Here is a 71,417-nt window from a genome sequence, read left to right as displayed (position 1 = left end):
TGGGATCTCAGTTCCCCAACCAGGGTTCGAAGCTGTGCCCCCTGCATTGGAAGCACAGAGTCTTAGCCACTAAGACTAAGTGGACTGCCAGGGAAGTCCCTGTGGGTTTCAGTTTTATTCAGGGACCCTGCTGGAGACTATAGCCCGAGAAACAGCCTCTCAGAATCTCTGAGGGGACTGCTCTGAAGAGGCAGGGGGAGAAGCCAGTATATATATGATTTCAGTGAGAGAATAATAAGTGCAGTCAAGCATAAGGGTTACTCTTCTATGTATGGGAAGATTCAAGAATCTGAAATTTAATTTCAGATTAATTTAATTTCAGATTCAAGAATCTGATATTTAGGGGCTTCCCTGGTGGCGCAGTGGTTGAGAGAACGCCTGCCGATGCAGCGGACCCAGGTTCATGCCCCAGTCCGGGAAGATCCCACATGCCGCGGAGCGGCTGGGCCCGTGAGCCATGGCCGCTGAGCCTGCGCGTCTGGAGCTTGTGCTCCGCAATGGGAGAGGCCACAGCAGTGAGAGGCCCGCGTACTGCAAACAAACAAACAAAAAAAAAGAATCTGATATTTAATCTGAAAAAATGTAATGATTTTTTCCCCTGAGATATCGCTAACTAAGGGGAGGCTGTTTTTCCAGAGCACAGAGCACCTCGTCCTGTTTTTCATCCTGAATTCCTTCCAGGGGTTCTGTACCTCGGCGACTGCGGTGATTAATGACTTGATCCTTGTAGAACTGGATGGTGGGCAATATTCTTTGTTTTATAGTGAGAAAGACTATTTACTGAACAGCATGTATTATATATGATCCTTATGCTTTAAAAAAGTCTACATCTATGTAATATACAAAATTGTCTGTATGTTTGCACATGCATGCGAAAACTTTGATATACACCATACCTGCAGAATCCTTAACCCAATGTGTAGTGATGCAGTATTTGTTCTCCCATGTATTTGTCAACCTCCCTTCCCTAGACAGTAAGCTCTTAGGAGGCAGGAACCATGTCTATTCACCACTGGATCTCTAGAGCCCAGACCATTCCCTGGAACACGGTGGGTCCTCAGAAGAATATCTGTTAAAGGCCGATAGAGAAAGAGAGAAAAAAGAAAGAAAAATGGAGAGAGAAACAAAAAAGAAAAACTTGTTGAAAGACAGGAAGACGGAAAGAAAAAGAAAAGGAAGGAAGGGAGGGAGGGAGGGGGAAAAAGAGATGGAGAGATGGAGAGAGGGAGGGAGGGAGAAAATTAGGACTGGAATTTTACTTCTACAACTTTAATTGGCTGAATATCTTTTAAATGTTTTCATTGTAAAATAAAACACAGATACAGAAAATCCTATGGTTCCAATACATGGCTTAACCAATTACTACAAGGTTAATGCCACCGAGATCAAAAAAAAGAAGGTGGCCAGCCCGCCCGCAAACCCCTCCACGCGCCCATCCCCAAGCACCACCCCTCCCTCCTCCAGAAGCAGTAACCGCTATCCTGACTTTTATAGGGCACAGTGATTGCACTTTAAGCTCAAGTCGGCCGTCGGGGTCGGGGTGGGGTGGGGGTTTAAAGGTTCCTCCGGCGTCAGGGCTCAGTTCCCTCTGCAGAAACCGCTCCGCCCCAGCAGCTTGTGCAAGACCCGCCTGACCCCACGGATCCATGTGGCGGGCTCCGCAACGGTCATCCGCTTTCGAAATACAATTTTATGCAACCCTAGCGGACAGAGCTTCAGGTCTACGGAAAAAGAGAAGCGAAAGAGGATCAGACACCGCGCGCTGAGCGATTTCAGGTTCAGAGCGGTCCATCAGGAAGGCGGCGGGGTCGCGCACTGCGCGGAGGGGAGGCCCCGGACCAGTGGGGCGGGCGGTGAAGCGGCCGGGCCGCCGCCCCCGCCTGCAGACCTGGCGCGGGGCTCAGCAGGTCCGCGCTTGCCAAGCCGAGGCGCTCGGACTGCCTAGCAGCATCCCCGTACCTACCTGCAGACATCCATCCATCCACACAGCGGCGCAAACCGGTCCTAGAGGGACGCGCGGAAACCGCTGCGAGTGGGCCCTTGGAGTTGGGGCTGGGAGTCCAACTAGGAAGGGAGTCAATTGGAGGACTCAGTTTTCCGAATGCTTATTGATTAATTTTAAGAACACACACTCCCCCGCTCCGGTCCGTCCTTTGGGCTCAACCACCTCCTCCAAGAAGCTGCCTTTCTCTCCCAGCTCATCAGGAATTCTCCGTCCCCCGTGCTTCTCCTGCCGGAGCTGGTATCGGCCCTGCTATAGGCTTCCGCTGCCTGTGGATTCTTGGGAAAGTGCTCCCTGTCCTCGTGCCGCAGCCTCCTGGTCTACCAAGTGAGGACGGGGTGGGTGCGAGGGGGGTAGCGCGCCCTCCACCTGAGAGAGGAAAGAGCCTGGACGCCTGAATCCCACCTCCACCCCACTTTCCCTTGGCTCAGGCCCTGCCACTGACCTGCTGGTTTACCCTTTCATAGGCTCTCATTTCCTGAGTCTAAAATGGAGTTGGAGAAGCTCAGGAATTGAGTATTATCATGTAAACAATAATGATGAGGCCTGTGCAGCAGCTCTGACCACATTTGAAGGAAGTATCTTTGCTTCCCAGCCCCAGCTTCCCCTCTGTTCTGTGCCCCCTCTCCTGCTTCCCTGTCAACCCCCCTCCTCCTCAACCTCTCCTGGCCCCCATCCAGGCCTCCTATTGGGAAACATCTCCAAGCACAGTCCCCGTGGTGTGGATGACCAGGGGGGATTTCCACTTCAGGGAGGAAGTCAGTCCCTAAGCAGGAGCTCCAGACAGGTGGCCACTGAGTCCATCCCCTGAAGGATGTGTTTGACCTGCACAGTCTTTTTTTTTTTTAATTTATTTATTTTTGGCTGCGTTGTGTCCTCGTTGCTGCACGTGGCATTTCTCTAGTTGTGGCGGGCGGGGGCTACTCTTCGTTGTTGTGTGCAGGCTTCTCTTGTTGCGGAGCACAAGAGGCTCTAGGGGCTCTAGGCGTGCAGGCTTCAGTAGTTGTGACATGCGGGCTTAGTAGTTGTGGCTCGCGGGCTCTAGAGCGCAGGCTCAGTAGTTGTGGCACATGGGCTTAGTTGCTCCGTGGCATGTGGGATCTTCCCGGACCAGGGCTCAAACCCGTGTCCCCTGCATAGGCAGGCGGATTCTTAACCACTGTACCACCAGGGAAGCCCTGACCTGCACAGTCTTGAAGGAATTATGTTTGGTTTGTAAACATAATTTCATTTAGTTGCCAACAATCAAGATAAAGAGATTACATGTCAAATTTGGGCCAGTTTCCTGTAGGGTCACAGTCATTCAGATGAGGGCTTTGACGCGTCCACACCTAGCCCCACTGAGCTCCTCTGGGCCTTTGAAACCAAGATTTCTGCTTGAAGCTAAAGAAATGCATAGCAGTGGAGCATTGGTGAGCACAGCAGAGGGAGGATTTTGGAGTCAGGAGCTCTCATCTTCTACAGATGAGAAATTCTATGAAGGCAAAGGCTGGCCTTGCCCCAGGAAATGTCACACTGGACTCTAGGCCTCGGTTTTTCCATCTGTACGATGGTCGAGCAGGCTAGATAAAGAGTCCCTGTGGACCCAGCACTTTAGACATTTTAGGACCTATGCACTTCATGTGTGACAGCTTCTTGTTCTGTCCTCGCTTGGAGGTGGCTGCGCCTCTTTCTTCACACTGGCCAGGAGCCAAGCGTGGGAACGCTGGGCCTCATCCCTCCCTGGGAGGGGGCCTGTGTTCTGACATCTGTAAAACGGAAGAATGTTGCTCGCCATCCAGTCATTAGCCACTGCAGCCACTGACCTACAGTACACCCGGAAAGGAGTTCAGGGCCAAGAGCAGGAGGGACTTTGTGCTCATCCTGACAGAACTGGCCCTCAGGTAGTTAGATACTTTCAGGAGAAAATTGTGAACCCAGTTAATTGCATCGTCCCATACTTAGAAAAGCACTAAAACCATTAACTAAGACAGCTGTTCCTCACAAATTAGCACCTTCTACGAAGGGGTATGCTTGACTGCACGTGCCCCTTCATCAAAATCACGTGTATACTCACCTCCCCCCTCACCTGCTCAGAACAGTTCTCAGAGCTCTCTGAGAGACTGTCTCCCAGGTTATAATCCTCAGGTTGACACAGATAAAATTTTCCACTTCTTTCTTATTTGACTATTGGTCACTGTTTGTTGACAGTACCCAAGGAGGCACATTTGGTTACTGCAGTGATGTGGGAGGGGCGCCGCTGGCCTTTGGGGCAGAGGCTGAGGATGCCGATCCTGCAGTGCTCACGGCTGTCCCTCAGGACAGAAAAATTGTGCGTGTCCTCTCCTGATTCTCATATGTCCCTTCAGATATTTAAGTCAGTGAAAAAACCAGACTCCATTTCACACTTAAACACAAGAGAGTTTGCATATTTTAAAACACACTCTGAGAATGCAAATTAATGGAAAACTACAGTTTGTTTTGTATGAAACTCTACCAAGAGTTTTAGCCATTTCAGAAAATCACAGCTCTGACAGCCGCATCTCTCCCGGGATGCAAGTCCCCAAAACAGTATCTGTAAGGCCCTCCGCATTTGCAGCCAGGCACGTGTGACACTCTAATGTGCTGTGAGCGTCTGGCCACCTTGTGTCACCTTGTGCCTGCTGGTGGAATTGTCAGTGGACGTGTACCTATTGAGATGCACATAAGCTTATTATGACTTTCTTTGTCCTTTAAATATTAGGACGTTATACTGTTTTTTAAAAATTATATGTGTAGGCAAGTTTTATTATCTGTTGATGATTTTACAGTGAGGTCCATGGACCCCCGGAGTTCCTGAGACTGTTTCAAAGCAGTACTAATGTCACCATGATGACAGTTGATGATGAAAAAGCCACAGTGGGTGAAACTGCTGGCACCCCAGCAGGAAGCAAGAAAGTAGCCCTAAACTGGGCTGTGTCCTACATAGACACACACTCACAGTGACAAAATAGGCCAGTGTCACTTAAGAGCACCCTTGATGAAGCAGTACAAATAATAAATTTCATTGACTGTCAGCCCTTGAGTATATGACCTTTAATATTCTGTGTGATGAGATTGGCAGGTACATGGCTGTGGAGGAAAAGCACTTGTGAGCTTGTTAGAATTGGAGTTGACTTGCCTCTGTGTCCATGGAACGCCATTTTTACTTGAAAGAACAACCAACAGACACACTGTGGGTATTCAGACTTGGCTATTTGGCAGTTTTTCAAAAATGAGCGAAGTGAGCCTGTCATTTCAAGGAAAAATAGTTGACCACATTTGTCATTAATGATGAAGTTTGAGCTTTCAAGCAGATATCAGAATTTTGGAAAACCTGTATCCACCACTATGAGCTTGACAGTTTCCCAATATTCAAAAATTATACTGATAAGATGAGTGGTGACGTTAACAAATGCTATTTTTCACATTGTTTAATGACCTGTGTCATCTTTTGGAAGGTCTGAACTATTCAGTCAACAGAAATTTTCCAAATGACCAATGCAGGGTACACCTGGGTAAAAGATCCACCTAGAGTACAAAATAGACCCAAACATTAAAATAAGAGAGTATGGGGACTTCCCTGGTGGTCCAGTGGGTAAGACTCCGTGCTCCCGATGTAGGGGGCCCGGGTTCGATCCCTGGTCGGGGAACTAGATTCCACATGCATTCCGCAACTAAGACCCAGCACAGCCAAAATAAATAAATAAATAAATATTTTTAATAAAATTAATAAAGTAAGAGTGTATGAAATGTTCATTGGTATGGTTTCAGATTCCACATTGTACTAATCTTTAAGAAACTACCACTTGTTGAATTCTGTGTAGCATCAAAGAAGAAAATCCACAAATTATCTGCAAAGGCTATTAAAACCCTCCTCTCTTTTCCAGCTAAATACTGTGTGAGGCTAGATTTTCTTCAATCAAAACAACATATCTGGGGCTTCCCTGGTGGCGCAGTGGTTGAGAGTCCGCCTGCCGTTGCAGGGGACACGGGTTCGTGCCCCGGTCCGGGAAGATCCCACATGCCGTGGAGCGGCTGGGCCCGTGAGCCATGGCCGCTGAGCCTGTGCATCCAGAGCCTGTGCTCCCCAACTGGAGAGGCCACAACAGCAAGAGGCCCGCGTACCACACACAAAAAAAAAACATATCACACCTCACACCTGTCAGAACGGCTATCATCAAAAAGACCACACATAACAAACACTGGCAAAGATACGGAGAAAAGGAATGCTTATACACGGTTGGTGAGAATGTAAATGGGTGCAGCCACTATGGAAAACAGGATGGAGGTTCCTCAAAAAGCTAAAAATAGAACTACCATGTGACCCAGCAATTCCATTCCTGGGTATAGACTCAAAGAAAATGAAAACACTAATTCAAAAAGATACATGCTTCCCATGTTCATAGCAGCACTATTTACAATAGCCAAGACATGGAAGCAAACTGTCTATTAATAGATAAATGAATGGAGAAGATGTGAGATAGATAGATAGATAGATAGATAGGTAATGGAATATTACTCAGCCATAAAGAAGAATGAAAATTTGCCATTTGCAACAACATGGATGGACCTGGAGAGTATTATGTTAAGTGAAAAAAGTCATCATTTATATATGGAATATAGAAAATAAAACAAACGAATGCATATAACAAGACAGAAATAGATTCACAGATACAGAGAACACTAGTGGTTACCAGTGGGGAGAGAGAGGGAGGGGCAAGACAGGGGTAGGGGATTAAGAGATACAGACTACTATGTATAAAGTGACTAAGCAACAGGGATATATTGTACAGCACAGGAAATACAGCCAATATTTTATTATTTTTTTATTTTATTATTTTTTTGTGTGGTGCGTGGGCCTCTCACTGTTGTGGCCTCTCCCGTTGCGGAGCACAGGCTCTGGACACGCAGGCTCAGCGGCCGTGGCTCACGGGCCCAGCCTCTCCGCAGCATGTGGGATCTTCCCAGACCGGGGCACGAACCCGTGTCCCCTGCATCGGCAGGCGGACTCTCAACAACTGCACCACCAGGGAAGCCCTATTTCTGTAACTTTAAATGGAATATAATCTATAAAAAGTTTGAATCACTATATTGTATACCGGAAACTAATATAATATTGTAAATCAACTTTACTTCAATAAAAAAAATTTTTTTAACATGTCACAACAGACTTAATACCAAGGCAGATATGAGGATCTAACAGTCTATTAAGACAATCATTAAAGGGACTTCCCTGCTGATCCAGTGGCTAAGACTCCGAGCTACCAATGCAGGGGGCCCGGGTTTGATCCCTGGTCAGGGAACGAGATCTCACATGCATACTGCAACTAAAGATCCCGCACGTGGCAACAAAGATCCCGCCGTCTGCAACTAAGACCAGGTGCAGCCAAATTAATTAATTAATTAATTTTTAAAAAGACAATCATTAAAGAGATTTGCAAAAGTGTAGAACAATGCCACTACACTGAGAACTGCTAACTTATGCATCTAATTTGAAAATAGGAGCATTTCAAGAAAAAGTTTTTCTTTGAGAAAGGATGTATTGGGCTACCACTTCACACCCACTAGGATGGCTATAATAAAAATGACAGAAAAAAAGAGAGAAATAAAACAAAGAAAAAAAAGACAGTAACAAGTGCTGGCAAGGATGTGGAGAAATTGGAACTCTCTTACACTGTGGTTAGGAATGTAAAATGGTGCAGCGGCAATGGAAAAAATGTCTGGCAGTTACTTGAATTGTTAAACATAGAGTTAAGCAATTCCACTCTTAAGTATATATACCCAAGAGAAATAAAGATATACATCCAACATAAAAATATGTACACAAATGTTCATAGCAGCATTATTCACAATAGACAAAAGTAGAATCTGCCCAAATACCCATCAACTCATGAATGCATAAACAAAATGTGGTAATTCTACACAATGGAATATGATTTTACAATAAAAAGGAATAAAGTACCAGTTCATACTGTAGCCTGGATGAACCTTGAAAACACTGTGATAAATAACAGAAGCCAATCACAAAAGACCATATATTGTATGATTCCATTTATGTAAAATGTCCAGAACAGATAAATCTATAGAGATAGAAAGGAGATTAGTGGTTTCCTAGGGCTGGGGGCTGGGGGTGGGAATTGAGGGATAACAGCTAATGGAGGGTAATTTCTTTCTGCAGTCATGAAATGTTCTAAAATTAGATTGTGGCGATGGTTGCACAACTCTGTGAATATACTAAAAAATATTGAATCGTACACTTTGAACGGGTGAAGTGTACAATATAAGAATTATAGGGCTCCCCTGGTGGCGCAGTGGTTGGGAGTCCGCCTGCCGATGCAGGGGACGCGGGTTTGTGCCCCAGTCTGGGAGGGTCCCACGTGCCACGAAGCGGCTGGGCCCGTGAGCCATGGCCGCTGAGCCTGAGCGTCCGGAGCCTGTGCTCCGCAACGGGAGAGGCCACAACAGTGAGAGGCCCACGTACCGCAAAAAAAAAAAAAAAAAAAAAAGAATTATAATTCAAGGAGTGTCCAAGATGGTGGAGTAGGAAGACCCTGAGCTCACCTCCTCCAATGGGTACGCTAAAACTACAACTTTTTTTTTTTTTTTTCTTTTTGCGGTATGCGGGCCTCTCACTGTCGTGGCCTCTCCCGTTGCGGAGCACAGGCTCCGGATGCGCAGGCCCAGCGGCCATGGCTCATGGGCCCAGCCGCTCCGCGGCATGTGGGATCTTCCCGGACCGGGGCACGAACCCGTATCCCCTGCATCGGCAGGCGGACTCTCAACCACTGCGCCACCAGGGAGGCCCATAAAACTACAACTTTTTACCAGGCAACTACCTAAGAAAGAGACTGAAGACTAGCAGAAAAGATTTTCCACAACTAAAGATATAAACAAAGAACCACAATGAGATAGGAGGGATAGAGACAGAGTACAGGCAAGACCCAAATCCCAGGGTAGGTGCTCACAGACGGGAGGATAATCACAATTGCAGAGGTTCTCCCCAAGGAGCAAGGGGTCTGAGACCCACATCAGGGTCGTCAGACCTGGGATACTGCACTTGGAAGACAAGCCCCCAGGATGTCTGGCTTTGAAGGCAAGCAGGGTGTGGGTACTGAAGAGCCAGAGGGCAGTAGGAAACAGAGACTCTGCACTTTTTTAAAAAATAATTTTATTTATTTTATTTTTGGCTGCATTGGGTCTTCGTTGCTGCGTGTGGGCTTTCTCTAGTTGCGGCGAGCAGGGGCTACTCTTCGTTGCGGTGTGCGGGTTTCTCATTGTGGTGGCTTCTCTTGTTGCAGAGCACAGGCTCTAGGAACGCGGGCTTCAGAAGTTGTAGCACATGGGCTCAGTAGTTGTGGCTCGAGGGCTCTAGAACACAGGCTTAGTAGTTGTGGCTCACGGGCTTAACTGTTCTGCGGCATGTGGGATCTTCCCAGACCAGGGCTCGAACCCATGTCCCCTGCACTGGCAGGCGGATTTTTAACCACTGCGCCACCAGGGAAGCCCAGAGACTCTGCTCTTAAAGGCACATGCAAGGTGGTCCAGTGGTTAAGACTCTGTGCTTCCACTGCAGGGGGCACAGGTTCAATCCTTGGTCCCCCGTCTGAAATGAAGATCCCGTATGTGGCACAGCCAAAAAAAAACAAAAAAAGGCACATGGAAAATCTCACATGCTGTGGTTTCAGCCTACAGGCAGTAATTTGAAAGGAGGCTGGATCAGACCACTTGTTAATCTTGGCAACTAGGGATGTAGACACTGGCAAAAGCCATTTTTGAGTACTCCTATCTCAAGGACACTGTGCTGGCAAGTGCCATTTTGGAATCCTCCCACTAGGCTATTAGTGCCAGGAGCTTACCCACCCACAAGCAGGCCAGCCCCAGCCCCTGGAGCCCCAGGCCATACGGCCAGCCACACAGTGACAAATCCCCACCTACAAACAGGGCCTCAATACAAGGGCCTTGCAGCTGTTGGGCTAGGGGACAGCACCACCTACCAAATTTACAAAACCACTATTTTAAAGGATAGATGCACCCTTATGTTCATTGCAGCATTATTCCCAATAACACAGATATGGAAGAAACCTGAGTGTCAATCCATAGGTGTATAGATAAAGAAGATGTGGTATATATACACAATTCAATATGACTCAATTACAAAAAAACAGGGTATCTTGCCATTTGCAACCTCATGGATGGATCTAGAGTGTATAATGCTAAGTAAAATGAGATAGACAGAGGAAGAAACATAACGTCTAATTTCACTCAAATATGGAATCTAAAAAAAATCACAAATGAACATAAACAACCGAAACAGAATCATACATATAGAGAAAAAACCTGGTGATTGCCACGGGGTGGGGGTTGGGGGTGGGGAGTGAGGAGAACACCTGAGGGAGATTAAAAGGTATAAACTGCCAGTTATAAAATAAATAGGTCATGGGATGTAATGTACAGCATAGGGAATAGAGTAAAAGTACTGTAATAACTGTGTATGGTGACAGATGGGAACTAGACTACAACTAGTGATCATTTTGCAATGTATAAAATCACTATATTATACATCTGAAACTCAATAATATTGTAAGTCGATTATACTTCAATTAAAAAACAAAAATTCTAGGGCTTCCCTGGTGGCACAGCGGTTGAGAGTCCGCCTGCCGATGCAGGGGACACGGGTTTGTGCCCCGGTCCGGGAAGATTCCACATGCCGCGGAGCGGCTGGGCCCGTGAGCCATGGCTGCTGAGCCTGTGCGTCCAGAGCCTGTGCTCCGCAACGGGAGAGGCCACAACAGTGAGAGGCCCGCGTACCGCAAAAAAAAAAAAAAAAAAAAAGTCAAAAAAAAAATTATAGGGGGACTTCCCTGGTGGTCCAGATGTTAAGACTCTGTGCTCATATGGCAAGGGGGCACAAGTTCGATCCCTGGTCAGGAACTATGATGCCACAGGATGTGCGGAACAACGAAATTTTTAAAATAATTAATGAAAAATTATACCTCTATTCTGTTGTTTTTTTTTTCAATCAACCTTTATAAACCTGGGGTTTTACAGGGGAAGCTTATCTGGTGGCCTAGTGTGGAGAACCCTGCCCCCTGGTGGCCAAGGCTAGCATAGCATCAGGGAGGCAAGGAAACCGGCGCTTGCTATCCCGGAAATGACCACAAGATGGCAGAAGAGCGCAACGTTCAATGCACTAACCCCTGGGAAACTGCTCCCAATCTTCTGAAGCCCCGCACCCAGCCAGATGCCCAAGGAACTGGGACAGGGGGCCAGGAAGAGCCAGGCTGGTGCAAAAGTGACCTTATACCGCTGTCCACAGGCATGATGCCCGAAGTGCCCCCATTAGGAGGCTAAGCTATCTTCTCTGGCTGCCACCGCAGCCCTAGGGAGGGGCCCCCCAGACCCATCAAACTCAGATAAGGCTCAGGAGGATGCAGAATTGGGCAGCAGGGACCCGCAAGTTACTGGATGCCAACTCTGACCACCACTGCATCTGACTCTCGGAGAACTTGATGGATATAAAATTTTTAGACCCTCTAAATGGTGCTAATGAAATAAAACAAAAGACACTGTAAGTCCTATAAACAGACCTCAAAATATTATCTGAAGATTTTTTTCTTTAATCATACCCCAAAGATCAGACAAACGTGAAATAACTAGCATTCGAATTTTAAATCCTCTTTCTTGCCAGCTTGTCTCTCTGAACAAGTGACTGGCATCCAGCAGGGCTGAAGTGACCATCAGCTGCTACATGGCTGGGGAGCAGAGGCCACCCTGGGGGCAGACCCTCTGGCAGGGACTCAGGGCGAAGGGAGTGGCTTCCTGGCAGCCTGTTTGCCTGCAGATCTACGTGCAGAAGGGAGCGTGGGTCTACCACCAGTGTCCTGATAAGGCTACGTCTGTTGTTGCCCCAGTTCTCCAAGGGGAGATCCCACCCTTCACCTCCTGCCCTTGGCCATGGATTATTTTTATCTATCCCAGTCACCAGTTAGCCTGGCAGCCCTGTCATCTGGGAGCCTGGCCACCTCTGTACTACAATTCCCCAGCAGACACTTAGACCTCAGGATGGCCCCTTCCACTCACACTTTGGTGATGCTCTATGGCCAGAAGTCTCTTTTGCAGATTAGGGTCAAGACTTGGGGCTGTGGAGTCAAAACTGGGGCAGGGTGGAGGTTGGGCCTCTGGATTTTCTGCACCCCCTCTTCTCCACCATTAAATTGGGCTTGGACATCTTGGGAATAGGAGTGTGCCTTCTCTTCTCACAGGTGAAGGACTGGTGCTGACTGTGGGGCTGGATGGAACCGCACAGGGTCACTCAGGCGCAGAGTAACCTTTGGTAACACGCTTGCGCATTCCTCCCTGCCTGGGGCATGTTCGCTTGCAAAGAGGCTGCTTTTCCGGGAGGCCTGGCCTGGCAGCCGGGATGTGGCTGCTCTCCTGCCTGAAAGATGACTCCAGGGCCCCTTTGGGCCCTTTTATGTGCCTGTCATGTTATTTCACTATAATTTAATTTCCATCATGCCCCTCCACTAACTCCTCAGGAAGAAGGAACCTAGGATGTCACTGAGGACTTACAGAACACCCAACACTGTTGAGGTTGTTTTATTTTGGGTTTTTCGGGGCAGATTTACACTTATTTAATGAGTATTAATACATCAATATACACAGAAACCTTAATGAAAAAGAAAAAAAGGAAATAAAATCAGAAACTGGATGAACTCATTTGCTACACTGTCTTTCCCCGACACACATCACTGACAGCGAGTCTTTGGTTAAAAAATATGCCTTTTTTTCTGGCATCACTTACTCTGGACAGTAAAGGTTTTTGTGATGTTATGGGATCCCACAACATTCTTGGGAGGTGGGCATGCTTCAGTCCAGGTTACGGATGAGGAAACTGAGGCTCAGATTTGGGCTAGAAGCTTTACCCAGGCCAGAGCTCCTTCTCTGGACACATTATTTTAAGTAATCTCCCCTGGGAGAATCCTTCTCTGTGCTTTGCCCTGCATTATATTTTTTCAAAGCACTAACCTCTACCTGGTATGCCTAAATGGATATCATACCACACTCCATTGCGTTCCATTATATTATTTGATTTTTCGTGGCCTGTGTCTCTCCTGCACCCTAAGCCCCCTGAAAATAGGGAGCTAGGTGGCTGTGATCACAGCTGAATCCCCACACCTAGAATGGGAAGGGCCCACCGGGGCGCTCAACAAATTTTGTTCAATAAATTCAAGGGTGAAAGCCTAGATTCAGACCCAGATCTGCCTGATTCCAAAACAGGTGCTTTTTCCAACCCACCATCCTGCCAAAGAAACCGAGGCTCATCGAGATTATGTATTAGTTGAAGCCAGCTAGAGGCTGAGCTCAGGATTTGAACCAGGTCCTCCAGTCCCAAGCTCTCCTGGTAGAGTCTCTAGTAGGAGGGGCTACAAAAGTGTTTGCTAACCACCTCTGTTCCTTCCTCCCACCTCCTGCCTGGAAAGTTTCAAGCAAAGGGATTTGAGGGGTTGGCAGGTATCTGCAGTGTTCCTGAGCGTGGCAGCAGAGGCCATTCAAAGTGCTCCAGTGGGATGGGAGTTACTAATCTGTCTGCCCCCTGTATAAACCCCTTCCCTCCACAGCCAAGGAGGCATATGCTTGGGCAGCTTAGACCCAAGGCAGATATCCCATTGCCAGGCCTCTAATAAGAGTCAGATGGTCCTTTGTGCTATTCAGCTGACCCCCCACCCCCATAGGCATTCTCATCACCATGGAAACTGGGCCCCTTCACTTCCTTCTGAAGGCATCTTTGGACAGCATCCCATCAGCCCACAAGCCCCCACTGCCTAAGCCGGCCCTGGAGAGAGATTCCAAGTGGGCTGAGGCCTCCAGGGCTTTAGGGCTGACCTGCTGACCCAGTTTCTGACCAAGATCCCCCAAAAGGAGAGAAGGCCAGGCATCGGCTCATTCGGCAGCAATGTGTGGGTGGCTGGAACATTGTGCTCAAGGCTGGGAAACGGAGGACAGCAGAGCTTCTGATCCAGAACACATGGGGCCTGACCATCAAGGGATTTTCCCTCCTCTGTATCCCTCACATAATGACAGCAGTAACAAGCACTACCACACTCTGTGCCAGGTACTATGCTAAGCACTTATGCTGCAGTTTGCTATTGGCCCATCTTACAGATGAGGAAACTGAGGCTCAGAAAGGTCACACAGCCAGCAGGTAGCAGAACTGATTGCCTTGCTCTGGAATGCTTAATGCACATCTGTCTTGTCACCAGCACGTAAGCTCCCCAGCAAGGAGAGTGCATCAGTTTTACCTCTGTCTCCCTAGCACTGAGCATAGGGTTGGACACGTAATGGTAAATATTTGTTCAATAAACTAATGGGTAATTATAAATTGCAAAGCTGTTTTCCAATATATATTATATATTTTTGCTCTTCTTTTTTCCCTACTCTTGACTTCTCCCCAACCTTTTTTTTTTTTTTTTTCATTTATTTTGGCTGCACCGGGTCTTCGTTGTGGCATGCGGGATCTACGTTGCAGCATGTGGACTCTTAGTTGCGGCATGCATGTGGGATCTAGTTCCCCGACCAGGGATTGAACCCGGGCCCCCCGCACTGGGAGCGCAGAGTCTTACCCACCGAACCACCAGGGAAGTCCCTCCCCAATCATTTTTAAACATTTTTTTCTTCCAGCTTTGTTGACATACAGCACTGTATAAGTTTAGGGTGTACAGCATAATGGTTTGATTTACCTACATCATGAAGTGATTATCACAAGTTTAGGGGACATCCATCATCTCATATAGACACAAAATTAAAGAAGGAAAAAATAATTTTTTTCTTATGCTGAGAACTGTTAGGGTTTACTCTTAACAACTTTCATATATCATATACAGCAGTGTTAATTATATTTATCATGTTGTCCATGACATCCCTTTTTCCCTGATAATTAAGCCGAGTTTCCCTCACACCTCAAAAGGCTTTGGAATCCGTAGGCCCACTAAGGGTGGAGGTGTAGGGCCACTGCCTCCAAGATGCAGCTGAGTATAATGGATAAGAATGCAGTCATTAGAGCCAGACTGTGTGGGTCTGAATCCTGGTTCTGCTATTGACTACTTGGGTGACCTCTGTGAGCATCAGTTTTCTCACCTGTAAAATGGGGATAATGGTGGTGGTGTGATGTTAATGAGGATGGGGTGTGAGATACCTCTCAGGCACACTTCAGATGCTCTTGGCCTCTTCTGTTATTCATTCTACCACTGAGGTGGCAACTAGCTCTGCAGGGACTGTGACCAGCTTCTCTGGGGTGTAACCTGACAGCGCCTGGCCTCATGTCCATGCTGCACACCTCCGACCTCTTGTCCTGGGGCTTCCCTGAGGGCACTGAAGCATGGGATGCCAAGGGCTCTGCTTGGTGTCCACTCTTGCATAGCTGTGTGTGTGTGTGTAGCCCCTTGGGGTGGACATTGGCCAATGGGAGACAGGAGCTGGTGGATAAATTCTTCCTTCTATTCTCCCTGGTCCAACTGTCCTGAGGTGCATTTTATATGCCTTCTTGAAGGATACCCCTACCCCGGGGATAGAGCATTCATTCAAGAGCACCTAGAGGCAGCCAGGTGGGCCACACACCTTGGCTTCAACTCTGCCTCCTCCCCTGCTTCACTCCTGTCCCTCCCTCCCACCTGCCCCCTAGGGTCTCTCTTCCTAACAAAGCAGTAGGCATCAGCTCTTAGCCTCAGGCTTTGCTTTCTAGGAATCCAGACAAGACAACAGTTATCTCCCTCTAAGGGTGTTGGAGGATGGAGGGAAGAAAAATGGCCCACCGAAATGAGAAGGAAGGCATCTTCGGACGGAAAAATGAGGCAGGCAGCTCCATCTAACCAATGGATCCGTTTATTACAAGATAACTTACTCTCAGGGTGGGATCGGGCAGACAATGACCTGGAAGCATTCGAGGCTGCACTCTGCACCGCCAAGGGGCCATTCAGACAATTTTAGAGTTAGCCTAGGGTATGGGGGTACATGCTTGGAAACAGGACGTGCATTCCTAAGTCAAGATTTATGAATGGGTAACTAGTCTCGTGGGTGCAGGGAATAGGCAGTAAAGGTCTTCATCATTGTTTGGGGACTAACAGAGCATAGAGGTCACCTGGTCCAAATGATTATTAAACAACATCTATTAACTACAAAGCCCTTGAAGTGATTTAGTGCATAGTACAGTCCAGGGTAGCGTCAGTGGAAGGACAGGAGAAACCGAACAGGCCCAAGACAGCGTCAGTTATGCTAACAGCCATACGAAGGGTTTGTGCAAAGATGAAATTTGCTCATTAATGTCAAGGGCTTGGATCAGGGTCTGGCATCAGTGGGCTAATCCTTCTCCCTTTTCCCCCACATCCAATCAGTCAGGAGGCCCTCTCACTCCATCTCCTAAACAAACCTTGACGAGGTCCACCACCTCCATCCCCACTGACACCGCCTGTCCAGGCCACCCCCAGCTCCTTGCCTGGATGCTCGCTGCCAAACCCTCCTTTAATCTGCATCCACAGTGACCTTCCTAAGGAACAAATCTGGTTGTGCCACTCTTCTGCTTGAAACCCTGCCATTTCTCCCTATTACTCCTTAAAGAAGGCGCAAGCTCCAAACTATAATTCAAAAAGAAATATGCACCCCAATGTTCACAGCAGCCCTATTCCCCATAGCCAAGACATGGAAACAACCTAAATGTCCATTGACAGAGGAATGGATAAAGAAGATGTGGTACATATATACAATGGAATATTACTTAGCCATAAACAAGAATGCAATAATGCCATTTGCAGCAACATGGAAGCCACTAGAGATTAGCATACTAAGTATGAAGTAAATCAGAGGAAATCAAATACCATATGATATCACTTATGTGTGGAATCTAAAATATGATACAAATGAACTTATTTACAAAACAGAAACAGACTCACAGACATAGAAAACATGGTTACCAAAGGGGAAAGCGGGGGTTGCGGGGAGGGATAAATGAGGAGTATGGGATTAACAGATACACACCACTATATATAAAATAGACAAGCAATAAGGATTTAGTGTATAGCACAGGGAACTATATTCAATACTTTGTAATGAACTATAATGGGAAGAATATGAAAAAGAATATATATATAGATAGATTCTGGTGTACAGCCAAGTGATTCAGATATATATACATATATATATATATATATATATATATGTATACACACATATATATATCTGAATCACTTGGCTGTACACCAGAATCTAACACATTATAAATCAACTATACTTCAATTAAAAAAAAAAAAAAAAAAAAGAATGTACAAACTCTGTAGTATAGGGATAACCCTCCAGGCTCCTCCCTGAACACGCCCACCCCACCTGGGCTCCCAGCAGGTTTCCCTTCCCTTCAGCTGCTCCCTCACTTGGTCTCTCTGCCAGAAGGGTCTCTGTGTGTCCCGTTCCCCTCTTCATCTGGCTGATATCAAGTACTGGCAGAAATAGGGAGACTTTCGTTGAACTTTTTATTGAAGAAATTTTCAAAAATGTACAAAATAGAATGACTAGTATAATGAACCATCTTCAACAATTATCAATACATGGCCAATCATGTTCCATCTATACTCCACCCCCCACTCCTTCCTCCTCTTCAGATTATTTGGAAGGAAATCCCACGTATCATGCCTATCATGTCATCTGTTACTATTGGTATTTCACTATGTAACTCTATAAGAACTCTTCTTTATAAAAATAGTACCACAATACTATTATCACATCTATACAGTTTAACAATACGCCCTTAAACCATCAACTATGCCATCAGAGTTTACATTTCACCAACTATTTTATAAAATTTGTAGGAAGACAGTTTGTTTGTTTGAATCAGGATCCAAATGAAGTCCATATATTGTCTTTGATTCATATGCCTTTAGGTTGCTGTTTTTTCTTTAATTTCTTTTAATTTATGTTTCCTATCCACCTCTTATTTTTCTCTTTGCAATTTTCACTTGGTTGTTATTGAAAAACTTGTGTCTTTCATCTGCAGAACTTCCCACAATCTGGATTGCGTCAGTGTTGAGGGTATCATTTTAACAACGTTCCTTTGTCCCTTGTATTTCCTTGAATTGGTAGTTAGATTATAGGCTTGATTGGATCCAAGTTCATTTCTACTCCTCTTCCTCCTCCTCCTCTTCTGCTTCTTTTTCTGGACAATTCTATTTAATAGGTGATATTTTATTCTTCCATCAGGGGATGCACAATGTCTGATGATCTCTCTTTTTGTGATATTAGCAGCCACAGGTGATCAGTGCCTGGATCCTTTAACTCATTAGGGATGTAAAATGGTGACATTCAATTCTATGATTCCTTACTTGATTATTAGCTAGGACATTTCACAAGATTTAATGTAAAGGATTCACCAGTCTTTTTGGCTTTTTGAAGCCTGGATTACCCAGGAAGGGCTCAAGGGAAAAATACTTCTTGTGTCCTTCCACGTTCCTAACAGTTTGGCTTTTATACTTGAAGGTCAGTTTCACTCGGTATAAAATCCTTTGTTCACATTTCCTGAAATACGTCAGTACATTGTCTTGTGACATAAATCATTGCTGTTGAAAAGTCAGATGACAACTTGTTTTTCTTTCCTTCATAAGTGATTTGCAGATGTAGAGAACAAATGTATGGACACCAAGGGAGGAAAGTGGCGAGGGTGGTGGTGGTGGTGTGATGAATTGGGGGATTGGGATTGACATCTATACACTAATATGTATGAAATGGATAACTAATAAGAACCTGTTGTATAAAAAAATAAATAAAATTCAAAAATTCAAAAAAAATAAGTGATTTGTCTTTTTGCTTTTATTCTATTTTTTTTTTCCTTTAAAGCCCAATAGTTTTCCTAGACATAAGTCTCAGGGTTGACTCACCCAGGTATACAGATGCTTCTTCCAAATGAAATTTCAGGCCATGCTCTCTGTGAGGAACATCTCCTTGAATTATAGTTTTTAATACTTTTTCTGTTCCACTGTTTTGCTTTTCTTCAGGTTTCTTCATGGATTCCTATTACACGTACGTTCACTCTTCTTTTTCTATATTTTCTCTGTTCTATCACTCTCGAATATTTTTATCTCTTTATCTTTGCCCTCCTTTCTATCTTAGCTTTCTTTGAAAATATTCTCTATTATGGTTATTCTCTCTTCTGTTCCTTTTCGTTTCATCTTCATTTCTGAAATGGTTTCTTGTTCTATATAGTTAGTTATTTTCTGACTTTATCATCATTCTTTTCAAAACTTTCTTCTTTTTTCCCTAATCACCTGACTTCTGAGCTCATCCAGTTTTGATTTATATAGTTTCATAATTTCTATCATTTAAAATTTTTCTCTAATTTTTTTTGAAATGTTTTCATCTCTTTTGTGGACATGTTTTCCTGGCATGCTTTTATTATTTGTAGGAATGTTATTTTGCAACTCATTCTCCTTTTTCTCATAATTTTACACAGGATTCAACCTTGATGCTTTTCTGATGCTCCTTTTTAAAGTAAAGTGAATTTTCCAGTATTTTTAGGGGACATCAGGTGAGTAAGGATAGTTTTCTAACTTCATAGGTCTTGAGCTCCTCATTCTGTTGAGTTTACAAAGTGATTGTTCTAATTACTATTGCTGCAAAACACATCACCCCAAATTTAGTGTATAAAACAACAACAATTTTATTGTGTTCACAGTTTCTGTGGGCCAGACATTCAGAAAGAATACGGTCAGGATGGCATGTCTCTGCATCATGATGCCTGGTCTCGCAGGTGGAAGACTAAGTGGAGATGACTTGAAAGTGCTGGGGCCACAGCTCATTCACTCATATGTCTGGTGCTGGATGCCAGCTGTCTGGTAGAATACCTACCTGTGATCTCTTCATGTGGCTTGTTGGGCTTCCTCACAGCATGGTGGTTGATTTCCAAGAGTGAACAATTTAAGCAAGAAGGTGGACATACATGGCATTTGGACAGTCTTGAAAGCCACATGCCTCTACTTTCACGGTACTCTATGTGTCAAGCCAGTCACAAAGTTCCAGCCAGGTACATAGGTCCCACAATTAAAGGGACAAAAGTCAAGGCCACATTGTAAGAAGGGCATGTGGGGGACTTCCCTGGTGGCACAGTGGTTAAGACTCCGCGCTCCCAATGCAGGGGACCTCGGTTCGATCCCTGATCAGGGAACTAGATCTCACATGCATGCCACAACTAATAGTTTGCATGCCACAACTAAGGAGCCCATGAGCCACAACTAAGGAGCCCACCTGCCACAACTAAGACCCAGCAGAACCAAATAAATAAATAAATATTTTTAAAAAAGAAGGGGGTTTCCCCGGTGGCGCAGTGGTTAAGAATCCGCCTGTTAATGGGTTCAAGCCCTGGTCCAGGAAGATCTCACGTGCCATGGAGCAACTAAGCCCATGCGCCACAACTACTGGAGCCTGCGCTCTAGAGCCCGCGCTCTAGGTCCCGTGACACAACTACTGAGCCCGCATGCCGCAACTACTGATGCTCTGCAACAAGAGAAGCCACCGCAATGAGAAGCGTGTGTGCACCGCAACGAAGAGTAGCCCCTACTCGCCGCAACTAGAGAAAGCCCGTACGCAGCAACGAAGACTCAATGCAGCCAAAAATAAATTAATTTAAAAGAAAAAAGAAGGCCATGTGGGATGAGGAGATAATTTTTGCAGCCATCTTCAGAAAATAAAATCTGCCTCAGTGATTTATATATGTTTGTGTGTATATATAATATATATGTATGTACACATACACATGACTTTGTACTTCTTGAGATCCCTTGATCCTCCATCCTCCAACCCCACGTTTGCCTGGAGCTTTTCTTTCTTTGTCCCTAGTGTGCCTGTCCTGATTAGTTTGGATTCTACTCTCCAAGTCCCAGTGTGGGACTTTGTCATTAAAAAGAGCTCCAGTCTATTAGTTTCAGGAGTGTATAGGGGAAGCAAAAGTGAGTTTATGGGACCCAGATGGCTCTAGCACCATCAGACCTCACTGGTTCCCTGGCACTTATATACAAATTGGATACCGCAGAAGTATTTTCTAGTTTTAGCTGCTTTTGAATTGGCCTGCCATGCTTTTGAGTTGAAGTTGGTGATTTGGGAATTTAACTGTTCTCAGGACCATCAGAAGTCCAGGTGTCTTACTTCTGCATTCTCCTACACAGAAACCAGTATCACATGAGTCTAGTAACTATGGTTTGTCCCCACTCAATTGGTATTTTGAGCTTGTGGGTTTAATTTGTCACCCAGTTTTGTTGTAGAAATTGTCTGTGGCTCTTCTGATTTTTTTTTATTCTAGTTAGGTTTTCTTGGGGGGGGGGGTGGGGTCATATTAGTCTGTTAGGTCTGTCATAACAAAATACCACAGGCCAGGTGGCTCAAACAACAGAAATTTATTTTCTCACAGTTTGGGAGGCTAAGTCGAAGATCAAGGTGCTGTCAGTGTTGGTTTCTGGTGAGACCTTTCTTCCTGGCTTATAGACAGCCACCTTCTCACTGTGTCCTCACATGGCCTGCCCTCTGTGAGCACATGGAGAGAGGGAATGAGATCTCTGGTGTCTCTTCCTCTTCTAAAGACACCCATGCTTTTAGATTAGACCCCTTATGAACTCAATGACATTTAATTACACTTTAAGGCCCTAACTCCAAATACAGTCACTTTGGGGGCTAGAGCTTCAACATACGGATTGTGGGGGGACAGTGTTCAGTCCATAACAGGGGGAACTTGTGGAGAGGCTAGAACTACACTCTGCCATCTTCCCAGAATAAGAGAGGCTTTGGCTGTAGTCCGTACAGGCCAGTGACCCAGGAGAGGGAGCGGAGTGGAGGAGGGTGGGGAGCGCTCTGGAGGTGAAGGGAAGATGCCATCCAGCACTTGACAAAGGCCTTCCATGGCTAGGGTCCTGCCTACGTCCACCTCTCATCAACTCCTGACACGTGCTGCCCTCGCCAGTATGCTCCAAGGACAGCAAGCAGCTTCTCGAGTTCCTGGCTTACACCGTCCTGCTCCTGGTCCCCTTGCCTTCGCACCCACAGTTGTGACTGCCCGTAAAGCCCTTCCTCCCTTCCCTGCCGCTTCTCTCCAGTTCAGTCAAGAGCCCCGGGCTTCCCTGGTGGCGCAGTGGTTGAGAGTCCGCCTGCCAATGCAGGGGATGAGGGTTCGTGCCCCAGTCCGGGAAGATCCCATGTGCTGCGGAGCGGCTGGGCCCGTGAGCCATGGCCACTGAGCCTGCATATCCGGAGCCTGTGCTCCGCAACGGGAGAGGCCACAACAGTGAGAGGCCCGCGTACCGCAAAAAAAAAAAAAAAAAAGAGCCCCTATTTATTTTATCCTTTAGCATTTACCTTGGGCGTCTCCTTCTCTAGAAAATCTTCTTAGCTGTCTAGCTGGCTGCAGGGACCCACCATCTCCATGCTCCCAAGCTGTGCGTTCATGCACACACACGTACACACCACACATATGCACATGCACATGCACGCACAGTCCCATGCCACCCACAGATGCTTCCTCACTGCACTTCCCAACTGTATCTTTACAAGCACCTCCACCACTAGACGGTAAGCCCCCTGAGGGCAAGGCCTGTGTCTTGTCACCTGCAGCACACTGGATCCCTGCTCTCAATTCACTCCCCTCATCACAGAATTCTCTATCTATGCCATCACCATGGCTTCATGGTGGGTAAAATAGACATCTCCACCTTCATACCTTTAGGTTGGGCATGGGATTTGTTCTGGACAGTGATGTTGCAGAGGCTTTAAATGTGCTTGGGTGGTTTGGTTTGTCTCTTGTATTCCCGTGATCTCCCTCGAGAAGCACATGCTCCAGGATAGCCACTGGTCCATGTAGAACGTGGGGACGTGAAGAGTAGACCTGAACCCAACCCAAAGGCTGGACCCAAACCCAGCCAACCTGTGCCCTGAAACAGAAATCCCTGCTGACCCCCAGCCTACCTAGGAATGAGGAAAATAAATACTTGTCATTGGGAGCCACTGAGATTTGCAGGATGTTTGTTTTGCAGACTTATTGCAGCAATAGCTGACAAAGACAACATGCATCCTAGTGTTCCCAAGCCCAGCACAATCCTGGGCCAAAAAATGTTTGTTGAATAAAGAAGCGAATCCAGGGACTTCCCTGGTGGTGCAGTGGCTGAGAATCTGCCTGCCAATGCAGGGGACACGGGTTCAAGCTCTAGTCCGGGAAGATCCCAAATGCCACGGAGCAACTAAGCCCATGTGCCATAACTACCGAGCCCGCATGCCACAACTACTGAAGCCCGCGCACCTAAAGCCCGTGCTCCGCAACAAGAGACGCCACCGCAATGAGAAGCCCACGCACCGTAATGAAGAGTAGCCCCCACTCACCGCAACTAGAGAAAGCCCATGCGCAGCAAAAAAGACCCAACGCAGCCAAAAATTTAAAAATTAAGAAAAAAAGATTTAAAACATTAAAAAATAAAATAAAAAAGAAGCAAATAGGGCTTCCCTGGTGGCGCAGTGGTTGAGAGTCCGCCTGCCGATGCAGGGGACACGGGTTCGTGCCCCGGTCCGGGAAGATCCCACATGCCGCGGAGTGGCTGGGCCCGTGAGCCATGGCCGCTGAGCCTGCGCGTCCGGAGCCTGTGCTCCGCAACGGGAGAGGCCACAACAGTGAGAGGCCCGCGTACTACCAAAAAAAAAAAAAAAAAAAAAAAAAAAAAAAAAAAAGCTTGGAAAGAAACTTACAATCTGTTATCAAAAGCAGCTCAACAGTCCAAAAAAACTTTGTTCTCTTCATAGAGAGAGAAAACAAACCCAGGTTTTACACCATCTTACTTTTAATATTAAAATTCATTTACTCAATTAAACTCATTCTAATCTTCGTTAGTCCTGACTACACATAGAATTCCTTTCTAAAGACCTTTCCCTCTTGCAAAGCTTCCACAACTTTCTATACCCATATTAATTTGTCCCATATTTTCTTTCCCATTTAGAAATAACCAGTTTTAGGACCAAATTACTTTCTTTCTCTTAACAAAATGAATTTCCATTTCTTATACCTTCTTTTCCTTGCATACAAAGGTGCTTTCTTATTAAATTTTAGTTTTAATTAAATATATTAATTAGAAGTCTCAACTATTGAAAACAATTTCTAGTGAAAACTAAGAAATAAGCAACTATGAACTGTCTTTTACATTAGCACTCTGTAGATTAGCAAACTTGTAAAATATTCAATAAACTTCCATCATTTAACTTAATTTAGCAAAACTCTAAAGTTTCAAGTTACCAAATATCTGAAGAAACTACTTTTAAGTAGACAGTCATAAAACATAATTATTCCTAAAGAGTTCTCCTTTAAAAAAAAACTTATCTCATTTACATTTAATTTACTTTAAAAAATTACATCATACCAAGTTATTTTTCTTGCTGACAAATTCTGCAACAGATATAATAAGATCTTATTTAACCTCCAGTAAACCTAGGTACAATAAAAATATCATACTTAATGTTGATGGCTCCAAGGACATGTCTGATTAATTAAACCAGCAAAAATGAACTTTAATGCCCAAAGTTAATTTAATACTGAATATTTCCCAGTTCACATAAACCTGAAATTTCTTTGGTTTAGTTTCTTGTATATTCCTTTTTCTTTTAATAATTTTTTAAAATTTATTTATGTATATTTGACTGTGTTGGGCCTTTGTTGCTGCACGCGGGCCTTCTCTAGTTGCAGCGAGTGGGGGCTACTCTTCATTGCGGTGCACGGGCTTCTCATCGTGGTGGCTTCTCCTGTTGCAGAGCACAGGCTCTAGTTGCGTGGGCTTCAGTAGTTGTGGCTTGTGGGCTCTAGAGCACAGGCTCAGTAGTTGTGGCACACGGTCTTAGATGCTCTACGGCATGTGGGATCTTCCCGGACAAGGGCTCGAACCCATGTCCCCTGCATTGGCAGGCGGATTCTTAACCACTGAACCACCAGGGAAGTCGCAAGAAATTAATTTTGTTAATAAGGTCTGGAAGTTGAGACATATATGTATAAAGTACACACAGACATATAGGCAGATACAACTAGAGACCTCATAGCTTCATTTTAACTTAGTCATGAATCAGGTATTACAATATAAAACTCACTAGTTTATAACTAACAGTTGGAATAAGTTAAACTTAAAAAGGCCTCTTCCCTCCACCCCCCATTTTTCCTCTCAGTCTCAGGAATTGGAGATGCCTAGATAAGACAGGAGTTCCTGAGAGCCCTAGTAGAACATTTACAGCTCAAGGCACAGGGAGAGAAAAGCAAGTTCCTCCTAGAATTTGCTCTCTTAGGGTCAGAATTCTGAAAAGATGTTTTATCAAGCTGCCAAAACTAGTTATGGATTATCAAATGAGCCTAATCTTGGGCATTTTTCTCCAGAGTCTAAAGAATACTGTGGTTACACAGTGTTACAAAAAAAAAAAAAATCATCTTTTTGGCTTTAGTCATGGTACCAGAACAAAAGGTGGTCCAATTTTGTAGGATGCATCCTAAAGGGCTATTTTTAGGAACTGAACTTTTGTTTAATGTTTAATGTCCACCAATTAAAATAGTGTACCTTCTCTAGCACAAATACATACACACACACAAACACACACACACACAGAGAGAGAAAAAAGACAAACCAATTCCAAAAGGCTCAAAGCCAAACCAGTTCCAAAAGGCTAACTTTGATACAATAGCATAAAAGCTTATACACAAAGAATTTCATGTCATTTACCTTCCCTTTTACAAAAACAGTTCCAGTTGATGGTCTCTCCATGGTGAGCAAAACTGTTATCTAACCGAACTCGGGTCTGCTTGCCCAACAAGCAGCATAGCCAATATACTACACCAGGTTGTGGTGAAGGAAAGTACAGGGTTTATTTGCAAGGCACCCAGCAAGGGAGTGGGAGACACGCCTCACATCCGCTCCACTTCGTCTTTGAGTGAGAGGGTTTTATAAAGGGGAAGAACAAAGAGGCTGGGATTAAGCATCTTGGGACATTTCCGTGACATTTTTTAACCTTTCTTTAAATTGAAGTATAGTTAATTTATAATATTGTGTTAGTTTCAAGTATACAACAAAGTGATTCAGTTATACATATATGTGTGTATATATATATGTATATATACATATATATTCTTTTTCAGATTCTTTTCCATTATAGGTTATTACAAGATATTGACTAGAGTTCTTATATTGTGCTTTCTGTGACATTCAGGTCCCAGGACTCAGGATGTCTCTGGTTTAGGATTCTCTGGCCAGGTGGTCCAGGCGTCAGGGGGTCTGTTAACTTATCTTGCCCTGGAGAAACAACCTGAGTTTATACATTAATGATATCTGTAATAGCAACTTTAGTACATCAACAGTGTTATTCACACCAGCAACCTTAGTACATTAACAATGTCTCAACAGCAGCAATTTCGGTCAACTGACTCTGGTTGACTAGTGTTCAGTTAGCACAGGATTGAAGTCAGAGGGGACAAGAAAGGGAATAAAGTTTTGGATAGACACATTAATCATAAACTCCTAAGGGAACTCAGGTTTTAGAAAGACTCCGTTTCAATAGGATGGGAGGCCGGAAGGACTTGAGGGGCTCAGGCAGAGTGAAGCCACGAGGATCTCCAGGCCACCTCCCTTCCAACCCTCCCCCGCCCCTCCCAACCCAGGAGGGGAGCTCTTCCCAGCGTCTCTGAAAGCGGGTAGGGATCCCAGCGGCTTCAAGAGAGTCCCAGGGGAGAGGCGGGCGGAGGCGCAGCGCTGGGAACAAAGGCCCACAGAGGGGTCCTGCAGCGCGCAGCTCCCCGGGGGCTGGGGCGACGGCGGCCCGCTCCCCCTCAGCTCCTCCCTCTCCTTCCCTGCTTCCACCCGGAGGCCCGTCGCGCAGCCCGAGCTGCGCCAACTTCGCCAGCGGTTCCCAAGTTGCCGGGGGCGCAGGGGTGGGAGCTGGGTGGGGTGAGGGAGAAAAGGAGGAGGAGGAGGGCTCCCCGGGCGCCTTGGACGCAGTTCAGGAATCCGCCGCCACTGCCGGCCGCTCGCGGACTCGGGCCGAACGGGGAAGGCGCCAGGCAGGACCGCTCGCTCGCTGCGCAGGACGGCGCCCTCCTGGCGCCGCTTCCCGCCCACCGTGCGAACCCGCGGGGCCGAGCCTCCTTCCCTCCCCGCCGCCGTCCTCGGCCGGAGCCGCTTCTGCCTGGTCCTGCCGAGAGGAGGGCAAAGTTGCGGGCGGATGCTGCCCGCACCGGACCCCTGCCTCGGAAAGTCGGATCCGCCCCCGCTGGAGGAGGCTCGGTGGCGGGGTAAGTAGGGCACCGGCATCCCGGAACCGCCTCTGGGCCCGGGAGATGGCCCAACGGTGCGCACCCCACCATCCCCGATCGGGCGCGCGCGCCAAACTTTGGAGGAAGAGGGGGCGAAACCGAAGGTGGGAGAGGGAGTGCTCGGCGCGGGGAAAGCTCCACGCAGGCATCCACACCTCCAGACCCACTGCACCCAGATTCACAACTGCCACATACGCACAGCTCATCACCCATCGAGCCACAGACACACGCACACGCTTCAGACTGAACCGTGCAATTCCGGAAGTGCGGGCGTTCGGATCTTTAGACTAAGCATGTCCTCCAGCCTCAAATAAATCCACTGTCTTTGTCTGCTGCCCCTGCAGCCCCACAGTGAGGTGTCCCCAAAGCGAGACGGGCAGGAGAGAGGCTGCCTTGTCTTTGAAAAGTCGTGACCGGGACCTCGAGGCTGAGAAGTGGGGAGGGGGAAATCAGACATTTCAGTCGGCTCTCCGGGTTCATCAGGAGCGAGTTTGGCGTGGAAACTCGGTGTCTGGGTGATGTGTCTGGGTGTGCGCAGCCCTTCCGGAGGCGAGGCCGGGAGAAAGGAGGGAGTGACTCATAAACTCAGACCCGGCGTGTTAGGGTCTGTGAGCAGAGTAGAAAAGGCTGGCAGGCGGTGCTGCCCTGGACAGCTGGGTGGTGGCAGTGACAGGGCCTGCGAGGGAAGCACAGACCCTTCCCCCTAGCGGATGTGCTTCCTCAGAGGGACTTCCAGGGGGGGTGGGCTGATGAGATTCCAGCCCTGGGTGTGTATATGAAAAACGTGGTAGGGGATGTTTAACACTCCAAGGTCATGGAGAAAGCAGGGCAGTCCTGAAGCCATATTTTTTTTCATTGCACCTGAAGTTGTGTCTGTTTTCGGATGCCCTTGGTGTCCAGGGCTCCAGGATGTTTCAAAGGTTGTCCTGGATCTAGTACAGTGCCTGGCATTGTTGGTACTCGATAAATAGTTGTTTGATGAATAATGACACCAATAATTCATATATGTTAAGGACACTCTATGAGCCAAGCCAGATGGCCTCGGCTAGGTTGGAATTGGTCTATCTGCAGAGGAAGGGGCCCTGAGTGGTTCCAGGGAGCCCTGCCTGATCTGTTTAGCCCAAGCAGCAGGTTCTATTGTGCCCTGTGGGCTGGCATTGGGGACTTGAGTCTCAACATTGGCCTCTGTTTCCCTAAGAGGGGCAGTAAGAAAGTCTCCATTTTTGCATCTGGCTAAGCTGGGAGTGTGGTGGAGTGTTCTTCCTGGCTCCTACTGGCCTGGAAGGAGATGGGTCTCATGAAGGGTCTAGGAGCTGTGTCCTCCAGCAGTGGCTTGGCTCTGTGGTGGCAGCAGGTGGAGGGGCAACACAGTCCCTGTACTGAGTATTGGGTGGGTTCCTCTGCACCAGATGGCATGAGCTTCCCAGAGGAGTGGAAACATCTCGTCTTCCTGGAACTGGGATTGCAAGCAATCCTGAGAATGATTCCGTACCTGCATGGAATTGGGAACATGCCAGGATGTGGTGCAACTTGGCCATATAATCACAAAGAAATGTGTCATTCCCCCACCCCACCCCCGGCCCTTTGTGACTAGGTTTGGTGTGCATGTGAAGCTTCTAAGTGGTCTGAATGCTGAAATTAGCAAAGTATGTAGGCAGTACCCAGGATTGTGGCTCCAGATAAGCGAGAGAGTGATCTGGGCTTGGCCATCCCCAATTTCAGGTGGAACACTGCAGCCGATCCCTTCCCAATATCACCTTTCCACCTTATTTATGTCTTCTGTGAATCAAGAGCTCTATGTTATCTCATCAAGACCTTATATCCCTATGAAGTTAGCGTTTTGTCACCATTTTACAGATTAGGAAACTGAGGTTCAGAAAAGTTAAGTAACTTTTTGGGGGTCACACAGCTGGTGAGGGACAAAGCCAGGATTTGAAACTGGACAGTCTGACTCTGGAACGCATGCTGTTTCCACCATGCCCAGCTGTCTCTAAGGTCCCTAACTGGTTCTCCATAGCAACAAGGAAGCAACTGCTGATGCACTTACTGGGTCCTGGGGCCCCTGACTACAGTCCTCTTTTTACACACACTCTGCCTAGCCTGGGTTACACCATGGGTCATGGAAATCAAAGCCTGGGTGGCACCAGGCTGCTAGAGCCTTCCGTGTGGATTTGGAGTCAGGAAACGATGGGGGTTTGGGAGTGACTGCAGGGAGATGTTGGAGTAATTCCGGTGAGAGCAGATTCACTGCTTATGTGAGAAATGGGGACAAAGCTACCACTCGTGACCATACAAGTCACAGGTTTGGGTTTGGAAGGAATTGCCAGGTAGACATCCTCAAATGGATTACTGTATTCCTTTCCCTTTCAGCCCTTGCCAGGGGAGACATCTATTGCACAGGGAAATCAGCCCTCACCTGAATATGAAGGGGCATGTCACGGCTGTCCTTCCCACCACCCACCACATGCCCAGGAGAGCTAGACTCCGTGGTGGTGTCTGGTCCTCAGGAGAGATGGATGGGGAGAGCTGGGGCAACCAGGGGCTGTGAGAACTACATGGCTCACCGGGTCCCCAGCTGATGCCTTCTCACACAGGCCCCACAGAGGGACAGTGGTTCTCATTCCCGATTTGCTGATGAGGAAATGAGGCTCAGAGAGGTGCAGTGGCTGCCCAAGGTCACAAAGCTAAGGAGGAAGTGCAAGCCATGCTGCCTTCAGGACTCCCTGCAGGCACTTAGAGGCAGCTGTGTTTTCTGCCTGGTTAGTATTCTATCTCCCCCAAGGCTGAGAGGGGGTTACCCCCGTTGGGGCAGAATCCTCACAGCTCTGCCCACCCGCATCTCTACCCCCAGATCCTCTGATACAGGTGTTCGTGGCACGGGGAAAGCTTAAACAAGGAGCAGAAGATAAGCACTGCCCAGCTGGCCCCTGCCCACCTTCCACAGCGAGCCCACCTGGGTGAGTGCCAGAGCGTTCGCAGCACTGAGCTGCAAAGATATGGGAGCCCTCTCCCTGCTTCACTGTGCTGTGGACTCGCCATCCAGGATGGAAGTTGGGAGACTGGGTGTGGGGAGAAGCTGCCCCATCCGAGGGGCGGGGGCTATTAATCTTTGTACCCCTGGCTCTGTCCTAGTGCGTGACACACGGAGATACTTAGGAACACTGTCAGATGATGGGTGAAGACCAGGGAGGGGCTGTGAGTGCCTCTGCTGGGAAGTGGTCAAGCAGGGAGCCAAGGGAATCTGCTGCGAGGAAACAGAGAGGCCTCTGCCCTTCGTGAAGTCATGCAGGAGGAAATGATAACAGCTCTCCTTTTCATTCCTTAAACAGAAATACTTGTCCCCTTTGCTTAAACAGGTGTAAGAACACTGCTTGTCCTGCCCTGAGCATGTAGATTCCACGCCTGGGTGTGGGGTGGCCTCTGGCAGGCTGGACAGTTTGTTCTGTGCTTGAAGGTCTCAGCCTGTCTTTATCAACCTAAATCGGGCTGGTTCTCCTGCACATCCCCCCCTCTGCAAACTTGAAAGGAGGGGCATGCAGGCCACAGGAGCCTCTGACCACCAGTAACTTCAGGTCTCTAGCGGCCCATCACTCCCTCTCTATGCCTCTACCCTCCCCCCATGCCTCCCCTTACCCCCCTGCCCCACAGAGATGGCTGTGTGCTAAGGGACCGTGGGTTTTTTTAGGCTCTGGGAAATTTATCACTGGGATTCCAGAGGGCTCTCTGAAAAGGATTTGGAGGAAAAGCGTGTAAAATAAATAAGCCAATTCCCAGCTCAGCCTCTCCTGAATACCACAACTAAACAGCTAGCCTGGGAAACTCTGTTTTGGCCTCTGTGCTTACACCTGGCTCACCGGCTGCCTTACCAGCTCCCTCCTTCCTGCATCCTCCCCATCCAGCCCCTCCTCCTTGACTCTGGGAGCCTCAAAAGTCGGGGAACACACCCACCGCCGCCGCCGGCTGTCCTTGTGCTTCGGGACACTGGGAAGCTGGCATACTGGTGGCTGGGGACAAGAGGAGAATGTGGGAGAAGAGACAGCCAGGGGTTGCAGCACAGCCCTGCGCCATCTGAGGAAGTCTCCCTGCCTCGGCCCTGCTCGAGGTGAGTTTGACTTTGTTGATGGAGAATGGTGGGCTTTTTCCAATTTTGTGGCATCTGAGGAAGCTTTACATCTTAAACATCAGTTTAGAGTGGATGGACCAAAGCTAATTTTCTCCAAGGTGGGCTCCCATGTGAAGAAACCCGAAAAACCCCATTTACGGTGTAGGGCTTCCCGGCCTAACCAGAATGTCAGGGTTCTTTGCTTTTGACCAGAGTCCTATCAGCTTAGGCCCTATCAGTTTAGGGTTCTGGTGGTGTGAGTTCACTGCTGTAAGTTTCTTTGTCTGTGGAGTATGAAGTAAACTCGTGATAACTTAATAACTTCATTTTATTCAGCTGACCCATCCTAAAACCCAGCACCCAGTGAGAAGGGGAGAACCAGGGTGCTAGGGTGCGGGTATTTCCCTGGTGGGATTGGCAGCTGAGGGCTCCACTCAGTCCCAGGGAGGGGCCCGGGGGTCTTTCCATTGATGTGCCTATGCCAAGCTGGGTCAGCAAACTGAAACCCCTGGGATCTGGGGAACAGGCACCACCCTGAGACTCTGGGTCCCACCTCCACGCAGGAGCACCTTTGGCCTGTTGCTGTCAGGCTTCCAAGAGAGAATTTGAGGGGTAAGCCCCATGGCTTGCAGTCTTGTTTGGAAAGAGGCTGCACACCCACATACAGATTAGCCCACATCATCATGGGCCAAAATGTATACACACACACACACACACACACACACACACACACACACACAGAGATACATAAGCACAGGGATGCACTCATCCCAAAAGGCAAATTATGTAATAGTGAAGAGTACCTATTCTAAAGCCAGAATGCCCACCGTACTGCTTAGTAACTGTGTGACCTTGGGCAAATTACTTAACCTCTCTGGGCCTTACTTTCCTAATCAGTAAGAGGGGGATCGTAATGGATTATAAGTAATGGGGCTGTAAGTGAATTTGTATCTGTGAGGAGTTTAGAAATGTGCCTGTAAATAGCTAGGTGTTCTAACTATTGTTCACCACATACTCTGTGCCCCAGATATTCAGGCCCAAGGGCACAATACTTCCCAGAGAGGTGCTCACAAACTTGTCAGCGAATAGGATCAATCACTTTGCACTTTCTGAGTCCTGATTCTCAGGATGTGTGGCATTCTCTGTACTAGACTCGAATTAGAATTTATTAGAAACATCATTTCGTCTTCCCTTAAGAAGCTCATTATTTTATAAATTTATTTATTTATTTATGGCTGAGTTGGGTCTTTGTTGCGGTGTGCGGGCTTCTCGTTGCAGTGGCTTCTCTTGTTGCGGAGCACGGGCTCTAGGCATGCAGGCTTCAGTAGTTGTGGCTCGCGGGCTCTAGAGCACAGGCTCAGTAGTTGTGGCGCACGGGCTTAGTTGCTCCGCAGCATGTGGGATCTTCCTGGACTAGGGTTTGAACCTGTGTCCCCTGCATTGGCAGGCAAATTCTTAAGCACTGCGCCACCAAGGAAACTCAGAAGCTCATTATCTTAAAACAATGTGGGCACTAACTCCCCCCAGAGAAGGGTATGATTCCTTTAGCAGCATCAGTTTTCAAACTAGGTTCCATGGAGCCCCAGAGTTCAACGAGGACCCCTCAGAGGTCTGATGGGAGGGGGGATCCAGGCCTCTCCCCGCATTTATCTTTTTTTAAAATATTTATTTATTTATTTTATTTTTGGCTGCATTTGGTCTTAGTTGCGGCACGTGGGCTCCTCGCTGCAGTGTGCAGGCTTCTCTCTACTTGTGGCATGTGGGCTCAGTAGTTGCGACACATGGTCTTAGTTGCCCCACAGCATGTGGGTCTTAGTTCCCCGACCAGGGATCGAACTCGCGTCCCCTGCATTGGAAGGTGGATTCTTAACCACTGGACCATGAGGGAAGTCCCCCATTTACCTTTTCTACGTATTGGGTTTCCTAGGAAAGTTCTGGTTCCTAAGAAGGCTCCACAGCTTAGACGGTTGAAAGACCCCCTCTACCGTCTGACCCGCTTCCCATCCTGTGTGCGCCTGTCCGAGCACGCTGTGCGATGCCCGTGCCTATGTGGGCCCGTGCAGCTACCTGAACGTTGGCCCCAGGCCTCTCCCACTCTCTTCCCCGCTTCCCTCCTCTCCCCTCCTCTCCAGCTGCCTCACCATCTGCAGGATTCTGGAAAGTGCTAACATGTCTGAGCCAAGATAGGGCTATCTGAGGAAGTATTTTGAAAACAAACTGGGTCACCATCCTGGCTGAGATTGCAGTGATTTTCAGCAAAGAATTTCACAACTTCTGAGGTGGGGGCTGTGGCCCTTGGCAGTCCTCTGGAGGATGCCTGGGGCCTGTCTCTGCAGGGTTAGGATAGACACGCCTGAAGAGGCCCAAGATTGCAAACCTAGAACCAGGAAGGGGAAGTCATCCTCACAGGATGAAGAACTGGAACCCCCCCACCCCATCCCCCCGTGACCTCAGGGGTATGACACCCTGTCCTCTTCTTATTCTGAGAGATACTACTTTCCTTTTAGTTTTCCTCCTCCTTTTCCATCTGGTGCAGGTGCCTCGGGACTGGGGACACAGGAAATATTAGCACTAACAGCTAGCATGCACAGCCCTGTGCTTAATTAGTGTCTTCTGGGCCGGCACTCACCGAGTTCTCACAGGATGCTCTCAAGATAGGTACCGTTGTGCTCACCGTTGTACAAATGGGCAGACAGAACCAGACAGATGGGATAAGTTGCTGGTACCCCACTGCTGATGAGTGCAGAGCTGGGTCTGAGCCCTGCAGCCTGGCTTCAGAGTCAGTGCTCTTGATCCTGGGTGTGTCCGTCTTGCTGGGGCCACAGCCGGAGAGGTGGAATGGCTCACCAGGACAGTCATTTCCTAACTGTGGCCAGGGCATGCTGCTGGTGTCTGACTGGGCAGTGCTGGGGAGGCTGGCCTCAGGGGCGCTGCAAGCCGAAGTCTGAGCTTCGGCCTTCCCCAAGGCTCACTGGGCAGGGCACTGCCCTCATACAACGGCCTCTTTTGCAAGGCCGGCCATCTGCTGATTGCTGCTTCCCCTTGGCAATGGCAGGTCTCAGAAAGTGATGCCGATGGCAGTAGAAGGAATTTAAATTATTGGCAAGGAAGAACTGGCAGATTAGAGGCCTCTGTCTCCCCGAAGGCCATTCCAGCAAGACAGAAACCTTACCGTGGAGTAAGCGCCGAGCTGCTCAAGATGCCAAATGGCTTCCGTTTTTTGTTGTTAATAAAGTGATTTATTTATTTTTGGCTGCATTGGGTCTTCGTTGCTGCGCTGGACTTTCTCTAGTTGCTGCGAGCGGGGCTACTCTTTGTTGTGGTGCCCAGGCTTCTCATTGCGGTGGCTTCTCTTGTTGCGGAGCAGGGGCTCTAGGTATGCAGGCTTCAGTAGTTGCAGCACGTGGCCTCAGGAGTTGTGGCTTGCAGGCTCAGCAGTTGTGGCACACGGGCTTAGTTGCTCCGCGGCATGTGGGAGCTTCCCGGACCGGGGCTCGAACCCATGTCCCCTGCATCGGCAGGTGGATTCTTAACCGCTGCTCCACGAGGGAAGTCCCCGAATGGCTTCCTTGGGCCCTGTGATCTCCCAGTGAATATCATCCCCAGCCTGTTCTTTCACCAGCCCTTGTCACGTACTTGGTGTTCCAGGTTCCAAACTGACCTCTTTCCAAATGCACATGTCCTGCTCTCTGTAGCCTCTCCAGCTGCCCAGAACACTCTCTCCTTTCTTCTTTTCTCATGGTCAGCTCCCTTCATCCTCAGGCCTCAGCTTGGATGTCTCCTTCTAGAAGCCTCGGTCAGCGGCCCTCCCTATGGCTGCCTGCACGTCCCCGTCCTCACACTTTGCCCCGCTGTGTTGCCCTGGCTGCTTTCATGGTCTGTGGTCTCCACCAGGTAGTGAGCTCTGCGAGCAGGACAGAGTCTGCCTTGTTCTCCTTGTGTCTCCAGTGCTTAGCACAGCCCCAGGCATGTGCTGAGTACCCGTGCCTGACTGTGGGACCGTGAGTGATGGGTGTGAAACCTGGCCTCAGGAAGAAGGAGGCACTGGACGGTGCCCAGGCTCCCATGAGAGGATGCCTAGGGAGTGATCAGTGTCTGGGCAGAGGTGGTGGGAGTCATGGTGTGTGGAAGGGGGCAGCGGATGTGGACCAGAGGTCCTGTGTGGGACAGGGAGGGAATGGGAGCGTGAGACCCTGGGCAGATGGCCTCTTGCAGTTACTACCCTGTGGGCACTGGGCTGGGATCCCAAGGATGGGCCTGAAACGCTCCAAGAGGCCCCTTTGAATTAGGTGGCCTGGTGGATGGTTACACTATGGGCCTCACTACGCAACCCCACCAGCAAGCGGTTCTCAGTCCTGTCCCCTTTCTGGACGGACATTCATTCATCCTCTCCGGGCTTCAAAGCTGACCCCCAAGCATTGGAGACCCCCCGTGGCTGAGTCCTTTCCCCTAAGCAGAGAGAAGGAAGCCCAGCTGGCAGGCTGCCTCCCAGGGGTGGTTCCAGTTGCAGCCTTTGAGCTGTCCTCACAGAAGTAGTAGGGCCCTGCGTGCTGGGTTCCCATCCACACCACCCAGGTAGCACACATTAGGTGCTCTGGCCAGGGCACTGCCTGTCTGGGTGCCTGCTCGTGCCTGAAACCATGCCAGGTTGGCTGAGGGTAGCAGAGGTGCCTCTAGGCAAGAAGAGGAGAGGACACCTAGGCACAAATAACCACCTTTGAGTCCAACTGTGATGAGCCCACAAAGGTGGACATGAGGGAGGACTTGGGAAGGCTTCATGGAGGAGGTGGGGGTTCCAGTGCAAGAAGGGAACCTGGGCAAAAGCACAGGCATGGGAAAGTTGAGATTGAATGCAAAGGTTAGTGAGGAGTCCAGTTGGGCTGAACTTCAATTTGTAGGATGCACAAAGGAGATGAGGCAGGATGGAGTTGTGGTTACATGTGTAAGCTCTAGAGCCAGGCTGCCTACATGAGGACCCTCAATCCCCACTTATTGGCTGTGTGACCATGGCCAAGTTGCTTAACATCTCTGTGCCTGTTTTCTCATCTGTAAAATGGAGATACTAATAGTACCCATCACGTGGGGGTGACAAGAGAATAAAATGTGTTTCTGTACAAGTGTTTACAGCAATACCTGACACACAGCATCAAGAAGAGTGAGCTATTATCCTTTTTTTTTTTTTAAGCAGCTAGCAAAGTAAATTGAGGTCAGATCATAGAGGCCTTTGGATGTCATACTTTCTGTTTGCTAAACAGCTGCTGTGTGCCAAGTACTTTACAGACCTTCTCACTCAGCCCCATACAACCTAGCAAAATTGTTAGCAAAGTCTCCATTTTATAGCTGAGGAAACAGGCTCAGAGGGGCAGAGTAACCTGCCCACGGTCACTCAGCCAGGTGGAGGCAGAGGTGGTAATGAAACCCAGGTCTGTCTGGCGCTTAGCTCTTTCTTCAACATGGAGATTAGAGAGACGTGACAGAGGCAGATGGGGACATCCCCTGGGCTGGAGTCACAGCCAGGAGCAGAGCATGGATGCTGTAGCCATGGGTCCCTAGGCTGGGAGAGTGGGAGGTGACAGGGGAAGGAGAGATGCAGGCAAGTCTGGAAGGCAAGGAGATGAGGAGGCCCCAAGGCCACAGCACACAGCTCACCATTCAGAGCTCAGGGACAAGCCATTGAGTCATTTTGGGAAAACATGACATCACTGAGTCTTGCTGTCTGCTACCCACCTGCCAGTCCTCGTGCCCAAAGTCCTGCAAGGGGACCCTCACACCCAGGCAGCAGGGCCAGGTCAGCTCCCCGGCTTCCTGCCCTGAGTTCTCCCCAACCTCCGTAGCCCCATCTTCCCACTGCTCCCCTCCCTGCCTGCGGCCTCCACACCACCCCCACTCATAAACCCGAATGAGGCAGGAGCTTCTGGAAGTGATGATGAGCATGAACAGCTTCCAACAGGGCCTCCATGCCAGGCCTGTTACTGGAATTCTGGGTGGAAGGGGACACCTGTGTCGAGTTTTTAGAGCTGCTCTTCCCTTAAGAATGGTGCCTGCGGGACTTCCCTGGTGGCGCAGTGGTTAAGAATCTGCCCGCCAATGCGTGGGACACGGGTTCGGGCGCTGGTCCGGGAGGATCCCACATGCCGCGGAGCAACTAAGCCCGTGCGCCGCAACTGCTGAGCCTGCGCTCTGGAGCCCGCGAGCCACAACTACTGAGCCCGCGAAACGCAGTACTGAAGCCCACACACCTAGAGCCTGTGCTCCGCAACGGGAGAGGCCACTGCAGTGAGGAGCACGGGCACCGCGGCAGAGAGTGGCCCCCGCTCGCCGCAACTGTAGAGGGCCCACGAGTGGCACCAAAGACCCAACGCAGCCAAAAATAAGTAAATAAATAAATTTATAAAAAGAAAAAAGAATGGTGCCTGCTATTCCATTGGAATCACTTTTTAAAAGTAAAGCCTGGTTAAGCTGTGTGCTTATGCTATGCCAGGTCCCAGCAGCCTCCACCTTCCTAGAAGGTACAGTTGAGTATCTGAGAGCTCTTTATATACTAGGCATCCTCAGGCTGAGTGATTTATTTGTGTCAATTTGATTGCATGAGGTAGCCCCATTTTATAGATGCCATTGCTGAGGCCCAGAGAGGTTAGGTGACTTGTCCAAGGTCACACAGCCAGAATTCAAACACTTGGCTGTCCAACTCCAGATGTGCCTATGCTCTTAGCCACTCCAGCCTCAAATAAAGCCTTTGGAGAATCACAGGATGTGGGCTGTACCGAACCTATGTCTGCCAAATGGTGTGGTGTAGACAGGAAGTGCCAGGAGAATTTTCATCTCAGAGTGTGGGTTACGCCCCAGAGCTTGTTGGAGGTTGTGGAGACGTTTAGGAGGTGACAGAGAGCTCCAGCTTCTTTGGCCAAGCAAACCCTGCTGACGTGGCCATTTGGGGTGAGACTCTCCCCTCTGGAAGGAGCACCGGGGCTCAGGGGGTGCCTGTCCTGGTTTTGGTGGGCCAAACCTGGAAAAGGCGTATGAATCAAGCAAGGGGCCAAGTGCCAGCTTCCTCAGCCCAGTCTGTGGGTGCAGGATGCCAGGCTGCTGCAGCTGCTGCTGCCACTCACAGCTCCCTCCCAGACCGCAGGAGGGGCTGGTGGCCAGCCCTGTACTGAGTGGTGCCCTCTCACTCTCACCACGACCTAGCAAGGGAGGCACGGTTATCCCCATTTAACAGGTGAGGACGTTGAGGCTTAGAGAGGTTTTCTGGTGCACCGGAACTCCCTTGGCCGGAAAAGAGAGGAACTGAGACTCTTTAAGTCTTCTTTCTGCCAAGAGACAGACAGAAGGAGGGAGGGGTTAGCCTGCCCTCTGACACTGAGCCATGCAGGCTGGCTGTTCTCAGGCTTGCATTTCTGATTCATCTGCATTCACCGGATCCTGATGTTGCAAGGCGAGTAACCTCTGGAGTGAGAAAAGCTCTGATTTCCCTTGAGCTGTGAGTCACCATTTCTCTGGGAGCACTTTTGAAGCCATAGACCTCCTCCCCAGGCTTCGAGGGGCAGGTTCCTTCTCTGCCCAAGTGCCAGCCCCACACTGGCCCTGGCAGAGCCTGTCTATGGAAGGGCCAGGAAACAAAGGGCCTCCACGAGAGGTCTGGCCTTGGTGATTACCCAGCATGTGACACCCTGCCTTGCTCTCCACAGACAGATGCCAGATTCCCAGAGGTCTGTGGGGTCTGCAGCCTTCAGGGATCCCTTGTCCCCTTTAATGCCCAAGGCCCATGTGGTCAGCACAAGTCCACCTGCCCTCTCCAAGGATGTCTGGGAATCCCCAGGATTCCCCAGTGTATAGGGCGGCTCCTGCAGACACCCCTCCCCACACAGGAGGGAGGGGACCAAAGCCAGTTACTCCCTCCTTGTCAGCCTCAGGTCTGATCACCCTAGTAATAATTTCTGGAGAGTTGTCACTTTTCTCACAGAGAAAGTAGACTGTTACGTTCGACTGTAGGGGCAGTTCTGCTTCTCACTGCCCCCAGATTTTCCTTCTGCGATAAGATTTTGGCTTTGCCTCTGCTTAAATTCAAAAGCATGTTCAAATGACTTTTCCAAAATGAGAGTCTCACCTCAGAAGAACTTTGCCTCTACCTCTACAGGTAGAAAACTGATACCTGCTTTTATTTTATTTTTATTTTTATTTTTATTAAATTTTATAAAATAAGTAATCCATGCCCATGGTATAAAATTGGAAAGGTACAAAAGGATATGTGGTGAAATCTCTTTCCCACGCCTGACCCAGACACCCAGGTCTTTCCACAAAGGCAACCAGCAATATTAGTTTCTTGTGTGTAAGCTGCTTTTAAATTGTCTAGTTTTAAAACAAATCATACTCCACTGGGCTTCCAGTTCCACCACCGTCTTTGAGGCACAGCTGAAAAACTGCAGCTCAGGAAGTAGTAGGGGCCGCCTGCAGAGTGCAGCTCTGCCCAAGACTGTCCCCTACAAGCGGTGCTGGCTGCCCACGTCCCAGTCCCCACCCCTCAGGGGTCACCTTGGGTTCACCCACCCCACATCCCTCATCCCCCGCAGCTCCAGGCAGCCAGCCCCTGGCTGTCCCCAGCTTCCAAGAGTGGCTCCTTCAGGCTCCAGGTGAAACCTGTGCTCCCCACTGCCCCTTCTCCATTTTGCCCTCTGGTCTGGCTGGGCAGGGGCCTGCAGCGGGGTCCTGTGGGGTCAGGGCCTGGTGACGGTGATGTGACCAGACTGTGCTGCCTCTTGGCTGGACTGAATGTTCAGAGTCCCCTAGGGGCTCACACAGGTAAGGTCCACCCGTCTCCACTCCTATCCTGAGTGTGACCGGAGGCCTCCCTGCTCCACTCCCCTTCTCCCCTCCTCCTTTCCTCTCCCCTCCTCCCCTCCTCTCCCTGCCTCCCTTTTCCTCTCCTCCTTTCTACTTCCCCAACATGTTCATCAGGTGCTGTACAGCAAACATTAACTCTAATATAAAGCGGAAAGTGGTAAGAATGGCGCAAGGCGGAGAAGAATGCTGCTAGGAGAGGCCTGTCCTTGAGACTGGCCTTCAGCAGACCCTGCCCTTCACATCCTGGCCTTGTACCTCCTGCTGGGTGACCTTGGGCAAGTCACTTAACTTCTTTTTTTTTTTTTTTAAATAAATTTATTTATTTATTTATTTTTGGCTGTGTTGGGTCTTCGTTGAGGTGTGAGGGCTTCTCATTGGGGTGGCTTCTCGTTGCGGAGCACAGGCTCTAGGTGCGTGGGCTTCAGTAGTTGTGACACGCGGGCTCAGTAGTTATGGCTCACAGGCTCCAGAGCGCAGGCTCAGTAGTGGCGGACCAGGGCTCGAACCCGTGTCCCCTGCATTGGCAGGCGGATTCTTAACCACTGCGCCACCAGGGAAGCCCCACTTAGCTTCTTTGTACCTCCCTTTCTCATCTGATTAAGGAAGGAGAGGGTGGCAGTAAGGATCCAGAGGGCTGGTGGGAGAACCTGGAGCTGCCAAAGGGCTTTCTAAGAGGGTGACAGATGTGGGGTAGGGGGGACAGTGCTCTTCCTCTAAGGGAATCATTATGAATGTGGGGGAGGGCTCTGGGGACATGTGGAGTCAGGGCTCAGACTTAGGGCGTGAATGAGGGAGGGTTGGCCCTTTGGGCAGCACTATCCTGCCTTGGCAAATGCCTTCCCTTTTCTGTATTTCCACACAGCGATGGACCCTCCTCGGCTTTATATTTTTTAAGTAGTGGCTTTATTTTATTTTTTAATTTTATTTTTTAAATATTTAGTTAGTTAGTTATTTAGTTGTACCGGGTCTTAGTTGCAGCTCATGAGCTCCTTAGTTGCGGCATGCATGGGGGATCTAGTTCCCTGACCAGGGATCAAACCCCGGCCCCCTGCATTGGGAGCGTGGAGTTTAGCTACTGTGCCACCAGGGAAGTCCCTAAGTAATAATGGCTTTATTTTTGTAATAATGATAGATGTTTAACATGCAAAATTCAAGTAAAATGGATGAATACTGAGAAGAAAGCAACAAATCACCCCTCAACCCTACGTCCAGATGTAACTGGTTAGCTGTCTGGTCCACATACTTCTCTAGGCATATATATAAAGAAACGGGGGCAGTGGAGGGACAGAAAGTTTTATAAACATGGGGGAAATGCACAATTTAATTTAGCTTTAGGCCAGTGTTGTAAAGAGGCTGTCTGCCCCCAAAGCGGCCCCTCTCATCTGTTCAATAACCTACATGAGGGCCTGGTGTGGGGCAAGGGAATTTTCATGCCAGGATCTTTTTTTTTTTTTTTTTTTTCATTTTCACCAAGAACTTTATTGAACAACGTATTCACCCTTTTGTTCCACTACCTTCTGCCATTTTTCAGGCAACTTCATAATTCTGTCTTCCCCAAACTTTTAATCTTTTTGAACAAACACTGTTCCAGGTGCCTTTTACAGTCTTCCAGGGAATTGAAATTTTTTCCATTAAGAGAATTTTGTAAAGACCAAAATAAATGGAAATCCGAAGGTGCAACGTCTGGTGAATATGGAGGATGAATCAGAACTTCCCAGCCAAGTTGTAACAGTTTTTGCCTGGTCATCAGAGAAACATGCGGTCTTGCGTTATCCTGATGGAAGATTATGCATTTTCTGTTGACTAATTCTGGACGATTTTTGTCACATGCCTCTTTCAGTTGGTCTAACTGGGAGCAGTACTTGTTGGAATTAATCGTTTGGTTTTCCGGAAGGAGCTCATATTAGAGGACTCCCTTCCAATCCTACCATATACACAACATCACCTTCTGTGGATGAAGACCAGCCTTTGGTGTGGTTGGTGGTGGTTCATTTCGCTTGCCCCACGATCTCTTCCATTCCACACTGTTGTACAGTATCCACTTTTCATCGCCCGTCACAATTTGTTTTAAAAACAGCACGTTTTCATTATGTTTCAGTAGAGAATCGCATGCGGAAATATGGTGAAGAAGGTTTTTTTTCGCTTAACTTACGTGGAACCCAAACATCAAAGCGATTCACAAAACCAAGCTGGTGCAAATGATTTTCAAGGCTTGATTTGGATATTTTGAGTATGTCGGCTGTCTCCCACATGGTATAACATTGATTGTTCTCAATTATTTTTTCGATTTGATTGCTATCAACTTCAACTGGTCTACCCAACCGTGGAGCATCGTCCAGCGAGAAATCTCCAGCACGAAACTTCAAAAACCACTTTTGACATGTTCCATCAGTCACAGCGCCTTCTCCATACGCTGCACAAATCTTTTTGTTCATGCCAGGATCTTTAAAACCTCTTTAAATTCAGACAAATTACAAAAAGGGAGCTGGTTGAATCACAGATCTTCCTTGACTTATGATGAGGTTACATCCCGATAAACCCATCATAAATTGAAAATGCATTTAATACACCTAATCTACCAAACATCATAGCTTAGCCTAGCCTACCTTAAACATGCTCAGAACACTTACATTGGCCTACAGTTGGGCAAAATCATCTCACACAAAGCCTATTTTATAATAGAGTGTTGAACCTCTCATGTAATTTATTGAATACTGAAAGTCTATAACAGAACAGTTGTGTGGGTGTAGAATGGTTCTAAGTGTATCAGTTGTTTACCCTCGTGACCGTGACCGTGTGACTGACTGGGAGCCCCAGCTGATCGTACGGCATATCACTAGCCCCAGTTCATGTACGGTTACTACTGAATGTATGTTGCTTTTGCACCATCTTAAAAGTCAACCATCTTAAGTCGGGGACCTTCTGTAGTACACTCTGGCTCTAGAACAGTGGCTTTCAATCTTTTGGACCAAAGCCTCAGACAGAGACACACACACATATCACTGAAACAAAAGTCGTATGAAACCCGTGCATATCCTTATTACGCATGCTTAATACACTCTGATATTTTCTGTCTATACAATTCTGTTCTTTAAAAAAATAAAAACTTGTCCAACCTACCAAATTGATTGCACAACTGAAATTTGAAACGTATGGCTCTAGAACAGTGATTTTCAAACTTAAGCGTGCATCAGAATCACTTGCAGCGCTTGTTAAGACAGCTTGCCATGCCCACCCCAAGAGATTCTGATTGAGGAGGTCTGGGGAGGGGCCTGAGAATGTGCATTCTGTCAAGTTCCTAGGTGCTGCTGGCCCAGGACCTCACTTTGAGATCCCACCCTCCTAGAATATGTTTTAATATGCCAATGTACTCCCTTGGCAGAGACTACCAGAGGATTTTCTGTATTCAACAGATAATAATTGCTGATGGCTAGCACAAGAATTGTACGTCTCTGGCATTTTTGAGGATGCTGATCAGGCAACTGTCTTTGGGGTCTTCAACACCACCCTCCTGAAATCCAGCTCACTATTAATATCAAGTGCTGAAAAAAGGTCTGCTAAGCAAAAGGACATTTATGCCCAATCCTGGTTGAATTGCCTGCCTCTTAATACCAAGCCCACAGAACATAAAACGCCCCCAGCCCTTTTGAAAACACTGTTCTATAGGCAATGAAAGGTGCCATTTACCGTGTGGATTTCACCTTTCTGTTTTTTTTAAACAGAAGAAGGTAGGTGAAGTGTGACCACCCCACGGAGAAAGCTGTCCCCTGGTTCTGGTTGGGGTCTGGTGGGTTTCACTGTCCCTGGATTGCCAGCTTTAATGGGAAACTTCCTGGCCTGAGTGCCCGCATCAGCACCCGAGCTTTTCAGCCTGCTAACTTCTGAAACTGGCCTATAGTTCCAAGCTGCCTCTGTTCCTCCAACCAGGGGACTCAGCCCCCACCCCTAATCCTTCCCCTTCCCCTTCCCCTCCGTAGCCTTGGGGCCCTGCCCCAGCCCTGCAGTTTTCCAGAAGCCAGCCCTCAGCTGGGAGCAGCTTCGTGAGGGAGAGAAGTGTTAAATGGGCACAGAGCCCTTCTGTTCCATTAACAATGGCCCGTTGATGACTGGTTTCTGCCCGGTTGGCCCCCTTGACTGGACTTCGGGGAGGAGGAAAGACTCCAGCTCCCCAGGCAGCTACTTCTGGGTGTGAGGTTGATTCAGAGGCCAAGGCCTCTGTCTGCCCACAGAACCTCATTCTTCAGGCCCTGATGCAGCAGTGAGAAGCCCTCTCACCCCTCCCATCCCATCCCAGGGGTAGTTTGGGGCCCCAGGAGTGATTCACTTCAGTCTAATTCAACAAGCATCTATTGACCAGCTCCTGGGCACTGAGGCTCAGTGCTAAGTAGCTGTGGGAATAAGAATAACTGCTGACATGAATTCAGTGCTTATTATAGTCAGCCCCACCCTGGCTACCCCACAGAGTCACTAGGGAGCTTATAAAAATTGCAAAGCATAGACACTTCCCCCACCCCCAAATTTTCAGGAGTGAATCCCAGGCACTATTTTGTAAAAGCTCTCAAAGTGCTTCTCATGCCCAGCGGAGATTAAGCATCACCAGTCTCCTACTGGCTAAACACTGTGCTGAGCATTTAACTTGCAGCATCCGGTTTCATGGGGTATGTGCTTGTGGGAGGCTGAATAATGCCCCCCCACACAAGATCTCCACATATGAATCCCCACATCTGTGGACATGTTACGTCACACGGTAAAAGGGACTTTGCAGTGTGATTAAGGATTTTGAGATAGGGAGCTTATCCTGGATTATCCAAGTGGGCCCAGTGTAATCATCAGGGTCCTTATCCTAGGGAGATTGGACTACAGAAGAGGTGGTCTGAGTAATGCATTAAGAAAGACTCAACCAGCCATTGCTGGCTTTGAAGATGGAGGAAGGGGCCATGAGCCATGGAAAGCAGGCAGCCTCTAGAAGCTGGAAAAGGCAAGGAAGAAGGTTCTCCCAGAGACTCCGGAAGGAATGCAGGCCTGCTGACACGTTGGTTTTAGGCCAGTGAAACTGATCTTGGACTTGACATTCAGAACTGGAAGATAATAAATATGTGCTGTTTTAAGCTACAGAGTTTGTGGTAATGTGTTAATACAGGGCTATTACTAACCGTATTTTATAGACGAGGCACAGAAATAGGAGGCACTCACTTGGGGTCACACAGCTAGTGGATGGCAGAGCTGGAACAGAAGGAACTCAGGTGCATCTGACCCCTTAATCTGTTCTCTCTCCACCTTACGGCACTGCCCCTACTTTGCAGCCAAACAGACATGGATTCAAATCCCAGTTCTGCCATGTTCTGTCTTTGTGTCCTTTGCTAGTGATGGCTACATCTGGCCAGGGGGGAGGCTGCATGGAGGAACATGTGACGACCCATTGGAATGCTAGGGTGGGCCAGGTTGTTTCCAGGTGGAGCACCACGTGGAAGAGTTTGGACTTGGTTCTGAAGGAATGGAGCCCAGGGGTGCCAGCCTGTTCTTCCCTCTGCATGTCATGACGCTGCCTCAGACTTGCAGGCCCACTCAGTCTCTGGGATCTGGCCCTACTGCAGCAACCCAGCTCCCGTGCAGAACTGCAGGGTTGGGGCCAGGAGCAGCATTCTACGCATTGTCACCTGCAGCCAGTGACAACTGCTTGTGTGGGGTGACGAGTAAGCTCCCATTTCACGGAAGGCCAGCAATGGCCCAGTGCCTCCAAAGCACATTTCTTTGAAGGCTCTCCTGCAGCCCTGCATTTGGGGCCATGCATGTCTTAGAGAAGGAATGTGAGATATAAAGAGGTCCAGAGAGTTGTTCAGAGTCACACAAGTTGGTACAGGTCCTGGCCAAGACTCTGATCTGCCCACTGCTGTACAGCTCCTGCCTTTTGGCTAAATCTGCCCGCTCAGCGCTACAGCATAGTGGTTGAGTCTGTGGACTATGGAGACAGACTTCCTGGGTTCCAATCCCACCTTATAACTGAGGGCAAGTTGTTTGGCCACCGCTTGCTTTAATAGGGGGTGATGATTATTATCTATGAAGGTACCGTGGTACCTTTCTCACAGGGTTGTTCTGAGGACTAAATATATTTATGTGTGTGAAGTGCTTGGAACAGTGCCTGGTTCATTAGAAGTGTTAACTTCTGTTATGATTCAGCTCCCCTAGGGCACAGACTCTTTTCCTCCCTCTATTCCCAATGCCTCTTCCCATGCTTTGCCCAGAGCAAGTACTCAGCAAATGAATTTACTGGTTGAATGTGAGCTTTTATCAGCCAGAGGCTCACTAGGTACTTTCCCAAATATATTCACTTTTCAAAAATTCCACCTTAGTTATTCAGACCCTTCTCTTCCTCCTTCTTGCCTGGGAGCTACAGAATTGCCATAAAGCAGCCTGAAGCTTGCTCTGCCCAGTGGTAGGTCCCGTGAGCAGTTCAGAGATAACCAGGCATCCCCAGGTATCACCAACCCTTGAGTGCGAGGTAACTGGCACAGTTAGCATGGCTGCCCAGACCTCCTCAGTTCAAGGCCATGCCTGACCCACCTGCTCAGGCCTCCTCGGGGTCTCTGAGCCCTGTGGAAGCACAGCCTGAGCACCTAGTCCTGAGTGGCCTCCTAGCTCCTCTCCTAACCGAAGCTCACACCAGGCCTTCCAGCTGATGAGAGGGTCAGATGTCGTGTCATCCCCTCCAGAGTCCTGTCCCCGTCTTTCTTCTTCCCCTCCTGTGAGGATGGGCTTCCTCATCGTTTTACTTCCTCAAAAAGCCCCCAAGCTTGTCCTTGCACGTGAATAGACTCCAGGAGGGTGGCCAGTCCGTGGTGTTCCAAAAAGCCAAACTCGGAATTCCAGATTGGACTCAACTCCTTCACTCCTGCCCCAGGAAGGCCATTTCTGCTCAATCTTATCACCCACCTCTAGCTCCATTTTCCAAAGACCTCTTTAAAACCTTCCGACTGTTGTGGCGGCTGGTTTTCTTTTCTTTTTTTCTATTTAATTACACTTTTTGTGGTTTTGAGATAATTACAGATACATGTGCAGTTTTAAGAAATAATACAGAGAGATCCCTGGAACTCGTTAAGCGGTTCCCCCAGTGGTGCAAAACTCTAGTGCAATATCACAACCAGGATACTGATGCTGATATAGGCAAGATTCGGAACATTTCCATCACCACGAGGACCCCTCATGTTGCTGTATTATAGTTATGCCCACTTCCCTTCTGCCCTCGCCATTCTTTAACTCCTGGCAATATTAATCTGTTCTGCTATCTTATAATTTTGTCATTTCAAGAATGTTATATAAATGGAATCATGCAGTATGTCACCTTTTGAAATTGGCTTTGTTCACTCAATACCTCCCAAATTCATTCAAGTTGTTGTATCTGTAGTGCATGCCTTTTTATTGCAGAGCAATATGCTACGGTATAAGGGAGCTGGTTTTCAATGGACCACTCAAACATAGGCCTAAAAGCTTCCCAAGCACCGTATCCCAAGTAAAACAAGAATACTGGCATGTTCACCCGGCATCCACGCCTGGTCAACAAGAGATCAGCAACCCTCCTGTCAGTATGGCCTTGCTGCTGAACTAGGGTGCACACCGGCAGCAGCTCCGCTGTCTGAGATGCCCTGAGGTGGCGCTCTCTAAGGAAGCTGGGTGCTCTCTTAAGGCACGGCTCTCAATCTTCGATCACCTAAGGAGCTTTAAACAATTGATGCCCAAGCCATACCCAGACCAATTCAGTCATAATCTCTGGGTGTGGGACCCGGACCTCAGCAATTTCTGAAACTCCAGATAATTCTCACATGCTGTCAGGGTCAAAAAGCAGTGCTCAAGCAGATTCAGCAAATGCACAACAGCATGCTACCCCTCTAGCTGCAGCAGACATCACCAAGCAGTCACCACACTCTTTTCCCGCGGAGATCGACCTTTTCAAACACGCTTCAGGCAGCCATTTCCAATTGATCGGCCTTGGCCCAGGAATTGAAATGACTTGCCCTCCTAGCTGAGAAGGCTGAAACTGTTTGGCAACTGCCATATCCAGGTGTGTCTAGGCCTGGGACCTGATGCAGTAGGTGAGCGGCCCTCCAAATCATGCCAGAAAGGAGGGTCCTTGGCCCATAGTAATAGCAGCAGCAAAGCCACAGAAGGCGAGGATTTTCTGGGCTGGTTCCATAGGAAAAGGCAAAGTGAATCAGCCAGTGTCCTTCCCCTGCGGCAGCCTGCAGCCCAGCTGGGAGAGAGATGTGCGTGCAGAGTGTAAACCAACAGTACCATCAGCATAGATAGGATCTGGCTCACACTGGTCCAGACCTGTAATAATGACCAGCCTGTGTGCAGTCCTCCTTATTTTCAGAGCCTCACAAAAGCTTACCTGATGCTCACAACAACCTGTGGGGCTGACCCAGGCTCAGAGCAGTTAAATACCTTGCTTAAAATCACTAGAGAGGGCTTCCCTGGTGGCACAGTGATTAAGAATCTGCCTGCCAATGCTAGGGGACACAGGTCCGAGCCCTGGTCTGGGAAGATCCCACATGCCTCAGAGCAACTAAGCCCGTGCACTACAACCAACTACTGAGCCTGCGCTCTAGAGCCCGCGAGCCACAACTACTGAGCCCACGTGCCACAACTACTGAAGCCCGTGCTCCACAACGAAGAGCAGTCCCTGCTCACCACAACTAGAGAAAGCCCACGCGCAACGAAGACCCAACACAGCTATAAATTAATTAATTAATTAATTAATTAATTTTAAAAATCACTAGATAATAAATGGGAGAGCTGGCACCCAAACCAAGTCTGATTGCAAGTACCCCCTGTCTAGTCCTCAGAGCAGTTAGACATTGACAGCCCGGACCTCTCTCCCCACCTTCAGACTCCGGCTCTCCTCTCCAAGGGCTGGATATAGATGGACTCCTTCGTGGCCATTGATCAGCCCAGACAATAGCAGTAGTCAGTGTGGGCTAAGACCCAGGCTGCTCCCCTCCCTCCTACCGCTACCTCCCCTACAGATCTGGCGCCTGGATGGTGGGCAGAACTCCTTGGTGAAAAAGAGAAGAGTCACAAGGAATAAAGCCCCTGCCTACTGTTAACAGGAAGGATTAAATGGGGGCTTGAGGAAACTGTGGGACTGCAGACCACCCTGGACGATCCAAATTCTGTATCCTCTGCATTGAAGACAGTAGGATTGGAAAAAAAAAAAAACAGGGAGCAAAAGAAATTCTCCTCTCCATCTGTCCCTTACATGAACACTGTCCGGTGCAGAAAGTCTCCTTAGGAATGTCAGTCAGTAGGAGAAAGCAGGAAGGGGATCCTGGGCTTATGCATTGAGAGTTTTTCTCTTCCCAGTTATCTCAGAAATCCTGTCATGATGGCTCAGCACCACAAAAGCTAATTTTGTACTTGCATCACATCTGATGCAGGTGGGGTGACTCTCCAAGCAGCGGATCAGGATCTGGGCTGCTTCCACATTGTATTAAGCTATTGGAACATGTGGCCTCCAGTCTTGCCACAGCAAGAGAAGAGAGGACCTGGAGAATGTGTGGGAACATTTTAAGGACCAGGACTTGAAGTGGCTTATATCACTTTAACCTGCATCCCCACAGGTCAGAACCTGGTCACTGGCCCAGCCTAACTGCAGGAGGGGCTGGGGAAGGTAGAGGGCATGTGGGTACCTGGTGAGCACCACGTTTCTGCCAGTTGTTTCCCTAGAATTTCACCCACACAATATATTATGGAACATTTGGTTCTTCAATCTAGTATGGGAAAAAGTGGCACCACGCATCATTTTGATTTTCCCTTATATGCTTTCTTTAGGCAATTGGCCTCAACCTTTTTCTGCTGTAATACCCATGGCAGATTATGTTCACACTCAAGACACACTCCAATGGACTTGCCCAAATTTTCCCAAAATCCAAAAAACACTTTGTAGGAAAGCCCTGAGACTTTTAAAATTTTGGCATTCATAAAAACATATAAAGGCATGTGAGTAACAATATAAAATTAGCCGTGTGAAGATCTTTGCCAGCTGTGGTGTGGAATGGATGGGCAGCCGTTCTGTGCCGCGTCCTAGGCTCTCTGTAACACTACCTCCACTCTCGTTCATGAAAGCACAAGCCAAGCGAGGGAGAAAGGTAGAATTATAAGAACCTTGCATCCATTGCAGTTCTTTTCAAAAGCAATTTTTTTTTTTGCAAATTTTGATGCTTTAACTATTCTTAGTGACCTCACCATTAATTGTAATCTGTGGTGTTTTGTTCAGTGATGGCCTTTATGTGTTAAATGAAAAGCTTGGAGGATGGATGTACAAGGCACATGTGCTTGAATGGAAGGTTTATGTAGGAGGAGACTTGGAATTTGGCTGGCATTGAGGGGTGATGTCAGACAGCAGAATGGTAAACTAAAGTGGGGTGAGGAATTTTGTTTGGTAGCCAGTAAGGATCCTGTAAAGTTGGAGGGGCAAACTGGTTTGATCTCACATGCCAGCTCTAATGGATTGGCACTGAACTGAGAAGGCTTATGAGGCTACATCTAGTCTCAGCTGAAAAGAGGACAATGATTGATTAGTGATGTCTGCCCCAGGCATAGGACTGCTGAGTGGAATGTGTACCATTTATTTGACATCCCTGTGCTGAAGGTTTTTGAGTGGGCTAAGCTATGAGAGTCAGGGTGAAAAAGTTTGGCAGGGCCATCACTAACCTGGGAGGCAGGAGACCTATGTAGTAGTTCAAGTTTTGTCACCATCCAGTTATGCCTTGGTCAAGCACTTCCCTTCTCTGAACCTGAATTGCTATAGATGAAAAATGAGGAAGGGTGGATAAGAAAATTTCCAATCCTTTCCAGTCCTGACATTCTGCAGTTTTAGGGCAAAAGCCATGTTTTTCATGATTGGTGGGGTAGTGTATAGGACAGATTTCTCTTGGACCTTTCCGAAAGAAATGCACACTTGCACAGTTGAAGGCAAGTACAGCTAGAGTTGGAAAGCCGAGCTGCTTTGTGTAAGGCTGCTGGCCTGAGTCCCTGCTGACAGCATGATTTTGTCCCGGGGGCAAAATCCACTGGCATTCAACTTGACCTCAGCCTGACAGATCTGAGGCCTGATGCCTCTGTTCACCACAGCCAGAGTGGAGCTGGCTACTCCGCAGGGGTCCATTGTACCCCATGGCTTCTGTCATTCTGCAGCCACACTCCTGTCAGCGCACTCAGCACTTCCTGGAGATTGGGGGCCATATGGAATCTGTGAGCAGCTCTGGCCTATAGGGAAGCTTGGGAGAGAGCATCCTTAAGGGTTCTGCCTATGGTGTTTCTGGGCCTCTCTCTGGCTGCTCTGCTGCTTCAGGGCTACAGGTGACTGCAGTGCTTGGGATGGGGAAAGTCAGCAAGTTTATCCCCAGATGAGGCTGAGAGTGAGGATGAGATGCCCAGAGCCAAATGCTATCCATAAATGAGCAGATGTTGGCTCTGCCTGAGGGGTGTTTCTAGCTATGGTCAGATCAGGTTATCACTGTTTCCTTCACCCTGGTATTTTTAGGGGACTGAGACTCCTACCCCACTGCAACCATTCCAGTACTTGCCACTAGTCACAAGCCACAGAGTCTGCTGCATCTGTAAAGACAGGGTGAGTGGTTCCTTAGTAGGACCATTTATCACAACTTGGGCTTGGATTAAGCATTTCACTAGCACCTTATTGAGTTCCTCATGACCACTGAGTATACAGTAGATGCTGTTAAGTGTCCCATTTATAAATAATGAAACCACTCGAGTTTAAGTTCCTTTCCTAAGGTCACAGGGCTTCAAAGTCAATATGTAAAAGCAAAGAAGTCAAAACAGTCACTGTATAATTTGTTCAGGCTTTTCCAAAATGTCTGTCTGTGTCTCTATGTCTGTCTCTCTGTCTCTCTTTCCCTCTCTCTCTCTCTCTATATATAAAATCAATGGCATGTTAGTCATCTTCCTCACTAACATGGGGGAAGAGAAACTACAAGAAACTCAGCCAATTCTTAAACACAGTTATGAATCCATTCATTCACCTCACAAACATTATGAGCCCTGCCACGTGCCAGGCGCTGTGGGTGCAGCAGAGAACAGGAATGCTGTCCAAGGAAGGAACCAGGGATCCTCTTGGAGTCCTCTGTTGCCCTCCTTCACCCTGCCTATTGTTTATGAATTCTTTTTTTTTTTTTTTTTACTGGGGAAAATAGACATACCATAAAATGTACTATTTTAACCATTTTGAAGTGCACAGTTCAGTGGCATTAAGTGCATTCGTGTTGTGCCACCTTCACCACTATCCATCTCCAGAACTTTTTCATTTTCCCAGACTGACCCTGTGTCCTCATTAAACACCAGCTCCCCATTTCCCCTCCCCCCAGGGCCAGGCAACCACCCTTCTCGTTTCTGTCTCTATGAATTTCACTCCTCTAGGGACCTCATGTACGTTGAATTATACGGGATTTGTCCTTTTGTGTCTGGCTTATTTCACTTCATAAGCATACTGTCCTCAAGGCTCATCCACGCTATGCAAGTCACAGGCACCACGCGGGTTTCCTTAAGGTTTCACATGTCTGTCCTTCCTCTTGTCTGCTCTATCCCTGCTTGCTCAGGCTGCCCCCTCTCTCCTGGACCAGTGCAGAAGGGACAGCCTGCTCTCCCGGCCTCCAGTCCTTCCTTCTTCCAATGCATTTTCCACGCCGCTTTCAAAGTAATCTTACATTTCTCTTTTTAAGCTTCAGATGAGATTTTAAAGCTTATTAACTAAAGTGGTACATGTTCATGGTTGTCAAAAATTCAAATCCAAAAGGGTAGAAAGTGAAAAGAATCATCACTTAATACTCCATCTTTGTAGCTGCGCATCAGCATTTTTAACCCCTGCCTGGCTTATGCGCCGCAGTTACTCAGCCAGCCCTGTCTGCTGAGACACTCAAGTCGCTTCTCACACGTTGGACTTCCAGAGCTGGGTGCACATCCTTGGCCACGAATCTCGGCCCACGTCCAGGTCGGTTCCAAACAAGCCAACAGACTCCTCACCAGGCTGCCTGGCTGCATGGCTATGGGCCTCCTGGACACCAGCCTCTGCTGCAGCTCCTGATTGGGCAAGGGCTGGAAAGCCCAGAGCAGTGGGTCAGCTCCGACGTGGCCCAGGACCTAGGGTTCAGCGTGAGAGGCACGGGAGGTACCTGTGCGGATAGGGAGGCTGGGAGTGTTCTCGGGGCCCGTATCCATGCAGCCGTCAGCGTTCTGCACAGGATGTGCTTCTCACACAGCTGAGCAGGCCCCGGGGGTAGAGAGTGTGCTGCCCCATACCCCCCCGCACAGCCAAACGGGGCCGAGGGGCAGCGGGGTCTGTCCCGGCCAGGGCTGGCTCCCTCCGAGTCTGTGGAGGTCCCACCCCCACCAGGCTGGCCTCAGCCCCATGTTCCACCTCGTGGCTCTGGCCCACAGCTTCTCACGAGTTCTTGGATGCCCACTGCCACTCAGGTGACACATACCTCCACCTTTGGAGCACGTACTCTGGCTCTATCTTGGCTGAGGTTGGACATGTGCCCAAAAGGAAGTTTTAGATGGTTTGTTCTTGGGAGAGGAAGCTGGAGCCCTGGGATGTGAGGACCTGGGGAGGAATGATAGCCCCGGGCTGCGCAGGGGAGCATCCATCAGCCAGGCCTCCATCCACTTCCTCGTTCTCTCATTCCTTCTCTCACTGGTTCATCCAACGGCTCCTGGCCATTTACTCTCTTGTCAGATGCTAAGCTCGACAGCCCAAGCCATCTCTGGACGTCCCTTTGTGAAACAGAACCTTGCCTGGACAGGCCACTGGATGGACTCCTGCATCCCCCAAGCAGAGGTCACCTATGAGCACATGTGCTCCTGCCCTCCGTCTCCACTCTAGGGGATCCAGAGACAACTCACCGAAAGGCCCCCGAGGTCTCCCTTCCCAGGTGTCTGGCGACACGGCATGGTTGCGGCAGCCTCCCGGCCCCCTAGGGCTGCAGCTCATGAGTTAGTTCAGAATTTTCCCACGATGGGCTTCACTGCTCACATCTCTGTACAGGAGCCTCGTCCATCTCAGCTCCTGGCCTCCCTCGGCTCAGGCGGCTGCTCCTCCTGCCCAGTGCAAAGGCTGTGAGCAGGGCCTGCCACAGCTGAGGCCCCAGTCCCCACCGTGCTCTTGGCCCCGAGCAAGCCAAGGGAGGGGAGTGGAGCTTTGATGCCTGATGCAACGTCTGGCAGGGCCCATCCCTTATCAGAGCGCCGTGCAGCAGACTCTGGGACCCCACCTCCCCAACGGGAGGGAGCGGCGGGCCCAGGGCCTGCCTGGGAGCCATCCAAGTAGAAAACTGTTCTCTTATGAAGGCCCCTTGCCAGGTCACGAGGGAGGCCTGAGCAGAAAGGCCTCCGAAGGGAGAGCCGGGTAGGGGAGCTGATGCCGAGAGTTTCAGGCCTCAGGTCACAGCCTGCTTTCTTTCCAGTGCTCCGTCACTGAGATTGCCTGGGATGCCTTCGTTGGTTTCTGTCCTCCCTACTGTTAGCACATGGCTGGAGAGACTTGGAACTGAAAGCCACAAGGCCTAGTTTCTTTATCCTCAAAAAGGCATCCTGGATTGATATAATTCAAGAGACTGATGTATGTGAAGCCCCAAGCGCCAGGGTTTGCCCATAGTACACACTCGTAGCACACACATGTAGTATATACGTGTAGTATCCACTCAGCCCATGCTCGTAGTACACACTCAAGGCATATAATCAGTGCACACCCGCAGCACAGGTCACAGCGCACACATATGCTTCACTCAGGAAACAATGGCTTTTTCTTCTTCCTCTTTGTATTTTCCATCAACTTAGAATGATTAAGCATCTCACAGTGGGCTAAGTGCTTTGGAAAAGGCATCCATCTATTCATTCTACAAAAATTATGAGACACCTACTATGCCTGGTGCACATGGAGCAGGGCACTGGGCATACAAAGATGAAGCAGACAGAGAGCTCTCCCCTCAGGGAGCTCACATTCCAGTGACTGAAATAGGCAGCAAACAAGTACATTTCCATCCCGGAAGGAAATAAAGCAGGGTGCTGAGAGGGAACATGATAGGAAGAGGGGAGATGGTCAACATTAGGTCAGTGGTCAGGGAAGGACTCCGGAGGAGGGGACATTTGAGCTGAGTACTGAGTATAACTGGGCCCAGGATGGCTGCCCCATTCCCCACTGCATCCAGGCAGAGCTGGGCTGGCACATGCCCCTGGCCTTCTTCAGCACTGACCTTGGTGCCCTGGAAATATGACCTCCACTGGCATCCCAGCAGGGACATATCACCTTTTCCTTTGGCTATCACAATTTCCTTTTGCTGGTGTTGGGGGGAGGAAAGGTATCAAGTACTCCCCTGGGAGATGGCGTCCGCCAAGAAAAGGAAGGGATTTTTCATTCTTCCCATGAACCAAGCAAGGGGGGCACCACTGGTTTGGGGGAGGGAGGTAGCACAAAGCTTTGCCCAGTGTCACAGATATCACAGACACACTTCTCGCAAAGGGCCTCCTGCAGGCCAGGTTCTACCTCAGTGACCCCCATCCCAGCCCTGTCCTCGTCCCTCATGACCCGTGACCTCCTGGCATCTGTGACCCTCTGCTACCCCCGGGTCTAAACCTCTCTCGCCTGCCTGCCCACTTGCCTACTGGCCTGCCAAAGCTAACCCTAAGGGTAGCCTGCCTGGGCAGGGCAAAGGAGCCAACAGCCTGCCTGCGGTTTCATTTGGAGGAAGTTTTCACCCTTGTGTCTTCCTTTTAGGGCAATGTCGTGAAGGTTCTCAGGAATCTGGTATTATTCGGGGGGTGAGGGGGCTGGGACAGCGACTCAAAAATAGAAACCAGTGCCCGGAAGGGAGGGGAGGAGAAGGTTGAGGATCTTTGTCATCGAGGCAGCCAAAGTTGTAAATCTTACCAAAGATGTTAGACCCAAAAGAGAGAGGCCAGTGAACGCAACTCCCCCTGGGCCACACCTGCCTTTTCTCCCTCTCCCATGTACCAGATACTGCTCCTCACAGCAACTTTATGCAGTAGGAACCACCCTTTCCATGCTACCAGTGAAGAAAGTGAGGCCCAGAGAGGTTAAGTCACTTATACAATGCCACACAGCGTGGTAGACATGCAGAAAGGACGAGAGCCCAGGACTTTTGGTCCTAGCTCCTTCTGCTTCCCTCACATCATCAGACCCAGGCAACTCTCAGCTGAGAGCCGAGAGGGAAGAAAGCCAGGATTTCAACCCTTTGTGCTCTGCAGACTCAGTACTGGGGCTCACAGTCCCAGCAGGATAGGTGGCCTCGCGTCCCACCACAGGCTAAACTGGGTGCCTGGGGAACATGGCCCTGCCCGGCATTCTGCAAATGAATGCTGACAGCCTTCCAGGCACCAGCTTCAACGCGTTGACTCACCATTGGTTTGCTGGGCAGCTGATATGTGGTGGGTGCCATTCTAGACGCTGGTCCTGACTCCAGAGAACTTGCAGTCTGGGAATGGGAGACAGACAGACCATCAGCTGGAAAGCCCAACCATATGTGCTATGGCAGGGGTGGGGGTGGGGTCACTGTGGAACATCAAGAGGCTGGAATGACATAGATCTGAGAGGGGTGATCAGACTGCTGCTGGAGGAACCTTGGGCAAATTAATTAATCTCTCTCAACCTCAGTTTCCTCATCTGTAAAATGGGATGGTCGCTACCTAACAGGGCTTTTGTGAAATGAGGAAATGCAAATCAAGTGCTTAGCATGACGCCAGGCATAGAGTAGTAACTTTATAAATTTCAATAAATTTCATCTACCCATATCCTTCTAGTTGACTCTTTCAACCACAGTGTAAGCCCCATGAGGGTATGGGCCGGGTCTGCTTGTTCACTGCTGTATTGCCAGTGTGCCTAGAATGGCGCATAGTAGGTGCTCAGAAGATATTTGTTTAATGAGTGCATAGGAAATGGCCCAGAAGAATTAGGAAGAGGCAAAAATATTCAGTTGCCCTTGAAATGGCCTTGCAGCCCTCTTCCCTCCTGGCTCCCCTCCAACTACCCACACTCACAAAGCACCCCAGCATTCTGCCAGGGAGAGCTGCCCGCTGCCCCAACAGCACTCTGCCCTGCACAGCTGAGGAACTCCACTCCAGCTGCCAGGGTACACATCTGTCTTCACACAAGCCTCACTGCTTTCTCCAGAGGGTAGATTTTCTGGCTGTCCCTAAAGCCACTTCCATTTTGTGATGAAGGTGCAGCCCTGGGACCCTCCTTTCTGCCCTCCCACTCCCCCATGTCATCAGCTCGGAAGAAATCCATCTTTCCCAGAAAGAAGGATGGTCCTGGATGTCCTGCACAAGGTCACAATAAGATTTTTCCAAACTTGGAGCAGACTGTCTCCCATGGATGAGGGTCCTCGTGGAGAAAGGGATAGACTTTTGGAGGAGGGGGTTGTGCTGGAATCTTGGGGCTTGTGGTACGGGACAGTGTGTGTGTGATGGTGAGGACGAGTGAAAGAAATGGTGATTCAGGCTCCATTGGGCAATGGTGTTTTTACTCCAGCTTTAAAAAATATATATACTTTCCGTTAAGAGTCATTTATTCCTTTAACCATTCTGTCATTTAGCAGCCATGCAGGAGTGTCTCCTGTGTGCCTGGCCCAGTGCTAAGGGATAATGAGGGAGCCAGACAAACTCCCCGCCTTCCACAAAGGGATGATCAGCACTGAACAAGTCATTACAAGTGGGCCTGCTTTATGACAAAGTCTCAGGTGCTAAAGGGAGTCTTTGTACTGTGGCGGGGCCGAGGGGGCCCTAACCTATCCCGGGGAAGCTGCCCCACAAAGCTGAGACCTGAAGGCCGAGGCCATGTGAAGGATTTTGTTAGAATTCACATGCTATGGTGGAAAACCTTTAGTTAATTTTTTAAAATTTATACATCCGGGACTTCCCTGGTAGCACAATGGTTAAGAATCTGCCTGCCAATGCAGGGGACACGGGCTCAATCCCCGGTCCGGGAAGATCCCACATGCCACAGAGCACCTAAGCCCGTGTGCCACAACTACTGAGCCTACGCTCTACAGCCCGCGAGCCACAACTACTGAAGCCCGCGCACCTAGAGCCCATGCTCCGCAACAAGAGAAGCCACCGCAATGAGAAGCCCCGGCACCGCAACGAAGAGTAGCCCCCGCTCATCGCAACTAGAGAAAGCCCACGCACAGCAACGAAGACCCAACGCAGCCAAAAACAAAAAACAAAAACAAATTATACATCTGCATGGTAAAATTTCTAATAGTGTACAATGTTACACAGCAAACATTAAGACTCACCCCACCCTTCTCTCCTGACCTACCCGTCCCTTTGTTACAGGCCTTGTGTATGCCTGTGGTCACAGTCCACTTTTCTCTCCCTTAATTTTTTTTTTTCAAATGGGATCATACTACATCAGAGGTTCTCAACCTGGGATGATTTTGTACCTCCCCCTGCCCAGAGGACATTTGACAATGTCTGGAGATATTTTTGATTGTCACATCTGAGCAAAGGGGATTCTTACTGTTATCTAATGAGTAGAGGCCAAGGATGCTGTTAAACATCCTACAATGCACAGGACAATCCCCACAACAAAGAATTATCTGATCTAAAATGTTATTAGTGCTGACATAAAAAAGAACGAAATAATGCCATTTGCAGCAACATGGATGGACCTAGATTGTCATACTGAGTGAAGTAAGTCAGAGAAAGACAAATATCATACGATATTGATTATATGTGGAATATAAAAAAAGGGTACAAATGAACTTATTTACAAAACAGAAATAGAGTCACAGATGTAAAAAACAAACTTATGGTTACCAAGGGGGAAAGTGGGGGGATATTGGGAGATTGGGATTGACATATACACACTACTATATATAAAGTAGATAACTAATAAGGACATACTGTATAGCACAGGGAACTCTGTAATGACCTATATGGAAAAAGAATCTTAAAAAGAGTGGATATATGTATACGTATAACTGATTCACTCTGCTGTACAGCAGAAACTAACACAACATTGTAAATCAACTATACTCCAATAAAAATTTTTTAAAAAGTCAATAGTGCTGAGGCTAAGAAACCCTATCCTATATAAACACACTATGTCTGCAGCTTGCTTATGTATAATATATATACATTATTTATATATAAAATTATAACATATTGGGCTGGCCAAAAAGTTCGTTTGGGTTTTTCTGTAACATGGAAAAACCTGAGCGAACTTTTTGGCCAACCGAATATATAGTAGATTATTCACGTCAGCATTAGTAGATCCACCTCATTATTCTTTGTGGCTGCATAATAATCCATTGCTTGCTCCATCGTATTTTATTTAGATGTTTTCACTCTTTTGCTATTGCAAGCATGTTTTCTGCAAGGAGTATTCTTTTCATACACTTGCCTTTCAGTCATGTGTGAGGTCAAAGCATAAACTGATGGAAGTGACATGGACGAATCAGAAGGTTCATTGGTATTTTGAATGACCTCATTTCAAGTCTCTGGGGCATAGTCCATTGGGAGAGTGGGTCTGGGGTTCTGACAAAACAGGGCTGTGGTCCCCAAAAGTCTGGTGGAAAAGCTCCTGTTTGTTCTCATCTACAGACAAGGGTGTCCTGACGGCTCATCTCTCCACAGGACCAGGTGTCCCCCACCTGAACGACGAGCCAGGTCCTGAGTGATGTCCCCAAGCTGAGTGCCCATGGCCCTACCCTTCCCCATGGAGAAAGGACTCACTCTGCCCCAGGACTGCCGACACTTTCTGCACAGCCTGAGAATGAGGAGCAAATATGCCCTTTTCCTGGCTTTTGTGGTGGTGGTTTTTGTCTTCATTGAAAAGGAAAATAAAATCATATCAAGGTGAGGGATGCAAGCACAAGTCTTCCCTATCAAGGTGGGGTGGGTGGGGGCAGAGAGGTAGCTTATAGGGCTCTCTGTGGACCTACAAAGGCAATCCCTCAACCAGTAATCATCAGACCTCTCCTGTGCCCAGGCAGTAGGTCATGCCCATGTCCTCATGACTGCACAGCTGTGAGACTTGGGCTCCAGACTCAGGCAATCTGAGTTGGAATCCTGATTCTGGCACTTTTTTTTGTTTTGTTTTGTTTTTTGGCCACAGCGCACGTCTTTCAGGATCTTAGTCCCCCCACCAGGGATTGAACCCATGACCCCTGCAGTGGAAGTATGGAGTCCTAACTACTGGGCCGCCAGGGAATTCCCCTGATTCTGGCCCTTTCTAGCTGTGACAGCTTAGACAAATTATTTCACTTTTCTGTCTTAAGTCACTCTTCTGTAAAATGTGACTAATGATGGGGCCTGCCTTGTTGTAAAGATTAAATAAGAAAATGTAAAAGCATTTAGCCCTGTGCCTGACACACAGTTGGTGTCCTATACTTGCTGGCCATGGTTATTATTATTAATTAACTTCCTGGCCTAGGACGATGCCTCACATTAACAGCATATCTCCTATACCAATCTGAAGTCATGGATGAGGGTGAGGCGGGGTCCTGGTTCAGATACCGTGGTGGGCAGGGCTGCCATGTTCAGCTGCCCAGGTTGTGCACTGTTCAACTGCAGGGGTGTGCACTCACAACGGCTACGCTGGGAATGCTGCCCCCTAGAGTTGGCAATGTACTACTGTGTGCAGTGGCCCTGCTAGTGGGCCTGCAAGACATAGAAAGATTTCACAGACCTCCTCTCCCAAGCACAACCCCTGCAAGAAAGCATCAACCAGGATGGGTAGGTTAGGAATAGGGCTATGTAGTAGGCACTATGTCAGTGCCCTGCCTGGGTTCCTTAGCATGGACTGCTCCAGTTTGTGCCTACTGGGTCCTATTGCAAGATCCTGCAACTCTCCACCCGAGGGCATTCTCTCCACCTGCACACTGGCAAGCCACAAGTCCTGGGGAGTAAATGCCTCTGGGAGCAGCCCTCAGTCAAGGCCAGCTGGGAGCTTCACACCCCTTGGGTAGAGAATCCTGAGGTGTGTTCTATCTACACCGTCTCCTGGGGTTCCTCCGGCAGAGCGATTTGGCCACAGGGGTAGCCTGCTCACCCTTACGGACTTCCTTTCCTCCCTGCCTCACTTCCCTACCCCTTTACCCGTTCTTCCTGTGATCAAGTCCCAAATAAACTACTTACACTCAAATCCTTGCCTCAAAGTCGGCTTCTGGGTGATTATCCTGGGATGCTCCTCAGGGTGGCACAGGGGATGGAGTCCCCAGTCAGTCACTGACCCCGGTATCCCTCTGTTCTCACAGGGTCTCGGACAAACTGAAGCAGATCCCCCAATCCCTGGTAGATGCCAATAGCACCGACCCAGCCCTAGTCTTGGCCGAGAACGCATCTCTCCTGTCCCTGAGTGAGCTGGATTCGGCCTTCACGCAGCTGCAGAGCCGCCTGCGAAACCTCAGTCTGCAGCTGGGCGTGGCGCTGGCAGAGGAGGCTGAGGAGGAGACCGCAGAGTGGGAGCAGGAGTCCCGCCCACCCGCCGAGGCCCCGCCCCGGCGCCACTTGCTTCTCATGGCCACCACGCGCACGGGCTCCTCGTTTGTGGGCGAGTTCTTCAATCAGCAGGGCAACATCTTCTACCTCTTCGAGCCGCTGTGGCACATCGAGCGCACGGTGACCTTCGAGCAGGGCGGCGCCAACGCCGCGGGCTCGGCCCTGGTATACCGCGACGTGCTCAAGCAGCTCTTCCTGTGCGACCTGTACCTCCTGGAGCATTTCATCATCCCGGCACCCGAGGACCACCTGACCCAGTTCGTGTTCCGCCGGGGCTCCAGCCGCTCCCTCTGCGAGGACCCCGTCTGCACGCCCCTCGTCAAGAAGGTCTTCGAGAAGTACCCCTGCAAGAATCGCCGCTGCGGCCTCCTCAACATGACGCTGGCCGCCGAGGCCTGCCGCCGCAAGGAGCACATGGCAATCAAGGCTGTCCGCATACGGCAGCTGGAGTTCCTGCAGCCGCTGGCCGAGGACCCCCGCCTGGACCTCCGCGTCATCCAGCTGGTGCGCGACCCCCGCGCTGTGCTAGCCTCCCGCATGGTGGCCTTCGCCGACAAGTACGAGACCTGGAAGAAGTGGCTGGCCAAGGGACAGGACCAGCTGAGGGAGGAGGAGGTGCAGCGGCTGAAGGGCAACTGTGAGAGCATCCGCCTGTCCGCTGAGCTGGGCCTGAGGCAGCCGGCCTGGCTGCGGGGCCGCTACATGCTGGTGCGCTACGAGGACGTGGCCCTCAGGCCGCTGCAGAAGGCCCAGGAGATGTACCGCTTTGCAGGCATTCCCCTGACCCCGCAGGTGGAGGACTGGATCCAGAAGAACACCCAGGCGGCGCACGACGGCATCTACTCCACGCAGAAGAACTCCTCGGAGCAGTTTGAGAAGTGGCGCTTCAGCATGCCCTTCAAGCTAGCGCAGGTGGTACAGGCTGCCTGCGGCCCCGCCATGCGCCTCTTTGGCTACAAGCCTGTGCAGGACGCCGCCTCGCTCTCCAACCGCTCCGTCAGCCTGCTGGAGGAGCGCGGCACCTTCTGGGTCACGTAGGGGACCCGGGGCGTCGAGCACCCCTCCTGGTGAAAGTCCCGCCTTGCCTGCCTCACCCAGGCCAGCTGGGAGACTGCAGCGCCGCCGCAGGGGTGGGCAGGAAGACGTGCAGGGCGTAGGTGGCGCCTGCGCTGTAGAAGTAGGCCCGCAGCCCGCTCGCTTCCCCGCCCTAGCTGTGGGCCTGGAGCTTCCCGCTGAGAACAGGACAGTGGCCGGTCCTTTTGAGGGCTGTCAAACCCAGACCTAAGGGGCTGTGGTGTCCTGAGCAGGCCCAGGCAAGCCCGAGCCTATTGACAAGCCTTTCTCTCCTCTCTCCCCCTCTCTCTCTCTGTCTCTCTCTGTCTCTCTCTCTCTCTCTCTCTCTCTCTCTCTCACACACACACACACACACACACACAGAAATATACATGAAACACACATAGATGCCTGTAGACCCTGTGGGTCCGAGTCCACAAATATTTAACAACCAGAAGGGGTTTCAGACACTGGCTAGTCACAGTCAGACCCCCTGCTGTATTCAGTGTCAACCTTTCAGTTTCTGAATTTCTCCATAATCCAGTGTGGCATCTGGGTGGGTCCCTGGGGAGAGATGAAATCAGCTCTATATAGAGCTACAAAACAAAAATACACATATAAAGACAAATACCTACACTCACACCACACGCACAGGCAGAAGAACATAAAAACACAAACACACAGAAAAAATCTTCCCCGTTGCTTTATGCTTTATCTGTATCACACACCTAAAGAAAAGCCTCTGGTTACCTTTTAGAGTTATTTGGGGAAGGGGGAATGATATAGTCATGGGCCATGACCCTGTTCCCCATCCAAGTTTGAGGCTGAACGGTGGATACAGAACTGCCAAGTCCATGGCCTCTGCCCACCTTAGATTCTCGTGGCTACCTCCCCTGACCCATTCATGTCCTTGCTGCCAGCAGGCAGCATGGTTTGAAATGGCATGGCTGACCCTCGTGTGATTGCAGCCCGAAGGCCCTGTCCTAGCTCAGTTGGCTCCCCAAGAGCAGGTCCATATATAAAAGCGGCCTCAAGCCTGACTGGCAGGAGCATCAGTGGTCCCTGGAGGCAAAAGGCAGCTCATGAGTCCTGTCATTTCCAGCCAGGCCGCTGTGGGGCAAGGCCCAGAAGGAAATACAGAGTGCTCTTGAGGGAGAAGTCACATCAGGATACCCCGTACCCTGAGAAGACAGGGGACAGAGGTCAGCCACATGGTTGGTCATCATGGTTATGTGGTTAGTGTCTGGAATTCCTCATTTAGGGCTCTGGGAAGAGTATTGCTCAATGTGGGATGGGGTGCATGTTTTATTTTTATTTTTTTTAAGTTATTTATGGTTTGGTCTCTTGTGGTTGTGTTTTCAGGTTTGTTTCTGCAGGAGTGCTGCTTGGAAGCATTGTGGGCTTGAGGGGCTGAGGGGGGCCGGGAAGACCAGTGGGGAGCACTTTGGCTCCTGCTGGAGGAAGAGGAGGAGGAGCCTTCCCCCAGAAGGACCAGAGCCAAGGTGGCCACATGGCAGCCCACAGTGCCCCACGGGCTTTTCTGTTTGATCCCATGTGGAACAAATCTCAGAAACCAGTGGCGTTCTTTGCTGAGTGTCCAGAGGCAGCATAAGTTAGCAATCCTCACCCCCTCCCCAAGAGGCCAGATTTGAACATCTCTCCCAGGTCCTAACATATTTCCTGGGGCATCAGGGGCCTATGACCAAGCAGATGTCCCCAGGGTGGAAGCGTTTCCCCATTCCCACCCCAAACTGGGGAGCAGAACTCAGTACCACCTCAGAACTTGCAGGAAGCATCAGCAGTTCACTAAGGGCTGTTTCTGATTTCCTGGACAACCTCTGTATCAGATCCGTCTCATTGTCAAGCCCAGAGGGCTGAGTTTTGTTTTAAGTATTATGGGGAGCAGGGAAATACAGGATCTGGGTCCAGCTAGTGTTGCCATAGGGAAGGGGGTGTGTGTCCTGGCAGGAAGCCAGCCTTTGAAAAGGTGAGGACAGTGGCCATCTTGTGGGATCCATTACAGTCAGTGCGTTCGAGCTGCTGGGTCTCCATCACCATCCATCACCATGGATTCAGCCAATCGAGGAAGTCTCTAGGTTTTCTGTTCCAAGAATAAATTGTGCCGGGAAATGGCTCTAATTGGGGGTCCAAAGGGACTCCAGCTCTGAAAACTTGATCCTGGGGCAGAGTGGGGCCAGGATGGTTCTGGCAGGCCCAGAAGTACTGGCCATTCCTCCCCAGCCCTTGCCCTGCTCCCTCCACTGTTCCCCACCTGGGGGTGGTGGGGGGCAGGCACCTCTATCCAAGGCCCTTTCTGGCTCCTGGGGCCCTCCTAGTGTGGACTGCAGACTTCTTCCTCTTCCCTTCCTGTGCCTCTGGGGCCAAGGCCTCCACCCCTGAGCTCTGAGGACTATGCCGAGAATGGACCTTTGGGACTTCTCAGGACATTAACAATTTGTACACTGCAGGTTGACTTAATTTATTTATTTTGTGAAAAAGAAGAGACAGAAACTATTTTATTTTTTGCAGGGACTCAAAGCTGTACCCAAATCAAACAAGACAATAATAATAGAAACCATTCACTTCCTACATACAAGGACACTCCAAGACGATTCAGAATACACGAGAGGATAAAACTGAGAGCGTGGGAGTCACGATGGCCGCAGGGTACTTTTTTAGCTCGGTTTCCTCTTGTTGATTTGAAGATGTGAAAGTAAGGCCCTTTCTGCTATATTGCCTTTGTCCAGGCATCTGAAATAGGACACAACTCAAGAGAGTGTTGCCTTGGGCTCAGCAATGCTCTGGGAACCCTTGGGGCTTAGGGAGGAGAGGGAGGGATGACTACTGACTGACTCTACACTCCATGGGACCTGGTTGGAGTAAGGGAGCTGGGCTAGGGGAGGTGGTCCAGCTGGGAGCTAGTGCCTCCTCTTCCAGCGAGGCCAGCCCTGGTTTCTCTGCTCCCTCTGGCCCCCCACGAGCCTTCACCTCCACAGCACCCACCTGCCCGGAGACAGAGGGAGTGTTGAGGCCTCACCTCCGCCCGCCGCCAGCTTCCCCGGAACAAGAGGCTCATTCATCAATGAGCGTTTATTCGTTTTTCTTTTTCTTCATGAAGACCTCTTTAGCCCAGCCTATAAAAATAGTACAGAACATTCCAGGCCTTGGTGAGACAGGGCAGTGTCCAACACCCTCAGGCTGCCGCCACTGCCGCCCAGTCCTGGCTTCTCCTCTGGGCCTTGTTTATAAACCTTGGAGTGGATGAGGACATGGGGGGAAGGGTCTTTGGGAGCAGGATTTGGGAGGGGCAGGATTCCTGAGTCCCATGAAGAGGGAAAAAGAAGAAGCAGATGTGCAGATCTCTGTAGCACGGCCCGTGCAGGTTATCACCAACTTATTACTAAGGTTGAGGGACATAAGCAAATTCTAGCCCTCTGTCGCTTTATGTGAGGCATTCCCTTGAAAATAAGTAACTAAATGAACAGGAAAAAAAACAATGTTTGTCTGCCAGCATCCTCAGCCTGGGAGCTATGCCAGAGGCTGGTCTAATGGGGCAGCTGCTGACCAAACCCTTAAGAGCAGAGGACCCAACCGACCCATTACAAGAACATCTTTCCCTTCCACCTCTGCTTTCTGAACAAGCTCCAGGAGGTCCCTGTCCCAGAAGACGTGTGCTTGGCCTAGAGAGCAGACAGGGGATGTAAGCATCAGATGGTCTGGTCCTGACCCTGAAGGTCTCTTCCAGCCCTGGTTCTGTGTTAATTGACTATGAGGCCTATCCCTTCCGAGGCCCTGGATTATAGAGGACTGGATGGCCGTGCCCCCAAGGCAGTCCTCTCCCACGCCCATCCCCAAAGGCTGAAAGCAAAGGTGGGTCTCAGAGGGATGGGTTCCTGAGGCAGAGAGAGTGGGGTGGGGGAACAGATGCCTGCAGAGGATGCTCCTTCTTTCAACTTGTGCAGTCTGATGAGCTCCAAGAAGTGGATCTTGTTAGTCTGCACAAATTTAAAGAAGGAGCGTCTTCTGAGTTCCAAAGTTAATGAGTTTGCCTGTGGAGATTCCTAGCACATGGTCCAGCTAGAAGGCAGGGAGGTGGCCCAGGGTTTCCTGAATGTGGCCACATGGTCTTTCAACTGCCCATGGTTTCAGAAGAGTGGAAGCTGCTCTTTACCTCAAAAGGATGAAGCAGAATCGGCAGCTCAGATGTCTTAAGAACTTCAAGATCCTAGGGTCTTGTGACCTTTGTCATTCCATACTGTGCATGGGGGACTAATTAGTTATGTGTTTCCAAGATTACATGGTGCCATCTTCAGGGCCTAGCTCATATTGTAGACCAGGCATTTTATTTGTATTTATTTGTCAAATAAAATGACCTATGTTCCTTGCTTCTTCTAACACTGGGCTTGAACTGGTCACCCCCTAAAGTCTCCCTTTCATCTGTACTTTCTAGGCCAAGTCTGCCTGGCTCCCCTGCTCCCTCCTGGTCCCTGCAAACTCATTTTGCCAAGAATTTTGGCCCTCTGTCATGTTTCATGGCCGCATAGTACAGGATACCCCTTCATGGCCATGGTATGTACATATGTGTCCACACGTGTGTATGTGTAGCATGTCGCTCAGCCTGCTTGGCCATGTTGCTCCCAGCCCCCTTGCCATCAGTGTCCCAGATGTTCTTGTCATGGCTACAATCTCCTGGAAACACAGGGGCTGCCTTCAGAAAGCTGGTGGCCACCACCAGTCAGGATCTTCTCTGCAGAACAGAATGTGAACCCATCACCTGATGGCTTACTTGATTTATTTAATTAAAAATGAAAACGCGCAATGAGCAGAATCTGAAGTGTCTCTGCCCTCTTTTTTGCCTTTATTCTCAGCAGAAATTGGGTTGTAAAAATTTAACAGGAAAATTTGTACATCAATTATATTTCAATAAAGCTGGAGTGGGGAGGGGAATAGAAAAAAAAATAACAGGGAAAAAAATTAGCAGCAGTAGGAAAGGGGTAACTTCCAGCATGAAGCAGGTCAGAAAAACTGCCTACTCTTGAGGGGTGAAAGGCACAAGGGAAGCACGGATAAGTGCAGAGGGTGTGATGAATATTCTTTTACCAGCATGGCAGAGCTGGTGATAACTGTTTGGAGTTGGCTACAAGGATGAGGTCTGAGAGATAAATACCTCATCATTGTCGGGAAGGGACAAGAACATTAGCTAAAGGTCAGGGGACCTGGGGACAAGTCCCAGCCTTGCCACTGCCTGGCCCTGTGACCTTGGGCAAGTCACTTCCCTTAATCTGTACCCCAGTTTCCGTTAGAATGAAAGGTGTAATTAGTAGTTGACAACGATTGTTCCAAAAAAGTCCCTTTAGGGATGGATTGAAGTCAGTTGAAAGGGCAGGCACTGCTCTCACTCAGAGCAACTGTGTGTTGATTCACTTCACATGTTGAAAGAGTGCTTAAGATTTCATTTGGCCTTCAACAAAATCTCAAAAATCACCTGAGATTGCCAAGAACCCTTTCAGCTAAGAAATTTAATGCAATTACATTGCTGTATCAGTCATATCAACTTAGTGCAAATTAAATTTCCACGCTTTTTGTTTCCTAACAGCCACCTGGAGGGAATGGGCGTTTCCTCAGGGAAAAGGGCGAGGGTTCCTTTTGGAACACAGGAAGACAAAGCTGGTGGAGCTTTGTGGGTTTGGGGACAGACGGGAAGTAGGAACAGCAGCAGCCATGAGGAGGCAGAGAAGAGCTGAGCACTGGGGACAACGGTCCCTGGAGTGAGGGGGTGAGACAGTGAAGCATGGTATGAGGAAATGAGACCTCTTCCCCAAAACTCAAACCTGTACCTCTGTCATTCCACCCAGGCCAGGTCTTGGAAGCTCAAACCATTTCCCTCCCAACCCTTAAAATATAGGAGTCAGCACAATGACATCCCGACCTGGGTGGACCCTCGGCCACCCCGTCCCCAACCAGGTGCCATTGCCGTGTCCAATCTGCTGGGGACTGGATATATTTAGTTTAATTTCTAGGCTGTGTTTCCTACCACAAATGGCCACCTGGAGAACCAAATTGCCCTAACCATAGAGCAGAGACTAGCGACGTTCCCACCTACCGGCCCCCTCAGCCACCAGCCTAGGCTGAGCCTCTTTCCACTCCCAGACCTCTTAGGGTTCCTGAATCTTCCTGCACTACACCCCAAGTTATCCACCCTGGAAAGGAGCCAAACACCCCATGGGGTCTTGGAGGGGCAGTCAGCTGGCTCCATCCCTGCAGGCAGTTTGATCACCAGCACAGAGAGGCCTTGGACTTGTGCCACTTGCTCACGGAGCCCTGCCAGGCCCCCAGTTGCCAGGTCCTAGAGTCTACAGCAGTGCCCCAAGTGTCTTTGGAGGTACTGTTGTCATCTAACCTCTCTTAAGAAGTCATAGTGCACATTAGTGCATTAAAGGCTCTTAGAAGCCCTGCTTTCCTCTGTCTGACCCAGCTTACCAGGATTCACTCATAACAAGTTTTATGGGTGGAATTCTCTCTCTTTTTTTTTTTTTTTCGGTACGCGGGCCTCTCACTGTTGTGGCCTCTCTCGTTGCGGAGCACAGGCTCCGGACGCGCAGGCTCAGCGGCCATGGCTCACGGCCCCAGCCGCTCCGCGGCATGTGGGATCTTCCCAGACCCGGGCACGAACCCGTGTCCCCGGTATCGGCAGGCGGACTCTCAACCACTGCGCCACCAGGGAAGCCCTATGGGTGGAATTCTTTTACCATGAAAACTTTTTTTGTTTGCCGAACAAGATTTTCAAGACTTTGGCATTCTATAGAACAATGTGTACCTACCAGATACCTGCAAGTGTAAGACTAAAAGCCATGGTAAGCAGACAATAAGGTGGTAGGTGAAGTGGCTGGGGAGAAAAAGCCCAGGGTTTCAGGGCCCCATCCCACTTTCACATCATTCTCACTGAGCTGCAGGCCAGGAGCAACAGTCAGCCTGTGGGGGGAGTAGCAGCCTCAGGGTCACTATGGGTCAGAGTTCACAGCTTCAAGGCATCCATGCTGCTGTAATAAAACCTCCCAGTCGCTTGAAACCCTTCGTGTCCTCAAATCAACCCACACCTGCAGGGCCTCTGTGGCATTACCCAAAAGATGTGTTGACCCCCACAGAGAGTGGAGACCCTGGAGAACCAGGCCAGGCATAAACACCACAGGACACTGAGAAACTAGAGCCTGGGGTCATTCTTAAAGGAGCCATTTCTGAAACAGCCAGACAAAGGTTACCAACAGTAAACAGGTTCCCTGGAGATGTAATCCCCTAGTAGCTAGTAAACCCCTTGCTAAATGCTGCTGTGCAGTTTATTAGAAGAGCAAGCAAGTAGTAAAGACTCAGCAGGAGAGGCTTGCTCAAGAAAATCAGAATAAGAGAAAGAAGGAAGGGAGGGAGGGGGGAACGGAGAGTGACAGCTAGGAGGGGACATTCTCATGAGATGCAGGGGAAGAATAAAGCCAAGTTGCTGGAAAGAGCACCCATGAGAATAGCCAAAGCCAAGATGCCAAAGCATTTAAGGGATGTCAGGGTCAGGCCAGGCCCAGGTACACACATAGCCCTGCAAAGCACTGGCCATGGACCAAATCTATCCTGTGGATGTGTGGTCCGTGCATGGTCTGCTTTTCTTTTTAACAAGTGGCCACCACTTTAAAATTAAGGGATTTTATATAAAAACTAGATTTCTGCTTCCTCTTGAAAACTGGGTCACTTGGTTTGAATTACACCGCAAGCTGATGCTGAGACAAAGGTTTGAGAGCAAATAGTTTATGTGGGAGCTGCAGACAGCCTGGCAGGGGAGCAGGGGAGGAGGGGAGGAGACAGCCAGCAAAGGGTGCAGGGTTGAGCCAGCTGCCACCTTGGACAACTGGAGCTGAACGCCTCCAGGAAGTGCATAAAGCTTGAACCTTGGAATGATCTGAGCCGAGGGGTGAGGTGAGGGAGCCGAGAATATTCCTACATCAAAGACCTGTCAGTCCCCACCTCCTAGAGCAATGGAAATAAAAACAAAAATAAACAAATGGGACCTAATGAAACTGAAAAGCTTTTGCACAGCAAAGGAAACCATAAACAAGGCGAAAAGACAACCCTCAGAGTGGGAGAAAATATTTGCAAACGAATCCACGGACAAAGGATTAATCTCCAAAATATATAAACAGCTCATGCAGCTCAATATCAAAAAAACAAACAACCGAATCCAAAAATGGGCAGAAGACCTAAATAGACATTTCTCCAAAGAAGACATACAGATGGCCAAGAAGCACATGAAAAGCTGCTCAACATCACTAATTATGAGAGAAATGCAAATCAAAACTACAATGAGGTATCACCTCACACCAGTTAGAATGGTCGTCATCAGAAAATCTACAAAGAATAAATGCTGGAGAGGGTGTGGAGGAAAGGGAACCCTCTTGCACTGTTGGTGGGAATGTAAACTGATACAGCCACTATGGAGAACAGTGTGGAAGTTCCTTAAAAAACTAAAAATAGAATTACCGTATGACCCAGCATACTACGGGGCATAT

At 49.0% G+C, this 71,417-nt stretch overlaps 1 protein-coding gene across 4 annotated transcripts; it reads left to right on the top strand.

Annotated features, from left to right (window-relative positions):
- Positions 1-26,646: 26,646 nt before the first annotated feature.
- On the top strand, positions 26,647-66,282 carry CHST3 (carbohydrate sulfotransferase 3). 4 transcript variants are annotated; one of them, XM_060112346.1, is made up of 5 exons: positions 26,647-27,320; positions 30,193-30,298; positions 31,241-31,443; positions 59,950-60,171; positions 61,572-66,282. In XM_060112346.1, exons 4-5 carry the CDS (start codon positions 60,014-60,016, stop codon positions 62,851-62,853), a joined length of 1,440 nt encoding a protein of 479 aa, XP_059968329.1. In that variant the 5' UTR covers positions 26,647-27,320; positions 30,193-30,298; positions 31,241-31,443; positions 59,950-60,013; the 3' UTR covers positions 62,854-66,282. The 4 variants fall into 4 exon arrangements, with proteins under 4 accessions (XP_059968329.1, XP_059968347.1, XP_059968338.1 ...); XM_060112364.1 differs by lacking the exon at positions 31,241-31,443; XM_060112355.1 differs by lacking the exons at positions 30,193-30,298; positions 31,241-31,443 and having other exon boundaries at positions 59,917-60,171.
- The last annotated feature ends 5,135 nt before the right edge of the window (positions 66,283-71,417 follow it).

This window comes from Mesoplodon densirostris, chromosome 1 (genome assembly GCF_025265405.1).
Source record: "Mesoplodon densirostris isolate mMesDen1 chromosome 1, mMesDen1 primary haplotype, whole genome shotgun sequence".
Taxonomy (NCBI): Eukaryota; Metazoa; Chordata; class Mammalia; order Artiodactyla; family Ziphiidae; genus Mesoplodon; species Mesoplodon densirostris.
Note: the sequence above shows the minus strand (reverse complement) of the source record. Positions and strands in the feature narration are given on the sequence as shown.

Coding starts and splice junctions, on each gene's coding strand:
- CHST3 (XM_060112355.1), top strand. CDS start 60,014: ATGGCCCTACCCTTCCCCATGGAGAAAGGACTCACTCTGCCCCAGGAC. Junction 60,172..61,571: donor GAAAATAAAATCATATCAAG/GTGAGGGATGCA, acceptor CTGTTCTCACAG/GGTCTCGGACAAACTGAAGC.